Source organism: Meles meles, chromosome 19, assembly GCF_922984935.1.
Source record: "Meles meles chromosome 19, mMelMel3.1 paternal haplotype, whole genome shotgun sequence".
NCBI classification, from domain to species: Eukaryota; Metazoa; Chordata; class Mammalia; order Carnivora; family Mustelidae; genus Meles; species Meles meles.
The window spans coordinates 32,892,684-32,964,428 of NC_060084.1; the positions used below are offsets into that span (position 1 = coordinate 32,892,684).

The window sequence follows — 71,745 nt, forward strand, 5'->3', positions numbered from 1 at the left end:
CGAACTGGAGCTAACCTGCCCATCAAGCGGTAAATGAAGAGGGGCACCTGGGTGGCTGGTTGGTTAAGCGTCCAACTCTTGGGTTTCAGCTCAGGTCATACACTCAGGGTTGTGGGATCGAGCCCTGTGTGGGATTCTGTACTCAATGGAGTTTGCTTGAGATTGTTTCCTCCTTCTTCCCCGCTCCTTCCCAGACCTCCCCCCACCCAACAGCACTTTCAAATAAATAAATAAATAATAAAATCTTAAAAAAAAAAACAACAGTTAACTGAAGGAACAAAAAGGGAACAAATTATGGGTACATGTACATAAAATCTACATATACATAAAATCTCAAAAACATGTTGAGCCAAAGAAGCAAGACACAAGACTATTGTACTGTATGATTAGCTATAATTTCATTTATAGTGAAACTATAGAGAAAACTCTAGAAACCACAAATCCACAGTGATAAAAGTCAGACAGTAGTTGCCCAGGGCAAGGGGCTGGGGACAAGAATTGACTGGGAAGTGGTATAGGGGACCCCTTCGGAGTGATGGAAATGTTTTGTATCTTCCTCGTGGTGATTATTACATGAGTGCTACATTTATCAAAATTTATCCCGTTTTGTAGCTAAAAACTATATTTTATAATAAGAGATTATCATCTGTGAATTAAACTTAATAGTTTGTTTTATGTGGTTATTTATATTTTTAAAAGATTGTGTTTATACATTTATTCAATTTATTTACGCATTCATTTATTCAATAAAGATTTTATTTATTTATTCATTTGATACAGAGAGAGCGCTTGAGCAGGGGGAGATGTGGAGGGAGAGGGAGAAGCAGCCTCCCTGCTGGGCTGGGAGCGGGAGGTGGGGCTTGATTCCAGGCACTGGAGATATGACCTGAGCCGAAGGCAGATGCTTAACCATCTGAGCCACCCACCCAGGTGCCCCAGTCTTTTTTTTTTTTGTTTTAACACCTATAGAATTTATCCCTGTTTTGATCACTTCCCCAGATTCACTGGTGATTATAATGGGTTCCATTCCTTATTTGGAGAGTGAGATCCCATGGACAGTATGTATGCATGTATGCATTTTTTTTAAAGATTATTTATTTATTTATTTGACAGAGAGAGATCACAAGTAGGCAGAGAGGCAGGCAGAGAGAGTGAGAGGGAAGCAGGCTCCCCGCTGAGCAGAGAGCCTGATGCGGGACTCGATCCCAGGACCCTGAGATCATGACCTGAGCCGAAGGCAGCGGCTTAAACCACTGAGCCACCCAGGCACCCCTGCATTTTTTTTTTAAGATTTTATTTATTTATTTGACAGACAGAGATCACAGAGAAGCAGGCAGAGAGAGAGGAGGAAGCAGGCTCCCTGCTGAGCAGAGAGCCCGATGCCGGGCTCGATCCCAGGACCCTGGGATCATGACCTGGGCCGAAGGCAGAGGCTTTAACCCACTGAGCCACCCAGGCGCTCCGCATGTATGTATTTTTAAGATTTTTTCATTTATTTGTCAGAGAGAGAGAGCTCAAGCGGGGTTGGGGGCAGCAGGCAGAAGGAGAGGCAGGGTCCCCACTGACCAGAGAGCACAATGTGGGACTCGATCCCAGGACCCTGGGATCTTGACCTGAGCCGAAGGTAGACATTTAACCGGCTAAGCTGCCCAGACGCCCCTCATTGACAGTATTTATTGAGCCATTGCTATGGGTACTGCTCCAAGAGCTTTGTGTGTATAAGCTATTTAAACTACCAACAAGCTCATGGGATGTTGTTATCCCTACATCAGAGACAAGAGACCCAAGGCACAGAGAAGTTACTTGCATAAAAGCACATGATTTGTAAATGACAAAGAGGAAATTGAACCTACATATTCAGACTTGAGTTGGGCTGTAGTAACTGCAGTATACTGTTTCCTCCTGGTTTTATTTTATTTTTAAAAAATATTTTATTTATTTATTTGACAGAGAGAGAGGCAGAGAGGCAGGCAGAAAGAGAGAGGGGGAAGCAGGCTCCCCGCTGAACAGAGAGCCCGATGTGGGGCTCGATCCCAGGACACTGAGATCATGACCTGAGCCGAAGGAAGAGAGGCTTAACCCACTGAGCCACCCAGGCGCCCCTCTCCTGATTTTATTTTTTAAAGTAGGCTCTACACCCAAGGTGTTCTTGAACTCCCCACCCCAAATCAAGAGTCACATGCACACTGACGGGGCCAGTCAGATGCCCCTGTCTCCTGCGGAATTTGCTGGTATACACTGAAGAGCTAGTAAACTGAGGAAATCAAAGTTTTTAATAGGAAACACCAGATAAAGGAGGAACATGGAAAAAGACGAAGAACAGAACAAAGGTTCCCAGATCAGGCAAAGGCCCCCTAGACCTGTTTTTCCTCTTGTAAAATTAACTACTCCATCTAGCAAACTCATTTATTTAGCTGCCTCACTGAATTGAAGAATTTCATGTGCATACAGGATCTGAAAGTCATAAAGGAACAGCAGTCCCTGCTTTCCTTCTGCCTAACCCTAAGCCCTCTCTAAGAAGCAAACACCCTCAACCCTTCTACCTGTTTCTTCTATTATTATCCACACATTCCCAAATGATAGCTGATATGCCTTCTAATTTGTCAGTATCATATATCATTTCTTGACTTCTTGACCCAATAGGTAAGGACTTAGCTCTCCTATACTCCCTCTCCCATTTCTCCCTTGATCCAATAAAACCGTCCCACAATTCTCTTTCTTAATGTATTCTTTTTTGAAGACTTTGTTTATTCTTCTAAAGAGAGAGAAAGAGAGCATAAGCAGGGGAGGGGAGGGAAAGGGACAAAGAGACTCCAGGCTGAGCACAGAGCCAGATCCCGGCTCCCATGACCCTGAGATCACGACCTGAGCTGAAACCAAGAGTCAGACACTCAACTAACTGACTGAACCACCCAGGTGCTTCTCCCACAATTTTTTGATTAAATCAATAGTTGCCATGTAAAGTGCTAGGACAACGCAAACATTGCACACTACTGAACTGGGAAGTCCACTAAAACCACAGGTCTTTCCTTGTACAATCCTTCATTTTTTGTGGGGTTAATAATTGCCTCCCCCGCCCCATCATCCTGGTTTCCCATCAGTCTGTCATTACTTTTTCCTAAATTACAAACATCTTTGTCTATCAACAATATTCCCCATAGGTTCAAATGTAGCAATTCAAGTTTCTTCCCGAGGATCTTCCTCCCTATCTTCCTACCCTTATCTGGATTCAGAGTTCCCTAAGGACACTGCATAGCAGTCCTCCTGGACCTTCACTGGGGCTTTTGTGTTGGGCTACCCTTTTCCTGTATGGTTGTTAGTACATGAAAATATGGTAGTGATGGTCACTGTGATAATGCTGTTCACTATGAAAGCTAGTGGCAGGAGTCACTCTCCATTATTTATGGGAAAAGTATTCTATAAGCATAAGTTAAGTTTACAAATATAATCAGATATAATTTATACATAGTGATTTCATGGAAAAACAAAGCTGGAGGTAACAAAATTCCAGATTTCAAGTTATATGACAGAGCTGTAATGATCAAAACAGTATGGTACTGGCACAAAAGTAGACACGTAGATCAACGGAACAGGACAGAAATCCCAGAAACAAACCCACAATTGTATGGTCAATTAATCTTCAAAAAAAGAGGCAAGAAGCTACAACAAAGAAAAGACAGTCTCTTCAACAAATGCTGTTGGGAAAACTGGACAGCCACCTGCAAAAGAAGGAAACTGCTCCATTTCTTACACCATATGCAAAATAAACTCAAAATGGATTAAGGACCTAAATGTGAGACCTGAAACCATGAAAATCCTAGAAGAGAGCACAGGAAGTAATTATTCTGACACAGCCATAGAAATATTTTTTTCTAGATATGTCTCCTGAGACAAGGGAAATAAAAGCAAAAAGAAAAAAAGGCAAAAACAAATAGACAAACAAACTACTGGGACAATATAAAAATAAAAAGCTCCTGCACAGCAAAGGAAACAGCAAAATTAAAGGACAACCTACTGAATGGAAAAAGATATTTGCCAATGACATTTCCAATAAAGGCTTAGTACCCAAAGTATATAAAGAGCTTACACAAATAAACCCCCAAAATCAGAATAGATATAAAAACAAGACCCATCTATATGCTGCCTACAAGAGACTAATTTTATTTTTAATTTTTTTGAAAGATTTTATTTATTTGACAGGGAAAGACGGAACACAAATGGGGGAAGTGAGAGAGGGAGAAGCAGGCTTCCCACTGAGCAGGGAGCCTGATGCAGGGCTTGATCCCAGGACCCTGAGATCATGACCTGAGCCTAAGGCAGATGCTTAACAACTGAGCCACCCAAGAGCCCCAAGAGACTCATTTTAGACGTAAAGACACCTGCAGATTGAAAAGTGAGGGGATGGAGAACCATTTATCATTCTAGTGACATCAAAAGAAAGCTGGAATAGCCATACTTATATCAAACAAACCAGATTTTATACCAAAGACTACAACAAGAAATGAAAAAGGGCCTTACATCATAATTATGGGGTCTACCCATCAATACAATCTAACAATGAAAAATATTTATGTCCCCAACTTGGGTACAATTAAATATATAAATCAATTAGTAACAAACATAAAGAAACTCACTGACAATAATAAAATAACAGTAGGGCACTTTAACAACACCCTATTTACAGCAATGGACAGATCATCTAAGTGGAAAATCAACAAGGAATCAATGACTTTGAATGACACACTAGACCAGATGGACTTCACAGATATATACTGAGCATTCCATCCTAAAGCAAGAGAATACTCATTCTTCTCAAGTGCACTTGGAACATTCACCAGGATAGATCATATACTGGGTCACAAAGCAGCCCTCCACAAGTACAAAAAGATTGAGCTCATAGCTGCATATTTTCAGATCACAACACTAGGAAACTAAGTTAACCACAAGAAAAAATTTGAACTGGGGCACCTGGGTGGCTCAGTGGGTTAAAGTCTCTGCTGTTGGCTCAGGTCATGATCCCAGGGTCCTGAGATCAAGCTCTGCATGGGGCTCTCTGCTCAGTGGGGAGCCTGCTTTCCTCTCTCTCTCTGCCTGCCTCTCTGCCTACTTGTGATCTGTTTCTCTCTGTCAAATAAATAAATAAATAAATAAAATCTTTAAAAAAAAAGAAAAAAATTTGGACAGATCACAAATACATGGAGGTTAAAGAATATCGTACAAAGAATGAATGGGTCGATTAGGAAATTAAAAAATAAACAGAGGCAAATGAAAATGAAAACATGACAGTCCAAAACCTTTGGAATGCAATAAAGGCCATCTGAAGAGGCAAGTGTATTGCAATATATAGGCCTACCTCAAAAAGCAAGAAAGTGTCAAATATACAACATAACTTCACACCCAAAAAACTTGAAAAGTAATAGCAAATAAAGCCTAAAGCCATCAGAAGAAGAGTAATAAAGATTAGAACAAAAATAAACAGTATAGAAACAAACAAAAAAACAACACAGAAACAAAAATAGTAGGAGAGATCAACAAAACTAAGAACTTCTTTGAAAGAATTAATAAAATTGATAAACCCCTAGCAAGATCTATCAAAGAGAGAAAGGACCCAAATAAATAAAATGGTGAATGAAATGAAAAGATCACAACCAACACCACAGAAATACAAACAATTATAAGAGAATATTATGAAAAATTATATACTAAAACCTGGGCAATTGGAAGAAATGGACAAATTCCTAGAAAAATACAAACTACCAAAACAGAAACAGGAAGAAGTAGAAAATTTGAACAGACCCATAACCAGCCTGGGTGGCTCAGTGGTTTAGGCCGCTGCCTTCGGCTCAGGTCGTGATCTCAGGGTCCTGGGATCGAGTGCCGCATCGGGCTCTCTGCTCGGCTGGGAGCCTGCTTCCCTCTCACTCTCTCTGCCTGCCTCTCTGCCTGCTTGTGATCTCTCTCTGTCAAATAAGTAAATAAAATCTTTAAAAAAAAAAAAAAATCTCCCAGTGGGGCGCCTGGGTGGCTCAGTGGGTTAAAGCCTCTGCTTCGGCTCAGGTCATGATGCCAGGGTCCTGGGATCGGGCCCCACATAGGGCTCTCCGCTAAGTGCGGAGCAGCTCTCGGCTGCTTTCCCCTCTCTCTTTCTGCCTGCCTCTCTGCTTACTCATGGTCTGTCTGTCAAATAAATAAATAAAATCTTAAAAAAAAAAAATCTCCCAACAAACCAAAGTACAGAGCCAGACGGCTTCCCAACAGAATTCCACCAGACATTTAAAAAAGAGTTAATACCTATTCTTCTCAAACTGTTCCAAAAAAACAGAAATGGAAGGAGACCCCAAACTTCTTCTACAAGGCCAGTATTACTTTGATTCCAAACCAGACAAAGACTCCACTAAAATGAGAACTCCAGGCCAATATTCCCAATGAACACGGATGCAAAAATTGTCAACAAGATACTAGCAAACTGGGACGCTTGGGTGGCTCAGTGGGTTAAAGCCTCTGCCTTCCGCTCGGGTCATGATCCCAGGGTCCTGGGATCGAGCCCCACATCGGGCTCTCTGCTCCGCAGGGAGCCTGCTTCCTCCTCTCTCTCTGCCTGCCTCTCTGCTTAGTTGTGATTGCTCTCTGTCAAATAAATAAAATATTAAAAAAAAAAAGATTAAAAAAAAAAAAGTAACCTCTCCCAAAACTAGATAAGCAAATAAAGCAAAGTGTTGGAGACTTGGGTGCACCTCCCCCACCCCTCCTACCTTCAGCTCCTGTTGCCAGGCACTGGTTTGCGTTGGAGACGGAACCCTTCTAGGGGTTCCAAGCAGTTACTAGTGGCCCATAGGACACTGGTGATTGGAAGCAAAGCCACAAGGCTCTTTGGAGCCAGCTGGTGGCCATCCAAATGTCTCCCCATACAGTTCTGGAGCCGCTGTGGTCTGTCCTGGAGCAGCTGTGGCTGCTGGGCTGGTGATATCCGAACATTTGCTACATGTGCCACGAGTCTCTGGGTTTCGCTGGGAGATCCTCGTGTGCACTGCAGTGGTGTTGTTCACAGTAAAGAGTGGACTCAGCTTACGAAGAAGAAAGGGGCATTGTGTCCAGAATGAGGTATCTGGAAAAGGCATGGAGACCAAACCGGAGGCACAAACCTGTGGAGCCGTCGCATCATCTGAGCAGAAGGCCAGTCCTCTCCCGTTACAGATTCTTGCTCTGGCTGCCCTGAATCAAGATGCCGGGTATTTTTCCATGGAAAACGCTACGCAACTGCTGAAGGGAGTTTGGGAAAGGCTGTTGAAGAGCCCTCACCAGCTGACTGATGAAAATCCCATCTCTGGAGCAGCCCAGGAAGATGGAGAACCCCCTGCGAGGAAAATACCAGAAGGTTCAAGGACAGCCCTGATCTGCAGGCAAGTGCAGACCCGCTGGATCAGGACATTGGCGGCTGTGGACAGAGAGTGCAGGAAGAGGCAGGGGAGGCAGGCCAGAGCTTCCTGAAGGAGGAGTGCGGCGGCGGGCCACCGGTGAGGGCCAGAGCCAACAGCACACCCTCAGCCAGATCCTCCTGAAGGTGATGCATGTGCCAGAGCTCGTTGGAGATCATCTGGAAGGTGGGGGCTCAAGGAGGCAGGTGGAGACTGGCTCCTCCTCTGACCATGCACCCTCAGGTGGAAGCCCCGTGAAAAAAGGAACGCTGTCCAGGGCACTGAAGAAGGCACGTCAGAGTAATGAAGAGCTCACAAGAAAACAATCCACCGAGCTGAGCAAGTGTGTTTCCACCTTCAAAACACCCTCCTGGAAAGTGAGATTCAGAAGTTGCACCTGAAGCTCAGGCAGAGCCGAAGCTGTGCGAAGGCACATCAAACACCTGGAGAGGAAGATGATGGAGGAGAAGGCACGCTGCCTGCAAGTGAAGAACGAGCCTGCCAAGGTGTGCAGGAAGGCGGATGCTGCCCACTGGAACTTAGAAGATGGCCGACAACCTGCACCGAGAATGGCAGAAAATCTCCTTGCATGACCGGGAGCGCCTCCTGTTTGAGAAGAGAAGTGAGGAGAGCCAGAAGGCTGTTCTGTGGGCAGAGAGCGAGTTCCAAAGGCCGAAGGAAGAAAACCATTGCCTCAGGCAGAAGCTGGCCAACTCTGGGCCCAAGGTCCAGCCTGTCTCCGGGGGGCCTCCTGCTCCTGCTCCTGCTGTTCCGGGCACAGCCTCCAAATACCCTCAAGGGCCAAATGCCCCCCTGAAACCCCAGAAGCCCAAGAAGGGAGCAAGGATGCACTCGCCAGACTCCAAGTTCTCGGGGCCCCTGCAGGTCTGATTCCGTTTCCCAGCAGCCACCAGCCCTCACAACCAGAGCACTAAAGCTCCTGTGCTTACCCCTTAAGCCATACCCATTGCTCCTTTCAGTTGAGATCCACCCCATTATTTAACGGATGCTACATAGTTCTTATTGAAGTTCCCCATAGCAGTATGAGTGTGAGAGAATATTTTTCAATGTTAACCATAAAAAAAAAAATAAAAATATCAAATTGCTGATACTACTGCTACTGAGAATTGATTTTATTAAGGGATTATATGCCAAGCAATGAAGGGTTTTAAGTGTATTTTATCATTTAATTGTCCCAATAACCCAGTGTGTCATATATTACTGAGGTTCAGAGAGGGGAAACAACTTGCCCCAAAATCACACAGCTAGTGAATTTCAGAGCTCCCATTCCAAACCAGGGTCGTCTAATTATTAACTGCTGTGCAAATTACTACGACTGTGACTACGACAACGACTACTACTACTACTTGTTCTTCTTCTTTTGAGAGAGAGAAAGGGAGAAGGGACACACACATGCAAATGGGGGAGGGGCAAAGAGAGAGAGATTCCTAGACAGGCTTCCCACTCAAGTGCAGAACCGGAGGTTGGGCTGGATTTCACAGATCATGTGATCACAACCTGAACCGAAATTCAGAGTCAGACGCTGAACTGACCGAGCCACACAGGCACCCTTGTGCCAGGAACTTCTATGCCAGCTGCTATAAGGATCCCAGAAGGGCTTGATAGAATTTTCTCCTAGTTCACGTTCTAGTAAGGATGCAAATATTATAGTGGTGGCTAACTGAGGTCAAGTCCCACCAAAGTATGGAGGGCAGCCTTTAAGGGTTTCCAATGATTCCCATCTTTGGTACACATAGTTTTGTATTACATACTCTACCTCTTGAATATAGTCAGGAACTACTGACTCACTTCTAAAGGACAGAATATGGCAAAAGTCAGAGGATGTCACTTCTGAGGTTAGTTTACAAAGAGACCGGTCTCCTCTTGGGTGTGCTCTCTCTCCCTCTCTCCCTCCCTCCTTCCTTCCCTCCCTCCCTCATCTGTTCCGAGGGAAGCCGGCTGCTTGTTGTGGGCTGTATTATGGAGAGGCCCATGGGGCAAGGAATGAATATTTCTTGCTTCCAGGAATGGAGGACCTCTGGCTGCTCACAGCACCTGACTGAGCTCACAAGCAGATGTTCCCCCAACAAGCCTGGAGATGACTGAAGATCCAGGTGACATCTTGACTGCAGCCTTGTGAGAGATCCTGAGCCACAGGAACCTGGTTAGTTGCACATGGATGGCTGGCCCACAGAAACCATATCAGGTTTGTTGTTTTAGGCCCTTTGGTTTGGGGAAAATATTCAAGAAAAACAGAAGCGTGAAGCCAAATGTTTGGCTTCTGACCCATCCCCCTCTCCTGGGGTTGAAATTTCAGGGAAATCAAGAGATGGTAGAAACTACTGAGAGATTAGGGTAAACAATGGAAGAAAGAGGACCTCTATTCTGTTCGCCATGTATCTCTCTGAGAGGACATCACCTCACTTGATCCTCACGTGCCAATATGTGGCAAATGCAGGAAGAGACAACTGGCAGTGTGGTACAAGTCCACTGAGAGCACTAGACCCAGCCCCATCGAGCCTCCTCGAGGCAGAGAAAGAGTCCAGAAGTTCCCTGGTTCCCCTAGAGAAGGCACAGAAATTAGATGAGTTGAAAGCCTGGGACCTGGTCATTGGAATTCTGGGCTAGAGGGGAGATGGCCTGTGGAAGGGACACTGCCTGGAACCCCTCTTGGACCAGACGCCTCCTGTCTGCTTTGGGAGACTGAGGATTAATAAGAGAATGAATTAGTGTAGAAGAGATGATGTTCTAATGCTTGGCAGGTTTAAACTTATTGAAATCGTTGACATTCCTTTTCTCCTTGTCCCCAGGACCACCATTAATGGGAAGGGGCCTTCAAAGAAGCAAGATGAGGGGCACCTGGGTGGCTCAGTGGGTTAAGCCACTGCCTTTGGCTCAGGTCGTGATCTCAGGGTCCTGGGATCCAGCCCCACATCGGGCTCTCTGCTCGGCAGGGAGCCTGCTTCTCTCTCTCTCTCTCTCTCTCTCTCTCTGTCTCTGCCTACTTGTGATCTCTCTCTGTCAAATCAATAACATCTTTTAAAAAAAGGAAAAGAAGCAAGATGAGAACATCTCTTACAAGCCTGTCAAGTGTCAATATCCAACCACTATAGTCACTTCTACCCCCTTGGCAGCCCCACTGCTTCCATCAGGACACAGATCCATTCATGTACATACAGGTGTTTGAGCAAACGTAAGTTTGGATTTCTCTCAGATGAATGCCAAGAGTGCAATCACTGGGTCATATGGTGGTTGCAAGTCTAGTTTTCAAAGAAACTGTGTGGAAGGGTTGAGTCACTATATTGTGCACCCGAAATTAATATTACGCTGCATGTTAACTGGAATTTAAATAAAGGCTTTGAAAAAGAAAAGAAACTGTGAACTGTTTTCAAGAGTTAGCTCTATCATCTTCCATTCCCAACAGCGATGCAGGAGTGATCCAGTCATTCCACATCCTGCCTTGCATTTGGTAGTGGGGTCTCTCTCTCCCTCTCCCTCTCTGGTGCATTTGGTTTGAACCATTGTGATAGGGTGCAATGAGAGCTCATTGTAGTTTTAATTTGAATTGCCCCAATGGCAACTTTTTATGTGATTTCCATCTGTATACTCTTTGGTAAAGTGTTTAGGCCTTTTGTCCCTTTTTTTTTCTGACTGGATCGCTTGCTTATTTGGGGGTCAAATTTTGAGTTTATATACTTCAGACAGGAGTCCTTTCTCAGGTATGTGGTTTGCACATATTTTCTCCCAGTTTGTAGCTTGTCTTTTGGGTCTTCTTCACAAGGTCTTACACACAGTACAGATTTATAATTCTGATTGTTGGATAATGTCCGATTAACCAACTTTTCCTTTATGGAAAATGATTTGATGTCCAATCGGAAGATTCTTTACCTAGCTTTACATTCTGGAAATTTTTTCCCTATAAGATTTATAATTTTACATGTAAGGTGGTGATTTTGAGTTAATTTTTTAAAATTTTTTCTTTTTGAGAGAGTGAGCATGCTCATGAGCGGGGGGTGGGGTGGAGGGAGAAGGGAAAAGAGCGTCCTTAAGCAGATTCCCCAGTGAGCTTGGAGCCTGACTTTGTCCTGGGACCCTGAGAGCATGACAAGAGCCGAAATCAAGAGCTGGCCGTCTCACCGGCTGAGTCACCCAGGTGCCCTGAGTTAATTTTTGTATAGGGTATGAGACTTAGATTGTGGTCCTTGTCCTCCTCATCCTCCACGTCCTCCTCCCCTTTCCCCCTCCCTCTTCTTCTTCCCCTTCTTCTTTGCCTATGGAAGTCCACTTGCTCTTGCACCGTTTATTCAAAACGCTGTCACTCCTCCTTTGAACTGCTTTTTACCTTTGTCAAAACCCCATTGGACATACTGGTGTAGGTCTATTTCTGGGTCCCTTATTCTGTTCCACTTATCTATCTTTATTCTGTTCCATTTGTCTATCCCTTCACCAACACCACACACTTTGGATTATTGTAGCTATATATCTTGAAATTGGGTAGAATGATTCTTTTGGTTTTATTCTTTTAGTTTTTCTTCTTTTTCTAGGTTCTTAAGCTGACAGCGTATTGTTTTGAGACTCCCCTTTTTTTAGAGAGGGAGAGAGAATGAGAGAGACAGGGAAGGGGTGCAGAGAGAGAGAGAGAGAGATTATTAAGCAGCCTCCATGCCCAGCACCAGCACAATGCAGGTTCAGTTTCACAACCCCGAGGTTGATCATGACCCGAGTCAAAATCAAGAGTTGGACTAACTGATTGAGCCACTCAGATGCTCCTCCTCCTTTCTAATGTTTGCACTGAGTGCTATAAATTTTGCTATCCATTGATTTAGCTGTGTCCCACAAATTTTAATATGTTGTATTTTCATTTTCCTTCAGTTCAATGCATTGAGATTTTATCTTTCATCTTTGATAACCTAGAATGTTACTTTTTAAGTGTTTGGTTGGGTATTTGTTATCTTTCTCCTTTTGATATCTAGTTTGATTAAAAAATGTTTTTTCATTTTTAAAATTTTAATTCCAATAAATTGATATATAGTGTTGTATTTGTTTCAGGTGTACAATGTAGTGATTCACCTCCCCTACCCCAACTACTCTCAGCTCCTGTTGCCAGGCTGTTGTTGCTAGATAAGCAAAAAAGATACTAGCAAACTGAATCCAACAATACAGTGGAAGAATTATTCACCACCATCAAGTGGGAATTATTCCTGGGCTGCAGGGGTGGTTCAATATTCATAAACCAATCAATGTGATATACATGAATAAAAAAAGAGATAAGAACCATATGATCCTCTCAATTGATGCAGAAAAAGCATTTGCCAAAATACAGCATCCTTTCTTGATTAAAACCCTCAATGAAGTAGGGACAGATAGAGTATCATTTTTTTTTTTTAAGATTTTTATTTATTTGACAGACAGAGATCACAAGTAGGCAGAGAGGCATGGAGAGAGAGATGGGGGGAAGCAGGCTCCCTGCCGAGCAGAGAGCCCGATGTGGGGCTCAATCCCAGGACCCCGGGATCACGACACAAGCTGAAGGCAAAGGCCCCAACCCACTGAGCCACCCAGGTGCCCCAGGACAGATAGAATATCATAAACATAAACATTATAAAGGCCATATACGAGAGACCCACAGCAAATATGATCCTCAATGGGGAAAAATTGAGAACTTTTCCTCTACAATCAGGAAAAAGGGATGTCCACCCTTCCCATTACTATTTAACATAGTGCAGGGAATCTTAGCCTTAGCAATCAGAAAACAAAAAGAAATAAATGGCATCCAGATTAGCAAGGAAGAAGTCAAATACTCACTATTTGCAGATGACAGGATACTCTATGTAGAAAACCCGAGAGACTCCACCAAAAAATTCCTAAAGCTAATATATAAATTCAGCAAAATTGCAGGATATAAAATCAACAGAAATCTGTTGCATTTCTATACACCAATAATGAAGCAGCAGAAAAAGAAATCAAGGAATTGATCCCATTTGCAATTGCACCAAAAATCAGATACCTAGGAATAAACCCAACCAAAGAGGTAAAAGATCTGTACTCTGAAACCAACAGAACACTTATGGAGGAAACTGAGGAAGACACGAAGAAATGGAAAAGCCTTCCATGCTCATGGATTAGAAGAAAAACATTATTAAAATGTCTATACTACCCAAAGCAACATACACATTTAATGCAATCCATATCAAAATACCACCTGCATTTTTCACAGAGCTAGAACAAACACTCCTAAAATGTGTATGGAACCACAAAAGACCCCAGATAGCCAAAGCAATTCTGAAAATGAAAAGCAAAGCTGGAGGCATTATGATTCCAGATTTTCAGCTATCTTACAAAGCTGTAATCATTGAGACAGCATGGTACTGGCACAAAAACAGACACATAGATCAGTGGAACAGAGTAGAGAGCCCAGATATGGACCCGCAACTCTATGGCCAACTAATCTTCAACAAAGCAGGAAAGAATGTCCAATGGAAAAAGACAATCCCTTCAACAAATGGTGCTGGGAAAACCGGACAGCCACATGCAGAAAAATGAAACTGGACCATTTCCTTACACCTTATACAAAAATAAATTCAAAATGGATGAAAGACCCAAATATGAATCAAGAAACATCAAAATCCTAGAGCAGAAAATAGGCGGCAACCTCTTTGACCTTGGCTGTAGCAACTACTTCCTAGACACATCACCAAAGGCAAGGGAAACAAAAGCAGAAGTGAACTATTGGATCTTCATCAATAAGCTTCTGCACAGTGAAGGAAACAAACAACAAAACTAAAAGGCAGACTATGCAATGTAGGAGATACTTGAAAATGACCTATCTCATAGTATCCAAAATCTATAAATAACTTGTCAAACACACCCTCAAAAACAAATAATCCAGGTAAGAAATGGGCAAAAGACATGAACACTTTTCCAAAGACATCCAGTAGGCTAACAAACACATGAAAAGATGCTCAACATCTCTCATCATCAGGGAAATACAAATCAAAAACCACAATGAGAAACCACTTTACACCCGCCAGAATGGCTAAAATTAACGCAAGAAACAACAGATATTGGCAAGGATGCGGAGGAAGGGGAACCCTCCCACACTGCTGGTGGGAATGCAAGCTGGTGCAGCCACTCTGGAAAACTGTGGAGTGTCCTCGAAAAGTTGAAAATAGAGCTACCCTACAATCCAGCAAATGGACTATTTACCCAAAGGATACAAAAACAGATTCAAGAGGAATATGCACCCTGATGTTTATAGCAGCAGTTTCAACAATAGCTAAACTATGGAAAAAAAAAATATTCATAGAATGACCAATGGATAAAGATGTGGTGTGCATATATATATTGGAATATTACTCAACTACCAAAAAGAATGAAATCTTACGGGTGCCTGGGTGGCTCAGTGGGTTAAAGCCTCTGCCTTCAGCTCAGGTCACGGTCTCAGGGTCCTGGGATCGAGCCCCGCATCGGGCTCTCTGCTCAGCGAGGAGCCTGCTTCCCTTCCTCTCTCTCTGCCTGCTTCTCTGCCTACTTGTGATCTGTCTGTCAAATGAATAAATAAAATCTTTAAAAAAAAAATGAATTGGAAACTTAAAAAAAAAAATGAAATCTTACCATTTGCAATGACTTGGATGTAACTAGAGTATTATGCTAAGCAAAGTCAGTCAGTCAGAGAAAGACAAATACCGTATGATTTCATTCATCTGTGGAATTTAAGAAACAAAACAGATGAACATACTGTGGGGGGGGGCAGAGAGAGAGAGAGAGAGAAGGAAACAAACCATAAGAGTCTCTTAAACAGTGAACAAACTGAAGGCTGATGGAGGGATGTGGGTGGGGGATGGGCCAGGTGGATGATGGGGATTAAAGAGGGGACTTGTTATGATAAGCACCGCGTGTTGCAAGTGATGAATCACTGAATTCTACTCCTGAAGCCAATACTGCACAGGATGTTAACTAACTAGAATTTAAATAAAAATTTAAAAAACAAAACAAAACAAAACAGAGGCACCTGAGTAGCTCAGCTTGTTAAGTGGCCAACTCTGAATTTCCGCTCAGGTCATGACTTCCAGGCCCTGGGATTGAGTCCCACGTCATCTCTGTGCTCAGCAGGAAGTCTGTTTGAGGCTGGCTGACTCTCTCTCTCTCTCAAATAAAAAATAAATCTTTAAAAATAAAAACAGGGGCACCTGGGGCACCTGGGTGGCTCAGTGTGTTAAACCTCTGCCTTCGGCTCAGGTCATGATCCTAGGGTCCTGGGATCGAGCCCCACATCAGGCTCTCTGCTCACCGGGGAGCCTGCTTCCCTCTCTTTCTCTGTCTGCTGCTCTGCCTACTTGCGATCTGTCAAATAAATTTAAAAATCTTTTAAAAATAACATAAAAGTTTTAAAAATAGTGATCTTAGACACCCAGCCCCAGTTCCTGCATTGTGCTTCTCCAAACTGTTATTCAAGTTTAGTTTGTCTGAATCTTGATTCAAACAAACCAACTGTAAAAGATATTTATGAGACAATTGGGGAGGTATGAGCTGAATCTTTTATGGTATGAAAATACTGTGAACTTTTTAGGTATGATACAGCATAGTGGTTATGCCCCTCTCTGGAAAAATTTACTGGATTTACAGGTGGAAAATAAAATACATGGGGGCACCTGGGTGGCTCAGTGTGTTAAGCTGCTGCCTTCAGCTCAGGTCATGATCTCAGGGTCCTGGGATTGAGTCCCACATCGGGCTCTCTGCTCAGCGGAGAGCCTGCTTCCCTTCCTCTCTCTCTGCCTGCCTCTCTTGTGATTTCTGTCAAATATATAAATAAAATATTTTTTAAAAAATAAAATAAAATACATGGGATTAACTTTAAAATAATCTTTGGCAGGGGTGAGAAAAGAAGTAGAAATAGGGCATAGATGAGATTGGCTATGTATATGCTAACGGTTGAAGTGAGGTGATGGGTCCCGGGTCTTCATTAAACTGCTGTCTTTACTCTTACATGTTTAAAAGTCTCCATAATAACAATTTGTTGGGGGCGCCTGGGTGGCTCAGTGGGGCCTTTGACTCAGGTCGTGATCCCGGGGTTCTGGGACTGAGCTCTGCATCGGGCTCTCTGGCCAGTGGGGAGCCTGCTTCCCCCTCTCTCTCTGCCTGCCTCTCTGTCTACTTATGATCTCTGTCTGTTGAATAAATAAAATCTTTTTTTTTTTTTAAAGATTTTATTTATTTATTTGACAGAGAGAGATCACAAGTAGGCAGAGAGGCAGGCAGAGAGAGTGAGAAGGAAGCCGGCTCCCTGCCAAGCAAATTTTACTTATTTGACACAGAGAGAGAGAGACAGTGAGAGAGGAAATACAACCAAGGGGAGTGGAAGCAGCAGACTCCGCACTGAGCAGGGAGCCCATCACAAGACTCGATCCCAGGACCCTGGGATCATGGCCTGAGCTGAAGACAGTTGCCTACCTAAGTTACCCAGCTGCCCTGTAACTTAAAATTTAAAAAGCAATAAATAAATAAAAAATCTTTAAAAAAAAAAAAAAAAAAAAAAAAGCAACTTCTGGGGTGCCTGGGTGGCTCAGTGGGTTAAAGCCTCTGCCTTCTGCTCTGCCTTCCGCTTCCATCCCGCTCCTGGGATGGAGCCCCACATCGGGCTCTCTGCTCAGCGGGTAGCCTACCTCTCTGCCTACTTGTGATCTGTCTGTCAAATAAACAAACAAATAAAATCTTAAAAAATACATAAAAATAAAAAAAATAAAAAGCAACTTCTAACAAGAATATATTTCTCATTTGAGTTAATGAAGTTTTTTTTTTTTTTTTTAAAGATTTTTATTTATTTATTTGACAGAGAGAGAGAGATCACAAGTAGGCAGAGAGGCAGGCAGAGAGAGAGGAGGAAGCAGGCTTCCCGCGGAGCAGAGAGCCCCATGCGGGGCTCGATGCGGGGCTCGATCCCAGGACCCTGAGATCATGACCCGAGCCGAAGGCAGCGGCCCAATCCACTGAGCCACCCAGGCGCCCCAAGTTAATGAAGTTTTAATAAATGAAATTGTTTTAGTTTTCCTACTGTCATTCAAATGATAAATCTTAGGGGTTCCTGGATGGTTCAGTCAGTGGAGTATGCAATGCTCGATATTGGGGTATGAGTTCGGGCCCCTGCTGGGGGTAGAGATTACATTAAAAAAAAAAAAAAAGGTGGGGCAACTGGGTGGCTCAGCTGGTTAAATGTCTGACTCTTAATTTTGGCTCAGGTCATGATCTCAGGGTTGTGAGATACTGCTTAAGATTCTCTTCCCTCTCCACAACTCCCTTTCCCTCTCTGGGGGGAAAGAAAGGCAAATCTTAGCATTTAGTCTTTTTAAAAAAGATTTTATACATTAATTTGACAGAGAGAGACACAGAGAGAGAGGGAGAACAAGCAGGGGGAGTGGGAAAGGGAGAAGCAAGCTTCCCACTGAGCAGAGAGCCCAACGTAGGGCTTGATCCCACAACCCTGGGATCATGACCTGAGCTGAAGGCAGATGCTTAATGACTAAGCCACCCAGGTGCCCCTTTTTAAGATTTTATTTACCCACTTGAGAGAGAGAGAGAGGTCGTTCAAGCACGAGCAGGGGGACAAGCAGAAGGACAGAGAAAGGGAGAAGCAGACTCTCTACTGAGTACAGAGCCCAATGTGGGACTCGATCCCAGCACCCCAGGATCATGACCTGAACCGAAGGCAGATGCTTAACCGACTGACCCACACATGGCATCTCCCAAAACCAGGGGCACCTGGCTGGCTCAGTCAGTGGAGTCTGTGACTCTTGATCTTGGGTTTGTGAGTTCGAGCCCCATGTTGGGTGTAGAAATAGTTAAAAATATTTTTTACCGGGGCGCCTGGGTGGCTCAGTGGGTTAAGCCGCTGCCTTCGGCTCGGGTCATGATCTCAGGGTCCTGGGATCGAATCCCGCATCGGGCTCTCTGCTCAGCAGGGAACCTGCTTCCCTCTCTCTCTCTCTGCCTGCCTCTCTGCCTACTTGTGATCTCTTTGTCAAGTAAATAAACAAAATCTTAAAAAAAAAAAAAAAAAAATTTTTACCTCTCCCCAAACTAGATAAGCAAATTATGTAAGAAATGTGATTTTCTTAGTGTAATTTGTACAAACCCAATTTCAATACCAACGTCACGATTAATTCATTCAACAGAGCATCCTGCCAGGTACTAAGGTAGTGGGTAAGGATCTTGGGTACTAAGGATCTACACAGAACAAGAACTCAGAACTGGGACTTAAAATAAAAATTTGTTTGTATAGGGGCGCCTGGGTGGCTCAGTGGGTTAAGCCGCTGCCTTCGACTCGGGTCATGATCTCAGGGTCCTGGGATCGAGTCCCGCATCGGGCTCTCTGCTCGGCGGGGAGCCTGCTTCCCTCTCTCTCCCTCTGCCTGCCTCTCTGCCTAGTTGTGATTTCTCTCTGTCAAATAAATAAAATCTTTAAAAAAAAAAAAAAAAAATTTGTTTGTATAAAAACACACAGGAAGTTATAGTATCTTACGTACATTTCATTTGGTCCTTATAACAGTTCTGCAAGACAGCTATGAATAGGTCCAAATGAGGACAGTAATGTTCAGAGAGGAGTCACCACTCCAAGCAGCTAATGGATGAACCAGGACCCTAAACCAGTCAGCCTGTCCCCTGGGGCTCTTCCACTACACATGGCCTAAAGCCCCCAGACCTGGCAGATGACATCATGCAGTCAGGCACATTTAAAAACTGCCTGTGTGTCCCCCTGACCCAGTGACCCTTCAGATCCCTTTGGAAAGCACTTCTTTAGACAACCCAGTGCAGGCTGGACCCCCTTCCCCTGTGCATCTACACTGACCTTTCATAGCACTTAGACCACGTGGTAACTGCTGGATCATTGGCCTGCATTCCCCACCAGTTCTGAGAGGGCAAAATGTCTACCTCACACATTTTCCATACCTTCATACCCACGTGCCCTTGCCATGTAAAGGACAGTCTGCAAAGATGGTAAAAAGAGAAACCCCAGGGGAACCTGGGTGGCTCAGTCAGTTAATTGGCTGCCTTCAGCTGAGGTCATGATCCCAGGGTCCTGGCAAAGAGCCCCAAATCCAGCTCCCTGCCTGGCAGAGAGCCTGCATTGCTTCTCCCTCTCCCTGTCACTCTGCCTACTTGTGCTCTTTGTCAAATAAATAAAAATCTTAAAAAAAAAAAAAAAAGAGAAACCCTAAAACTTTCCGTTAAGACATCCTTTCATTTTTTTCTCTCAGACTTGCATAGCAGACAATCATACTTTATAAACATGTTTTTAAAATATGTTTCAGGGGCGCCTGGGTGGCTCAGTGGGTTAAACCTCTGCCTTCAGCTCAGGTCATGATCCCGGGGTCCTGGGATTGAGCCCCACATTGAGCTCTCTGCTCAGCAGGGAGCCTGCTTCACCCTCCCCCTCTGCATGCCTCTCTACTTGTGATCTGTCAAATAAATAAAAAAGAAAAAGAAAATAGAAGTGTTTCATGATGCAGACAAGATGTGCTCCCAATCTTTAGAGGATGAAAGAAATGATACTCGGTGCAAAAGTATATAGAAAGTGTAGTCTGGGGGCACCTGGGTGGCTCAGTGGGTTAAAGCCTCTCCTTTCACTCAGGTCATGATCCCAGGGTCCTGGGATCGAGCCCCGCATCGGGCTCTCTGCTTGGCGGGGAGCCTGCTTCCTCCTCTCTCTCTCTCTGCCTGCCTCTCTTGCTACTTGTGATCTCTATCTGTCAAATAAATAAATAAAATCTTTAAAAAAAAAAAAGTGTAGTCTGAAGAAGAACAGAACTCAAGTTTCCATGGTTTCAGCAGGAGGAAATGACAGGGGAGCTGTCGGGGCTGAGGACAGAGCATCTGTCAGCCAAAACAATTCTTAGCCCAGTCTCCATAAAATGTCAATCAAGGGATGCCTGGCTGGCTAGCGGGAAGAACATGTGACTCCTATTTTTAAGTTTTTATTTATTTGACAGAGAAGCAGCAAGAGAGGGAATACAAGTAGGGGGAGTGGGAGAGGCAGAAGCAGGCTTCCCGCCAAGCAGGGAGCCTGATGTAGGGCTCGATCCCAGGATCCTGGGATCCTGACCTGAGCCGCAGACAGACACTTAACAACTGAGCCACCCAGGCACCCCTATTTTCTTTAGATCTTTGTTTGTTTGAGACAGAGAGGGACCATGAGTAGGGGAGAGGGGCAGAGGGAGAAGCAGACTCCCCGCTGAAGTGCCTGACTCAGGATTCGATCCCAGGACTCTGGGATCATGACCTGAGCCAAAGGGAGCTGCTTAACCAACTGGGCCACCCAGGCACCCCAAACGTAATTAAAAAATAAAACGTTTTAAGAGAGAAGGACAGGGGGGCATGAGTGGTGGGGGTCCAGGGGAGCGTAACAGATGGAGAGGGAGAAGCAGACTCCCCACTGAGCTCAGAGCCCAACTCAGGGCTCGATCCCAGGATCGTGACCAGAGACGAAGGCAGACGCTTAACCAACTGAGCCACCCAAGTGCCCCAAGAATCTACATTCTTAATGATCACATTCTAATGGCTCCTGAGTTAAGTACCCCCACACCCCCAACACACAAACAGCTTTTCAATCTGAGTCAAGAAACGTGGACTCTGGTGCTAGTTCTGTCTTTAATGGCACAGTCGTTGAGTGTCTGCCTTCTACTAGACAGTTCAAGTAAGGGACCTCATCTGGAACTAGTCTGTATCTGACACATGTGTTGTGCTTTTTAGCCTTAAGTGCTACAGATTTTCTATGAATCGAGGAAAACAAGCCCGGTCGCTAATTATATATAAAGTATTTATTTTTATGCACATATTTACCTACAAAATTTACAATCAAACTGTGCCAAATACATAGAGTACCCTCTGATGACTTCGTAGGAGCAAAGAGGGTCTTATTGCTGCAGTTTCAAGAATAAAATCTCATACACGTCAAAGCCAAGATGGACACTTAAGTTAAATGGTAGCCTTGTTAAAAAGTTTTTGTCCTGTGAGTGAATTTTCAGCTTCATGTTAAATGGAATTTAAAAGACTGCTCTTGAAATAATTTAAACCTTTTCAAAATCATCTAATAAACAGGTAAAAGGCACCTCCAGTTCTTTAAAATATTTACAGCAATCCCAATAGTTTAAGATTAAGGGCAATTATAGTACAGGTGGCTAAAATGCATACACAGTATGTCATTAACACTCTCGGAACAGTGAGAATTGTAGACTCTAGTTTGGGGCGCCGCTCCCAAGTCACCCTGTGATGGAGCGGCTGATCAGTTACACCCGTGCAACACCAGTGTAACAGCACGCCGACCACGGTGGTAAGATCCAATGATCTAAAACAAGGACTATCAAATTCCCAGACAGTACATAATTTATAACTAAACTTGTATATTCAGAAGCCTTTGGAGTGTTCTTAAAATTATTTAAAAAAATATAAAGTATATTTAGCATTGAAGGAAAACAACAAACTGGAAATGGTTACCATGAGAGTGGTTGAATTTCACTATCTAGTTTAACAAAAATGGTTTCTCAGAAGAACATCTATAATTTCTCACAACATAATGGAGATGAGTCTTTCTCAGTTTACGCTCAATCCGATGTTTTTCTTGCATTATGATTAGAACAGAGGGGTGTAAGAATGAAAGGCACAGCTATGCGTGATAGCTGGGTGTGAAGAGCCATGGGGCCGGCCAACGGATGCTCCCACGATACTGGTGCAGGAGAACAAAGTCCACGGAACGCTTCCCTCTTTGACATTGGCATTGATTTGCTATTTACAGTAGTTTGCAAAAATACATTATAAAAACTGGATGAGGTTCTGTTTCTAAGTTTAACTTAGTAACATACAGACATACTTCATCTGCAGAAGTCTCTGCAGGGTCTGAAGTACTAAAGTGACACTAATACTGTAACACAGATAATCAAAGGTACCAAGCACGGGGGAGGCGAGTCATCATCATCGAGATCATCTGGGTAAATATTGCACACTTCTTGTCAGTTGTTGCTATGACCTTCACATATCCAACTGTAAAAGGAATCCTTTATGGCTTTTTGCTGTATCACTCATTTGAAGAAAGGCTGTTTTAGGTCCCATAACAATGAGTGCAGATTGTCACTGAACATGAGGCCTAGGTTTCAAAATGAGTTTTCCTGTCTGTAAAAATGAAGGAAAAAAGTTTTTCAATACACAGTTCCATTAAAAACATCACCACTTATCCATAAGCCTTTAAGTACATTTGAAGGGTACCAGAACATCCTTTGTACGAGGTAAGTATTTTTTTTAGTATTTTATTTATTTGACAGAGAGAGATCACAAGTAGGCAGAGAGGCCGGCAGAGAGGGAGGGAGAGAAAGGAAAGCAGGCTCCCCGCCAAGCAGAGAGCCCGATTCGGGACTCAATCCCGGGACCCAGAGATCATGACCCGAGCTGAAGGCAGAGGCTTTAACCCACTGAACACCCAGGCGCCCCAATATACGAAGTAAATATTAAGCAATGAACAGTTATGTTTTCCAAGTTTTGTGTGGAGTTTTCTTCCTAAAATCTTCATTAAGATTTTACTTATATATTTGACAGAGAAAGAGAGAGAAAGAGCACAAGCAGGGGGAATGGCAGGCAGAGGGAGAAGTAGACTCCCTGTAGAACTCCACCCCCGGACCCAAGATCATGACATGACCTGAGCCAGAGGCAGATGCTTAACCAACCCAGGCACCCCTAAAATCTTCATTACTTTAAAACAACCCATTTGGGGTGCCTGGGTGCCTCAGTTTAAGCGTCTGCCTTTGGCTCAGGTCATGATGCCAGGGTCCTGGGATCAAGCCCTGCATTGGGCTCCCTGCTCAGCAGGAAGCCTGCTTCTCCCCTCTCCCACTCCCCTTCCTTTGTGTTCCCTCTCTAGTTGTCTCTCGCTCTCTATCAAATAAACAAATAAATAAATCAATCTTATAAATAAATACATAAATAGACAAAACAATCTATTTGATGAACTCCCTGTCCACTGGTTAGCTGAAAATCTGCCAATCAATCCTACAAATAAAATCCCAACATGTATAAATTCATATTCCTTGTCAAATAAAATTTATAAAATATAAGCATATGTATCTAAGCAAAAACATTTTTCCTTCACTAACATTAAATTTTTACTTTCAGGTGAAAATGTAAACCAATGACTGAGCACTAGACACTTACACACTGTTGATGTTCAGTGTAAGTGGATGTAAGTCTTCTGTAAGGTCAACTGCCCCCCCACCCTTTTCTTTTTAGCAAGCTCTAGGGGTGGCTCTGTCGGTTAGGTCATGACCCCAGGAGTCTGGGACCAAGTCCCACATCAGGCTCCCTGCTCAGCAGGAAGCCTGCTTCTCCCTCTGCCTACTACTTGTCCTACTTGCTCTCTGTGCTCTCTCTGACAAATAAATAAAATCTTTTTAAAAACTGAAGAAACAAATAAATAAATATAGTTCTAGGGGCACCTGGGTGGCTCAGCTGGTTAAGGGTCTGCCTTTGGCTTGGGTCACGATCCTGGGATTGAGCCCTTCTCCTTCTCCCTGCCATTCCCCCTGCCAGTGTTCATTCTCTGTCAAATAAATAAATAATAAACCTTTAAAAATAAAGTAAGCTCTATGCCCAACATGGGGCTTGAACTCACGTTCCCAAGATAAAGAGTTAGATGCTTCACTGACTGGGCCACCCGGCCCAACTGTGCTATTTACCCAAGGAAAAGGTACATGCCATATAGTTCAAATAACTCCACTTCTGGGAGTTTATCTGAAGGACACAAGCATAAAGCTGTACATAAAGAAGTTACTAATTTGGGCACCTAGGCGACTCAGCTGGTTAAGCGACAGACTCTCGGTTTCAGGTCATGTCATGATCTCGTGGGTTGAGAGATAAAACCCTGCACTGGGTTCTGAGCTCAGCAATGAGTCTGCTTGAAAACTCTCTCCCTCTGCCTCTACCCTACTTGTGCTTTCTTGTGCATACTCTAAATCTTTTTTTTTTTTTTAAGATTTTATTTTTATTTACTTGACAGAGAAATCACAAGTAGGCAGAGAGGCAGGCAGAGAGAGGTGGGGAGCAGGCTCCCCACTCAGCAGAGAGCCTGATGTGGGGCTCAATCCCAGGATCCTGGGATCACGACCTGAGCTGAAGAAGAGGCTTTAACCCACTGAGCCACCCAGGCGCTCCACAAATAAATCAAACTTAAAAAAATCTAGTGTTTCTAACATGCTAAAATATTTGAAGGTAAAAAATACGACTTGGGATTTGTTTCAAAACAATCTGATGGAGGAAGGTGGGCAGGGGTACACATGAAATAAGAATGGCCATGAGCTAATTATTGTTGACACTGACCAGTGGGGATACATAGTTCATTATACTCTCCATTTTTTTGGTCTGGAAATTTTCATAATTAAAACTTTCTTACAGGGGGCACCTGGGTGGCTTAGTAGATTAAAGCCTCTGTCTTGGCTCAGGTCATGATCCCAGGGTCCTGGGATCGAGTCCCACATGGGGCTTTCTGCTCTGCAGGGAGCCTGCTTCCCCTTCTCTCTCTGCCTGCCTTGCTGCCTACTTGTGATCTCTGTCAAATAAATAAATACAATCTTAAAAAAAAAAAAAAAAGGCAACAGAAACTTTCTTACAGATGAAGATGTGATACACACACACAAACTGCGTGCACGCTGGAGTATTATTCAGCCACAAAAAAGAATGAAATCTTGCTATTTGCACTACATAGACGGAACTCGAGAGTATTAAGCTAAGTGAAACAGAGAAAGACAAACACTGTGTAATTTCACTCATATGTGCAATTTAATAAAAACAAAAACAAGCAAAGAAAAAAAGACAAATCAAGAAAAAGACTCTTAATCACAGAGAACAAACTGATGGTTACAGGAGGGGAAGTGGGTAGGGGCACAGGGAAAATAGATGATGGGGATTAAAGGGTGCCCTTGTCATAATGAGCACATGGTGATGTACAGAAGTGCTGAAATCACTCTATGGTACAGCCGAAACTAATGTAGCATTGTATATTAACTATACTGGTATTAAAAAGAAAATGGTACTGGGGGAAAAAAACTTAAAAAAAAAAAAAAAAAAAAAAAGATACCAAACTGAGTGTAACATCCAGTAATTTACTTCTTGCACCTCACATTATGCCCTGCAGAGCCTTCCATGACCATACTGACAGATTTACTTATGGTTTCCTACAATGTGGCTACACCTCAGCCTATTTTACCATCCCCTGGTTGGGAAATGTAAAACTGGTTTCCATTTTTTCCCTACTGCAAAGCATGTTGCAATGACGACCTTGTACCTGCCTCCTCGTGTGCATATGACTGATGGTCCCCACCAAGGGTAGGTGGAGAGAAGTAGAATGGTTAGGTCATGAGGCATGCCAATTCTACATTTTATAGGAATGATGAAAACTGCCCTCCAACATGGCTATCCCAGTGTATATTCTCAACAAGCAGTGCATGGGTTCATCTACTTCACCATAGTACTGGACTTTTAATTTCTACCAATGTAAAGGTAGGTAAGACAAATGAAAACTCAGTTTTAGGGGCACCTGGGTGGCTCACTCAGTTAAGCATCTGCCTTGGGCTCAGGTCATAATCTCATGGGATCCAGCTCTGTGATGGGTTCCCTGCTCAGTGGGGAGTCTGCTTCTCCCTTTCCTTCTGCTTCTCCCCAAGCCCCTCCACTCATGCTCGCTCTCACTCTCTCTCTTAAAAAAAAGAAAAAAAGAAAAGAAAGAAAAAGGCAACTCAGTTTTATTGCCCATTTCCCCAATTACAAATGAGGCTATCTGTCGTCCCACTTCTGTGAGATGACTTACCTCTTTCCACATTTCAAATGTACTATTTATCTTTTTAAATTGATTTTTAATAGGTCTTTTATATTCTACCCTCTATTAGATATCTTGCCAATACTTTCTTTTTATATGTATTTTTTTTTCGGTAATCTCTACACCCAACGTGGGGCTCAAACTCACAATCCTGAGATGAAGAGTCACATGCTCACCGACTGAGCCAGCCAGGCGCCCCACAAATAATCTCTTCTCATCACTGCTCATTTTCTTGCCTTTTGCTGTACAAAATTTTCAAATGTTGGTGCAATTAAAGGTATCCAACCTCTTCCATGATGGTTTTTTGTTCTGAGTCTTCAAAAGTTTTTCTACAGCAAGATCATAAACATATTCATCTATGGGGCACCTGGGTGGCACAGTGGGTTAAATGTACAACTCCTGGATTCAACTCAGGTCATGATCTCGAGCTCCATGTTGGGCTCCACACCAAGCAGGGAATCTGCTTAGGTTTCTCTCTTCCTCTACCCTTCCCCCAACTCATGTGTGTATGCATGTTGCATTACTTATTATACTAAGAAAGAAATCTTAAAAAACAAAAACCATTCATATGTACTTTCCTCTAATGCTTATGGGATAGGTATGTCTTTTTAAATATATTTAAGACTTTATCTGGAATATAATCTTTTTAATTGATGTGAAGAAGAGACCTAAATTCATTTTTTTCTCAAATGAAAAGCCAATTACCTCAACACTATTAGCCCATTTCTCCCCTTTTGACTTGAAATACTATACTTAACCTCTAATTTTTAAGAAAATCAAAGTGTTTAGTCTTTATATTCTCTTCATTGATCTAGTGGCCTTCCTGGCTTATTATCTTTTTTTTCTCTTTATTCTTATTTTCTATACTGGTTAAGTATTATTTGATAGTTTTTTTAACTTGGAAGTTAAAAATACCTTTATAAATAAAATATGCAAATCAAACCTGTGAGATACTCTAGTATACCAATACATGATTAACTTTTAAAAACAGTCGGTTTCGGGGTGTCTGGGTGGCTCAGTGGTCAAGTGTCTGCTTTCGGCTCAGGTCATGATCCCAAGGTCCTGGGACCAAGCCCTGCATCAGACTCCCTGCTCAGTGGGAGGCCTGCTTCTCCCTCTCCCACTGCCCTTGCTGTGTTCCCACTCTCACTCTCTCTCTGTGTCAAATAAATAAATAAATAAAATCTTTAAAACAAACAAAACCAGTTGGTTTGTTAAATGCATATTCTGTCAATTAATTTGAGATCCAATTTAAAATCCTACACACAGGGCGCCTGGGTAGCTCAGTCAGTTAAGCATCTGACTTCAGCTCAGGTCATGACCCTGGGGTCCTGGGATCAAGTCCTACATCGGGCTCCCGGATAGTCTGCTTCTCCCTTTGCCCCTCTCCCACTGCTTGTATTCCCCCCTTCTCAAAAATAAATAAATAAATTTTAAAGTCCTATATACAGAATATCATCAGATAAATAACAGTTTACAAAGCCAACACCCAACAATCCGTTTTTGGCCAATAATGACAACTGTATACTGAATTTAAGACAGCTTCAATCATAAGACACATCATGATTTTACGTCATTAAGATTAAACTGGGGGGGTGGTGCCCGATGGCTCAGTTGGTTAACCATCTGCCTTGGGCTCAGGTTATGATCCCAGGATCCCGGGATGGAGCACCACAACAGGCTCTCTGCTCAGGGGAGAGTCTGCTTCCCCCTCTCCATCTGTTCCTCCCCCATGCTCCCCCCTGCTTGTTGTCTCTCTCTAAATTAAAAAAAAAAAAAAAAGATTAAACTGGGGATCCCTAGCTGGCTCAGTAGTACAGCATGTGACTCTAGATCTCAGGGCATGAGTTCAAGCTCCATACTTGGCATACAGCTTACATGTTTAAAAAAAAAAAAAAAGATACTGTCAACTCTTGCCCGTTGACCTGTATGATACTACAGATCACTGGATGTATCTCAACTTCTGAGATGTAAATATGGGTCTTAGGATCAATACTATAAGGAATATCTCCACTATTAATCCATGCAGACAATTTTTTAAAAGATTTTATTTATTTATTTGAGAAAGAGTGAGCATGAGCAGGGTGAAGGGGCCCGAGGGAGAAGCATACTCCCTGCTGAGCAGGAAACCTGATGCAGAACTTGGGGATCCCTAGACTCTGGGATCATGACCTGAGCCGAAGGCAGACGCTTAACTGACTGAGCCACCCAGGTGCCCCATGCAGACAATTTATTAATGTCTGCTTTATTTAAGCCAGAACATTTCAGTCCTTTCATGCACATCTACAATTTTCTAATGTAAACAATACTCACATCATCACAAGACATATTGTATTCTGCTAATACAGTTCGACATCGAGCAGCTATGCTGAAAAAATGTGGTCAAAGGAAAATTTATCATATGAAGAATAAGCTTTTAAAACAAAAAGGTGCTTTAATTTCATTCAGAGAATAAAAGTCAATTTTGGTAAAGGATACATTGATGGTGCAACGACCCTCTTGTGTATTCCGGCAAAGAACAAGCCTATTAGAGTAATACAGCTAATAGTGAAAAATGGGTGATTCCATAAAGACGTGAAGAAGGACACCTGGAAAAGAAGAGTTTGAAATATAAAAATGTTCAGAATCTCAGAACAATACTAATTTTTACCTCCCCACTTAGGCATAAATATATGTAGGATTTTAATCATCTGAAATATGAGGATTTGAAGAATTTAAAATAATCCTAGTTCTGTTTTGCTGTGCCATACAAATAAAACCAGTTATCTATTTTGTATCTTTAACGTAGCAAGATAATATAGCAATATTCCCTCCATCAGTTTCAAAGACTTTAACCATTAAAAATTCATTCTTATAATCAAAAACCATCCTACCAAAATGTTTACTAAACTCTCTCTGGTAAAAAAAACAATTTAAAAAGCAGAAGACTAGAGGCGTCTGACTGGCTCAGCTAGTCAAGCATGTCTCTTGACCTCAGTAGTCATGAGCTCCAGCCCCATGCTGGGCATAAAGATTACATACATACAGACACACACACATATATAAAAACACAAGACTGTAAGCGCCACAAGAGTAGACGCGGTCTTGTCCATCTCTCTTCTTCCAGTATCTGAAATAGTGCTTGGCAAAGGTACGTGCTCAATTAATACTGTTGAACGAGTGACGATAAGGTCTCTGGTCTGAAGTCAATGAAAACACAAGTCAGAAGTGATATAGTCACTCTCCCTGTTGAAAAACTTCCTTTCAGGACTGGGGCAGCCTCTATCATTCATAACCTAGTCCCAGTCCAACCATTTCCTGCAGCACCCACATACATGCTACCATATTCCTCCTCTCCTACGTGGCCCCAAAAGATTCAGCTCTAGTATAAGTCTCCCCTCTCTGTGGAAGCAAAAAGTGAGTTTGGTTTTGAAGCTACTGAGACTTACTTATTTTTAAAAATTTTATTTATTTAGGGGCGCCTGGGTGGCTCAGTGGGTCAAAGCCTCTGCCTTCCGCTCGGGTCATGATCCCAGGGTCCTGGGATTGAGCCCCGCTTCGGGCTCTCTGCTTGGGGGGGAGCCTGCCTCCCCCTCTCCCTCTGCCTGCCTCTCTTGTGATCCCTGTCTGTCAAATAAATAAAATCTTTAAAGAATTTTTTTTTAAGATTTTATTTATTTGACTTATGATCCCTGTCAAATAAATAAATAAAATCTTTAAAGAACTTTTTTTTTTTTAAATTTTATTTATTTGACAGACAGCGATCAGAGGTAGGCAGAGAGGCAGGCAGGGAAGAGGGGGAGGCAGGCTCCCCACCAAGCAGAGAGCCCGATGCGGGGCTCAATCCCAGGACCCTGGGATCATGACCCGAGCGGAAGGCAGAGGCTTTAACCTACTGAGCCACCCAGGTGCCCCAATAAATAAAATCTTAAAAAAAAAATTTTTTTTATTTATTCGATAGAGAGAGAGTGGAAACATGGAAAGCAGCAGGGAGAGAGAGAAGCAGGCTCCCACTCAGCAGAGCGCCTGACTTGGGGCGCGATCCCAGGACGCTGGGATCATGATCTGAGTCTACCCAGGCACCCCTGAAGTTACTGAGATTTAAATGGACAGAGGACACTCAAGCAGGGAAAGATGATTAGTAGCTACCTATAAAAAAGGTAGGTTTAAGGGCACCTGGCTGGCTCAGTCAGAAGAGCATGTGACTCCTGATCTTGGGGTTGTGAGTCTGAGCCCCATATGGGGTGCAGAGATTACTTAGATAAAACTTAGAAAAAAGGTGGGGGGGGGCAGTGCCTGGGTGGCTCAGTCAGCTGAGCGTACAACTCTTAGTTTTTGCTCAGGTTGTATTTTCAGGGTTGTGAGATCAAGCCTTGTGTTGCCCTCAGCTGGGAACGTGCTTAATATTCTCTCCCTCTGCCCTTCTCCCACAGCACTTGTGCTCACTTTCCCTCTCTCTCAAATTTAAAAGAAAAAAAGAAAGAAAGAAAGAAAAAAGAAAAAAGAAAAAAAAAAGAACGAGCATTTAAGAGAAACAAAGAGCTAATTTCAGATCTGGGCATAACAGACGACAGCAGGAAATAAGACAATGGGAGTATGTAAGACAAGAGTCTAGGATCCAGGACTGAAACAAGAGCGGGCACTAAAGCCAGACTACTGGGGGATAGCACTATAGTTTGAAAGAGGAAAAAAGATGTGTTAAGAGTCTGGAAAAAGAAATCCAATGGACTAGGAACTAAATGGGAGCAACAGAACTAAGTCAAAGGCATCTATACTCTACTCTTATACCAAGAGATACATACATATTTCAAGACCAAGAACTAAACTTATAAAAAAGACCAGGTAGCTGGCCTAGTACGCTACTGGTTAAATAAATCTGTCAAATGAAGAAATGAGAGACTGACAACATCAGAAGGGAAGAAGCTCCCAGAAGGATGAAATTCTGAAAAGTTTAATAATCCAGAGGAATGTCTTCCTAAAACCTTCAAGCAGAGTTTAATTCCCACAGGTCAGCTAGATTTCACGTGGCCTGCACAATGTAAGCACATGTAGTGTCTTATACGTTAATTTTAATTAGATCAGTCAGCATCGCCCTTCTTTTCCTCCACAGCAATGATCAACTGCATCTAAATACCGGTTCCGCCTTTAGATCAGGCATTCATGTACTTTCTAGCTTGTTCTATTCCTTCTCTCCTTGGATTCTTCCAGATAATCACGCACTGGCTTTTGAGTTTGCAACTCCTGCTAGAGACAATTACTGTTTAAAACTCCTATCAGCTTTGAGGTTATTAAATACTGAAATCTAAAGAGCTAACCCTTAGGCTAATAGTTATAGTCTCACCTAATTTAGAAAATTACATTAACTACAGAGTTTTGGGTCTATTTCAAATTACATTTAATTCTGTGTTTTATTAAGATCTCAACTAGCTGAAATCAGCTTATATTTTTCCCAATTAGAAGTCAGATTCATTTCCCAAGATAGACCTTTTCAATCTTCTTGCCAGCCTCCTCACTCTTCCCCTGAAGATGAACACCAAGCAGAGCCTTAAGAGCAGACTTTTATAAATGAACACACAAGAGAGTTTCCTATCTGCCTTAAAAACCCCTCTATTAATGTCAAATTCCATCACCAGTCTCCCCTACCTCCTATTCTTTTATATCTCCAACCCAATGGATAAAGTTAGGGAGACTACATGCTAAATAAACCCCTGGCTGCCTGAACTGCCATCTGGACTGCTGACAAAAGCTCTGCTATTAGGTTTTTCTTCTGTATAAACCAACAGGTTATATATAAAGCTACTGGAAGCAGTCTACCTAATTACAGTTTAAAAGGGATATGGACTTGAAATCTGAGAAAAATTAGAACATCACTATTACCTAAATAAAGCTGCACTGAGGCAAAAAAAAAAAAAAAAAAACACAAAAAAAACCCAACAAACTTCACTGAAATACTGGAGACTACCGCTTCTCTAATAAAAAAAAACTGAGTTTGAAATTAAGGCACAAGTTAGTAGAAAGAAGTAGAATTTTTTTTTTTTGGTTTGTTTTTTTTCCATTTTATTTATTTTTTCAGCGTAACAGTATTCATTCTTTTTGCACAACACCCAGAAGAAGTAGAATTTTGAGAAACATTCTATCAGATCTGATCAAAAGGATGCTTCCAGAAATAACATTATGAAATCTTTTATTGCATTTGGTATAGGGATGTTCTTGTACAGTGCCCAATGGGAGTTCTCTCGGGGTTTCCTATATTAAATTTCAGGCAGGAAATTTTTTTAAAGATAAATGCGGAGAACAAAATCTTTGCTAGCTTATGGAACTCATACATGTGTTCTTTTCACAGAGAAGGAAAACCATGGAACCAACTGTGACTTTATGGATTAGATAACTCAGAGACTAATTTACAACTCAGTTCTGGCAAGTGTCGTGGCCCACATGACCTTGTCTGTGACCTGGTTTCCTTCCTTTGACCCTCTTGTCTAATCTTTTTTTCCCCCCTCGATCTTGGTGTTTTATTACATTAAAATTTTCCTGTTTTATCATGTTTCCTGCAAGGACATTTCAAATGCTTTGTGGGATGATGAAAGGTACTACCAAATTTAAGTCACAGAAGAAAATGAAATTTTGTAATTTTTAAAAGCTGGCACAAATGCTATTAAATGAACAAAAGAGAAGACAATTTTTATACCGAAATATGTACAAATTGTGAATATGAAATGTAAAAAGATACGTAAGAAGTTCAGAAATGAATAAGTAGTAGTGTTAAGGGGGGTTATTTCTTAGGTCTTTTTCCCTGTAAAAGATACTTAATCTACAACACACAACCAAAGTTTTTTGTAACCAAATTAATATAAGGCATATATTTAATATAATGATTGACGTCACTACTAGTAATAATAGGTAGCATTTGGGTAATACTTTACAATGAACAAAGCACTGCTACATTATCTCTTTTAATCCAGTGAAGATTTTAAATCAAAACGTCTACCTTTTGTGTCTCGGGATCTATTAACCAGTTCCAGGCACCAGTAGCTGTGCAGACAGATACCACTATAAGAAGCACTGATGAAAGATAAACACGAAATTAGTAAGGAAATAAGCTGTTAATACATTTATACTAATACCACCAGTTCCTAATCAATGAGAGCCAAAAGATGCAGCACTTTATTAAATGGAAAATACACTCGACTGAGGAATTAGGAAACTTGCTGTATGACTCTGAGGAATTCTCTCACATACTATGAACCTTAGTAATTGAGGATGATATTGTTTCCATTATTACTTTAGTCAGAACTTACCAAGATCAATAAATTAAAAGCAGTAGGAACTTTTGATATGCTTTGTGCTGATTTCGAAGATCCTAAAAATTCAAATTAAAAAACAAAAACACCTCTCATTTTCTATGTAAACAAACCAAACAATGACTCCTTTATGAATGCACTGAGAATCCTGGCTAGAGGATTCTGCCTTTAAACAAGGCTGCTGAAACGGCTGGTGTCAAGAACATGGAGCACACTGATCAGTGTCAGGTTTTCTTCAGAGACTCAAAGGAAGTTCAGGGCAGACATTACTGATGGTAGAACTCAGAAAACTTTGTCCTCACTAAGCTAGAATTATTTTAGGAATTCTAAATAGATCCTAAACAAAACTCAAGAATGAATGATACAGAGGTGCCTGGGTAGCTTCACTGGTTGAATCTGTGACTCTTGATCTCAGAGCTTTAGGTTCGAGCCCTAAGATAGATGTAGAGATTACTTAAAAATAAAATCTTAGGGATGCCTGGGTGGCTTAGTCGGCTAAGCAGCTGCCTTTGGCTCAGGTCATGATCCCAAGGTTCTGGGATCGAGTCCCACTTCTGGCTCCTTGTTTAGTGGGGAGCCTTCTTCTCCCTCTGCCTGCAGCTTCCCCTGCTTGTGCGTTCTCTCTCTCTCTGACAAATAAATAAATAAAATCTTCTAAAAAATGTTTAAAAATAAAATCTTAAAGAAAAAAAAAGGAATTTTAAAAAAAGGGAATAAATGGTACTACTAGAAAATAATAAAGGGGCACCAAGACCTAGTTAATATTCTGGATATCAAGATACTGTCCTTCAGGGGCACCTGGGTGGCTCAGTGGGTTAAAGCGTCTGCCTTCAGCTCAGGTCATGGTCTCAGGGTCCTGGGATCCAGCCCCGCATCAGGCTCTCTGCTCGGCGAGGAGCCTGCTTCCTCCTCTCTCCCTGCCTGCCTGACTACTTGTAATCTGTCTATCAAATACATAAAATCTTAAAAAAAAAAAAAAAAAAGATACTGTCCTTCAGTTAGGGCACATACAGTTTTAAAATATAAAGACCAAGATTCAAAGAGCAATAGAAACATAAAACTTTATCTAGAATTCCTGGTGATTCACTTTTAGAAGCGGCAAATCACAGGAAAACAATCTCATTTTAGGTATTTAAGAACAGAATCAAAATTTCAGAATTACATTTTCAGAACAGATTAAAAATTTCTTATAATGCTGTATTTCCAGTAAGAAATATGTCATACTACACAGATTTTTCTTTTGAAAAATGAAGCAAAAGCAAAATCAAACCCACTGGCAGGGACTCAAACATATACTTTTCGTTGGTACATTAACCAAGCTGATGTCATTTGTATGTATGCACTGAGACTATGAATCACAGAAAAAGCAAAGTACATTCACTATATTATAAGATACCACAGCATCATATACATTTTAGAAGATTTTCAAGTAGCAGTAAAGTAAGGCTTTAGGGGTACTTCCCCCCTTAAGCCAAAGAACCTGAGAAAATCATTACTTGTAAATTCTAACCAACCAGAACTCTCACAGCATACAAATAGAACTTTGCAAATAGATCGAATAAAAATATCATGAAAAATTGTGACACAGAAAAAGGCTCCTAACTTCAACAGTGCTCTCTGGCCCACAAACTGAATTACACTTTGAAATAAAACATGTTTTCAACATGTGCTGCTGTACCTCCCTATTGGCAGGAATTAAATTTCAGTAACACATGTCCAAGAAACTCAAACTGGTCCCAACATAAGTTAGCAAAGCTTCTGCTCTGCTGAGGTCATCATTTACATATTTATCCGCATTTCCTAAGTAGTTCCATGGGGCAATAACCATTTTCTCAAACCATATTTTACAGTACTCATGACATTTTGAAAAGCCAGTTGCAAGGTGAATTTGTTTGCCAGGATAGGCTGCAAAGCAACACATTCCTTGTCTGCTAAAATCGACTAAAGCTGATTTCATAACCTTTGCAGGTGTATGTTAATTATGATTTTCCTCAACAGAATTTTATTTTGGTAGTCTGTAGGCAAATTGTAAAACTGCTAAAGATCCTCCTCAAAGTTTTGTGTGTGTCGTTTATCAATATTGTTAATATTTAATAAAAAGAAGTGCATGTATTTTGATGGAAAAATGAAAATCCAACCATATGAAATACAGTCCTTTTAATAGCGCCACTTCCTTTCCTTACTTTGGTGGGGGTGCCTGCTGGCTCAGTCGGTAGAGCCTGCCACTCTCGATCTCAGGGTTGTGAGTTCGAGCCCCACACAGGCTGTAGAGATGACTTAAAAATAAAATCTTAAAAACTTTTGTCTTTAGGATGCGTTGTTTACTAAGTTAAAAAAAAATTCAAAAACTGTCAAAACACCAAGGAAATCTTACGGTTTAGTAAAGCATTTGTTAGTAAAAGAGTTTACACAAAAGCAAGTCATTGCCAGACAGAGATAAAAGTACCAATTGTCAGTTTATTTTCCAAAGAAACGTTCAAGAACTTACTTCTCCAACGTCCAGTGGCAGGTTGCAAACAATGAATATATTCTGTAAGTCTCCTCTCAAAAGCCTTGAGATCTAGGTAAAAAGATTTCAATTTTCCAATTGAGCCACTCTTACTAGTTTGCATCCATTAAGATGAAATTTTAGATACTCTAACTGCTTCAGGTCTTACACACCAACTTACATGTATCACTGCACTGTTTACTTCGTTTACTAGGACAGCTTTAAGCACTTGACAAAAACATTAGGTTTCTTTAATTCCAATTTCACATATAAGGAAACTGGCTGGTTCACTTTTAGGAGCTTCGTAAAATGGTATGTGGAAAATCAGCAGCAGCCTCAGCCGGCGCCAAAAGCTAGAATTTTGGGGGTTGCAAATAAAAGGATCAGAATCAGGTCGAGTTTTAATTCTGCCGGAACCAAGAATCTTTTACTAGAACAACGTATTCCCTCACATCAAAGTCTTCGAGGTCTCTGACCGCAATGACCCGATTCCGATTTCTAGCCCTTCTGTGTAATTAATGGCTACGCTTCGCGTCCGGTCTCACTGGCTTTCTGATTCGGCTAACGGGTGGGTGTGGAGACACTCCCCTTTCCTCCCACAGAATGGGTTACAAGTGACCCACCGGGCACTATCAGAGCTCAAGCTCGGAGGCCTTCTGAAAGGGGCGTCCAAACTGCTCCAGAGTGAGCAAGGTGGGCTATCTTTTCCCAATCGAGTCTTTTAAAGTTTAAAAGGAGATCAAGCCACTCCCTTCCTGTGACAGTAAACCAAAAACCACAGCAGGAATTACGGGTCCATTTCCCGGGGCTATCGAAATAATAATTAGGTGAATTAGCATACACAAACCGCAAAATACGAAATGCTTGTTAATGAATAAAAAACAAAAGTTGCCCAGGTGAGGGGCTCCCGGTCTGAGCTGGGGGGATGGGAGAGCTGACGCAACGTCCCCCAGCGCCCGCGCAGGCCACGCGAGCGGAACCAGAGTCTGGCCGAGTCTGGCCGAGTCCGGCCGCCTCCGGCCGCCCCGAGGCCCCCGCGGCCCCGGCCCCTTCAGTCCATCCTTCGCGGCCTCCTCTCCCCGGGGCGGGGTCTCCGCGACTCTAGCCCCTCCAGCTTCCGGGAGGAGCCCGGGACCTGCCCGGGCGACCCAGGAAGCCCACTCTACCTTCCGCCTGCTCCAGCGAGTTCATGTCGGGCGGCAGCTCGGGTCACCGCCGCGGACCCGTCCGCATCGCAGCTCCGCGGCCCCCGCCAGGCCCGCAACGCCAAGTCCCACCTCTAACCGCTTCCCTCCGCCCCTCACCGTCGCACCGCCCCTTGCCTACACCCGCTGCGATCATTGGGCATCTCCGCCAGACCCGACAACTAAGACGGCTTTCTATTGGTTAGCTCCCGCACTGGCCTCGGGGCCTAGCGTTGGACGGTCTGCCGGAGGGACCAAGACCTGCCGGCGGCTGGGCTGGTGTAACGCTGGCGCCGCCTCCTGCCCCGGCGAGGAACTGCAGCTTGTCAGAGCCAATTCGCTCGTGAGTGTGTATTCTTAGTTTCCTGCCTGGTTCCTTCATTCCTCAAATATTTAGTGAGCGCCCTTTACCTTCTGGGCAGTGTTCTGGTCACTGACGAGGGGTAAAGAAATAAAAGAGCTAGCTCTTCCCTCTAGGATTCGAGGGGTTACAGAACTAATGAAAACCCAAATGATGGATTTAGGTTAGAGTACCTCTTTCCTTGAAAGCCCAACTACTTAAAGAAGCATTTCTCCCTTGGTTACTTTTTTCTCATGTTACCCAATTTTCCCAAAGTTTATCAACTTTCATAAATCATAAAGAAGGCAAAGAACGCATGACTACGTTCATATTTAGTTAAAATGCTTCTTGCTAATTTCCTTGTGGTCATTCATTCATTCAAGAACTATTTATTGGGAGATGTTCTAGGCACTGTGTTTTATCAGAATACACTTATGAGGGGCGCCTGGGTGGCCCAGTGGGTTAAAGCCTCTGCCTTCGGCTCAGATAATGGTCCCAGGGTCCTGGGATCAAGCCCCGAATCTGACTCTCTGCTCAGCAGGGACCCTGCTTCCCCATCTCTCTCTGCCTGCCTCTCTGTCAAATAAATAAATAAAATCTTAAAAAAAAAAAAAAAGGATACACTTATGACCAAGACACAGGAGATTCCTGCCTATTAGAGCAAGATAGAGGAGACTGCTGTCCCATTACAGCATGTGAGAAATATGCAGTAAGTAATGCGACTCTTGATCTTGGGGTCCTGAGTTGGAGGGGGCCCCTAGGTGTCAGGCACACGGTTTACTTTAAAAAAATGCAAATAAGTAATTGATTTCAGATAAAGATAGTTGTATGAAGGAACTAACAGAGTAATTCCATATGATGAGCCAAAGGAGGAGTAAATAAGTAAACAAACAAACAAATAAATTTAAGCCATAAGTCAAACTCTCCATTTTCAGTTCTTGCTCAATGCTCCATTTCTCCATCACCACGTCTTGTTAATCACCCTTCCCTTTGGGACCCAGTAGTGTTAGAGAATGATTATTGAATATCTGTTATGTTATAGGCTCTCCTGGGCAAGATCGTGGGGAGGTGAGGAGTGAGACAGACAGCTGACTAGGACAGTCGAAAGCACTGTGATAATGGGAGCTTTGCTAACTTGCCTCCAAAGGAGACCAGTTGGGGCACTTGTTGGGCTCCGTAGGTGGAGCCTGTGACTCCTGATCTCAGGTTGTGAGTTTGAGCCCCATATGGGGTATAGAGATTACTTAAATAAATAATTAAAAAAAAAAAAAAGGCAAGATCTGCTAACTGCAGGTTAGCCTGTTTGTCTGATGGGGTAAGCAAGTTTCTATTTCTAGCAAGAGCTTAGGACAACAGAAGGAAGACCAAAGACTACCTCCTGGGTACTCCCGCTCCTCTTTCATTTTCAACTGTGCTCAAGTAAATGGTGAACGTGTCTCTGAAAGGGTATACATTCTTAGTGTGTCACCAGCATCTACATGTATGGGTTCTGGGTGTTAAGAGGCAGTAAGGGAGGAGAGGAGGAAAATGGGCCTCATAGGTTAAGAAATTTGGAGCCCAAGGTATTGGTGAGACCAAAGGATATAGATTTGTAAAAACATCGTATCAATGAGATTTAGCAAAAACATAGTCAACAAGAAGTAGTAAATGTTCAGGCACTGGGACATAAACTGGGAATGCAAAGATATCTACAACTAATTCCTGCCTTCTGTAAGGGTAGAACTCAGTGTAAAAACAAAATGAAGCACCAGCTGAAAACATCAGGGATGAGATGAAGATCCACTTTGAAGAGGGCAGTGCAGGACAATAGCCAACGATTGTTATATTTTCCTAAGGGGTTTGGCACGACACCTTTTATACTTCAGGACTGCTATAGCTCCTTTAAACCCTCCACCAAGGACCCTCTGAGTCCAAGAGTGTCTATCAAACCCGATGTGGAGATGAGTTTATAGATGAGCAGGTGAATTGATCTCTTCCAACCCTGTGGCTTGAGTTACTATTGACCTTTCTCTCTCTCCTCTTCCATGAGGTCCATCAGATCACTTGGCAAATCTTGTTGGCTCTGCCCTCAGCATACCTCTACTCTGAGATTATGACCTGATCCAAAGGCAGACGTTAACCAACTGAGCCACCCAGGTGCCCCTTCATACATTTTTATTTATTTAAAAAAATTGGGGGAGGGGCGCCTGGTGGCTCAGTGGGTTAAAGCCTCTGCCTTCTGCTCAGGTCATAATCCCAGGGTCCTGGGATCGAGCCCCACATCAGGCCCTCTGCTCAGCAGGGAGCCTGTTTACCCCTGCCTCTCTGCCTACTTGTGATTTCTCTCTCTGTCAAATAAATAAATAAAATCTTTAAAAAAAATTAAAAGAAGGAAATTCTGACTTGTTCTGTAACATGGATGAACCTTGATGAACTTTTACTAACAGAAAGAAGCCAATCACAAAAAGACGAATACTTATGATTCCACTTACATGAGGTACCTAGCGTAGTTCAGCCTATGGAGGCAGAAACTAGAGATGGATAGAGTTGGTCACTGAACAACAGTGTGAACTTTTTTAAAAAATATATTTATTGATTGATTGATTTGACAAAGAGAGAGAGATCACAAGTAGGCAGAGAGGCAGGCAGGGAGGGGGGGAAGCAGGCTTCCTGATGAGTAGGGAGCCCTGTGGGGGGTGATCCCCGCACCCTGAGACCATGACCTGAGCCCAGGACAGAGGCTCAACCCCCTGAGCCACCCAGATACCCCCAGTGTGAATGTTCTTAATGCCACTGAACTGCATACTTTGAAATGGTTAAGGTGATAATTTTATGTGTATTTTACTAAGATTTCGAAAATAAAGAGGGACGCCTGGCTGACTCAGTCGGAAGAGCATGAGATCCAATCAGGGTCGCGAGTTTGAGCCCCACGTTAGGTACAGGGACTACTTAAATAAATAAAAGTTAAGGGGCGCTGGGGTGGCTGAGTCAAGCATCTGCCTTCAGCTCAGGTCCTGGGCTCTAGCCCTGCATTGGGCTCCCTGCTCAGTGGGAAACCTGCTTCTCCCTCTCCCACTCCCCCTGCTTGCATGCCCTCTCTCACTGTGTCTGTCAAACACACAAAAAAATCTTAAAAAAATTTTTCTAAAAAAAAAAAAGAATCCCATGTGAGGTTTCCTCCCGATTGCTCTAATGTGATCCCCTTCACATCCCTGGTCCAGCTGTGGGACCTCCAGGAGCTGGCCGAAAAGTTAAAATCCAACCGTTTCCTTAGAGAAGTTGGCTCTAAGGACCGCTTGTGTTGGAATGTCGCTTAGATCATGATGGATTTCTTTCTTTTTTTCTTTCTTTCTTTTTTTTTTTTAAGAAAGAAGCAGGCTCTCTGCTGAGCAGAGAGCCCGATGCAGGGCTCGATCCCAGGACCCTGGGATCATGACCTGAGCTGAAGGCAGAGGCTTTAACCCACTGAGCCACCCAGGTGCCCCTTTGATGGATTTCTATCTTTGCTGTTTTCCGTCGATATCTTCTACTAACTACTTAAATTACAATATTTGGTAATTTCCCCTTTATAAAACTTTTCTAGTATTTTCCATGGGTTAAAAGTAGCAGGGCAGTGGTGCCTGGGATATCTTTTAACTCACTGGAAATAACTCAGATTGCAAAATTTAGGAAAGGACTGATCTCCTGTAACCCTGCGTGGCCACAGTGGGATCAGTTAGATCTCATCCATAGCAAACAGGGCAGAAAGTGTTTGCCCAAAGGTGTCTGGCTAGTAAACGCTTTCCTGACAGGCTGGAAGATAATCATCTAAACAGGCCTCCTCCAGATAAGCCCAGGGTGCTGGAGGAAACACAGGCCCTCCCTAGCAAAGGGAACCCTGACTCTCTTCCTCAGTGTTCCTCCTCCTAATAGTCATGGGGGCTTCTCCCTCACTCATTTCTTAGGTTAATGGCTATAACTGGAGTCAACTGTGGTTGGTCTCCCTCGGGATGGGGACTTTAAGGAATATTCCCAAGCAGCTGCTGGAAACTCCCTTTGTTTCAGGGAAATTCCATCTTCTCTGGACTGACTAACCCCTCCCCCCTTGCTGGTGGGAAAACATGGCGTCTGCTTCCCTGCTGGAGCTGATGAGCTCTAAAACTGGGAATCCTTTCTCGGCCTTCTGGTAACACTTTGCCTTTTCTGTCTCCCCCAACTCCTTCTCCTGTTTCTGCACAACTTCTGATACGGCCTTCATAACTGGTTTCTAGACCATCCTCAGTGCCTCAGGCACCATGCCCCTTCTCCCCTCAGGGTTCCTTCTCCCATTGTCAAGGAGCAAAAAGAGCACCCCCTAGACCTAACCCACTCCAGAGTTCCCCAGCAGTGTCTCAGGTAAAAAGGACAATGCGGAAGATCCAGGTGGAACAGAATTCAGTATGTAAATTAAGTTTGGCGGCTTATTTAAGATAAGTCTTTAAAGATACCAGGACTAAACCGGGAACTTTTATTCTATCAAGGTTTGCTGAAGGTCAAATAAGCTCATATTATCTGTTGCAATTTGTTAGCAAAAAGACGACATAAAAGGATGGTTAATCTTGTCTGCCTCCAAGTTTTCAAAGGGTAATCAAGGTAGCTTTCAAAGTCTTTGGGAACCTGAAACCTTAAATAGTTTTGCCTGGACAATAAATGGGTTTAAATTCATTGGACATCTAGGTCGTTTCCAGGTAGGATAAAGTGCTAACACGTCAATTACTGGATGTAGGTTTATGCTTTTGACTTTTTACAAAAAAACAAAGGGTATTTGGGGCTGTTGGTAAACATGCTTTGTGTGTAACGGGTTCATAAATTTGTCATCTAAAGAATTCTGGTGCGGGGCACCTGGGTGGCTCAGTGGGTTAAGCCGCTGCCTTCGGCTCAGGTCATGATCCCAGAGTCCCGGGATTGAGCCTTGCATTGGGCTGCCTGCTCAGCAGGGGAGCCTGCTTCTCCCTTTCTCTCTCTCTGCCCCTGCTCCTGTGCTCTCTCTGGCTGTGACATTTGTCACCCCATTGATCGCCAGGGTTGATTCGGCTGATCTGGCTGGCTAGTGTCCCCTTCCTCCCTCACCGCTCCCTGTGCGTCCCTCCCGAAGCTGTGTGCTCGGTCCAAGAGGAGAGGACTATTCTTGGCCAAGGGTATACGAGTAGCTTCACTCCCCTGCTAGAACCTCCAAACAAGCTCACTCAATCTCTCAAAAAAAAAAAAAAAAAAAAAAAAAAAAAAAAAAAAAATCTTAAAAAAAAAAGAATTCTGGTGTAACAGTTCACAATTGGCTAGTACTTTGTCTTCGCTGGAGATGAAGGTTTCTAAGAGTGCAAAATTCTACTAAATGTAATTAAGACTGTCGGGAATTAGGGAAACAACTTTATGCAGAAAAGGAGGAGATACGTAAGAAAGATACAAGGAAAGGGGCTGCATTTTTGCTGAAGGTAAAAAAGAAGGTAATTTTGTCCTACATGAGACTGGTTGTTTGGAAAGAAACGACTTGGGACAAAATCTAAATACAAAGGAAAGTTGTGCAAGCTTTCTTTTTTTTTTAACATTTATTTTTTTTAAGATTTTATTTAATTATTTGACACAGAGAAAAAGATCGCAAGTAGGCAGTGAGGCAGGCAGAGAGAGAAGGAAACAGGCTCCCTGCTAAGCAGAGAGCCCGATGCAGGGCTTGATCCCAGAACCGAGACCATGACCTGAGCTGAAGGCAGAGGCTTAACCCACTGAGCCACCCAGGCACCCCTGTACAAGCTTTCTGAAGGGAAATCCTTGGAGAGGAATTGTAGGTGTGGTTAGGACAGACAAAGATGGAAATGAACGGATCTTAAAGTACACTGGCATAAGACTGAAGTTTGCTTTCTCTCAGTTCAAAAAGACAAGTTTTCTTGAATTGTTGGTCTGCTCTTGGTAACAACAAAATGTCGACAGTTGTTTTCTCTTTGGCCGCCCAGAGAAACCAGTTTCTGTCTGTTGCCCTTATCATGTCTTTAACATCCCTAGTCCTAGTTAGGCCTGTCCTTTAAAACTCTGAGGTTTCAACAAACTTCCCCAAGATTAAAATCATGAGCAAAGTCTCATTGACTAATCAGGTTTGTTTGTTTGGTATGTTACCTTCTGGGATAAGCTCATCATCACTCAATATTCTGTCTTTTGAAGTGTTCCGTGTCACAGAAATAACCAAGTTTCCTTGTCAACTGCATCATAACAAACTCTCAGATCATTAACAATGTCAGTATCTGAGTTTTTGTTATTTATAATTTTTCTCAGTCTCTTGCAGAATCAATTTCCTGGGGTGCCTGGGTGGCTCAGTCATTAAGCATCTGCCTTGGGCTTAGGTCATGATCAGTGGGAAGCCTGCCTCTCCCTCTCCCACTCCCCCTGCTTGTGTTACGTCTCTCGCTGTTTCTCTGTCAAATAAATAAAATCTTTTTTAAAAAAAGAATAAGTTTCCTCTTGAAGAAGATTCATAAAAAGGACTGTTAGGACAAACAATAAGTAAAGATATTCAATATCTTTAAGATCAAAACTGAAATGGATAAGAATTTCCAGAACTAACTAAAAGCTGCATTCAAACTGAACAAGAATTAGTCACATGGGACTAAATGAACTAAAGAGATGATTATACTGTCGTGACTCTTGTTTGAAACACTGCTGGTTCTCTAATGTTTGCTCTGCCAGATTAAGGAAACTTTCTCTTAAGATATGTATGATTTACAGAAACGCGATGAAGTATTTATTTGTGAACAAATCAAAGCATTTAACTTTCCTACCTGAACCCTCTGAAATTAAAAAGGTCTCAGTAAGTATTCTTTCCTCCATGGCAATCGCTGTCATTTGCATAAATTCGATGAGAATCTGTTCCCCTTGTAAGAGATGATCTCTTTAGTTCATTTAGTCCCATGTTACTAATTCTTGTTCAGTTTGCATGCAGCTTTTAGTTAGTTCTGGAAATTCTTACCCATTTCAGTTTTGATCTTACAGATACTGAATATCTGGGGCGCCTGGGTGCCTCAGTGGGTTAAGCCGCTGCCTTCAGCTCGGGTCATGATCTCGGGGTCCTGGGATCGAGTCCCGCATCGGGCTCTCTGCTCAGTGGAGAGCCTGTTTCCCTTCCTCTCTCTGCCTTCCTCTCTTGTGATTTCTCTCTGTCAAATAAATAAATCTTTAAAAAAAAAAAAATCTTAGAAAAAAAATGCCCCTATTGAAAATACAGACGACAGTTGGTTTACTGACGGCAGTGGTTTCACGGAAAAAGGAGTAAGAAAAGCGGGCTATGCTATAGTGTTCACTTCTGCTTTGCAATCACCAAAGCGCTAAAAATTAGTATTTATTCTGACTCCAAATATGCTTTCCTAGTCCCACATGCTCACAGAGCCATTTGGAAGAACAAGGGATTATTATCAAGCCGTAACTCCCCAATCAAATAGGGGCCTGAAATTATTACCCTTATTCAGGCTGTGCACCTACCTAAGGACAGAGCTCTAATTCACCTCAAAGGACATCAAAGGATAGGATCTTAGGATCTAGGGGAAACAGTTTGGTAAGCCGTGCAGCCAAGAACGTAGCACTAAATAAACAAACATTAAGTCTAAGAGAAATTGTCCCTGGATTTGGACTCCCGGTGTCCCTGCAAAGTAACAATGGACTGCCTTTTATTACACAAATTCAAAGGATGGCCCTCCAAACTGACTAGCCCTTGACACCTTGACTGCAGTTAAAGGGGCCTGGAATTATATGACTATCTCCTAATGGGACCCAATGGCTATGTGGCTCTCACTTGTGTTCATGGCTTCCCCAGGCTGCACAGGCCCCTGTACCCTGGGTTTTGCCTGGAGGCACGGATGCATTATTAAAACCACTATCAACCTGGTTAACCATCCAAAGTTAAAATAATGTTGGACAAGTTCTGTGTCTCATTGGTATGACCAACTAACATCCATTTTTGTTCCCTCTTTGAGACTGGGGAATGTTGTTTGGCACATGGAAACTCTTAATAAGTACACAAAGCCCTCAGTGACGCTCAAAATAGCATTTCTCTACTAAATACTGAACACAAATGTGTAAAGCAGTTTTACAAAATAGAACGACATTAGATATTTTAACTGCTACACAAGCTGAAACGTCTGCTGCTATTATAAACACTAAATGCTATGTGTATGTTCCAGATTGATACAAAGTATTTCTGGGACTCTGACATGAATACTCAAGTTGTCGCTTTAAGGGTCCCTGCGTTGCTCAGTCGTTAAGCTCTGCCGTTGGCTCAGGTCAGCATCCCAGCGTCCTGAGATTGAGACCCACATTCAGCTCCCTACTCAGCGGAAAGCCTGCTTCTCCCTCTCCCACTCCCCCTGCTTGTGTTTGCTGTCTTGCTGTCTCTTTTTCTGTCAAATAAATAAATAAAATATTTTAAAAGGTGGGTGCTTTGAACGATCCATCTCTTTCCTTTAATGATTGGTTCAACTCCTGGACTGGAAGAGGATTTTTGTCCACTACCAAAGGACTTTTTTTTTTTTTTTTTTAAGATTTTTTAACCCACCAAGACATACGTTGGGAATCATCTGGGGTCTCGTGACTGAGGTTTTCTTAGACGGTAACAAAATGACCCTTTCCCAGTAATAGCTAGCCCCTCAGGGTCCTGGAAACCTTGCTTCCAGAATTCCTTAGAGACTTACACTATCCCTAACCCCCTCCCAACGTGGAAGTATATAATGGGTCACTCCTTAATGACCCCAGTGTAGCTCTTTCTGCCCAGGGGTCCCCTTGTGCTTCAATAAAACCAACTTTTTGCACCAAAGATGTCTCAAGAATTCTTTCTTGGCCATTGGCTTCAAACCTTAATGTGTTTCCTATATCAGTAATTTATCATCAAAAAACATTTTATTGCTCACTAGATTAGGTCCTTCTTAGGACTGTAGCAACTTCCTCTTCTGCAAAAGGATTTCTTTACTCTGTCCTCAGACCCTCCCATCTCCTGAGTTTCTGGAAAGTATTTGAAATGTTTTAGCAAGAGTTATCAAACGAGAGCTAATTTTGTGTGGTCCTCTTTTACTTAAGAGACAACTTTCTTAACCCAACACACTCAAGAAACAATTGGGAAACACTGTAATGTTAGTAAATTTAAATACATCTTTGCTGATTTTTTTGCTAATAGTTTTTGTAAATAAAAAGGCTTTTATCTTGTAACACAACTTAGGGGCACCTGGGTGTCTTAGTCTGTTATATGTCTGCTATGGGGGGGTGCCTGGGTGGCTCAGTGGGTTAAGCCTCTGCCTTTGGCTCAGGTCATGATCTCAGGGTCATGGGATTGAGCCCCACATCGGGCTCTCTGCTCAGCAGGGAGCCTGCTTCCCCCTCTCTCTCTACTTGCCTATCTACTTGTGATCTCTCTATATATATCAAATAAATAAAATCTTTAAAAAAAAAAAGTGTCTGCCATGGGCTCAGGTCTTGGTCCCGGAGTCCCAGGATCAAGCCTGGGGTCTGGCTCCCTGCTCAGCGGGAGGTCCGCTTCTCTGGCTCCTTCTACCCCTCCCCTGCTTCTGCTCTCTCTCTCAAATAAGTAAGTGAAATCTTGAGAAAAACAAAACAAAACAAAACAAAAAAAAACCCACACGCCTTAAATATATGTTCTTCTTCTTTTTTTTTTAAGATTATTTATTTATTTGACAGAGAGAGAGAGAGAGAGAGACCTCACAAGTAGGCAGAGAGGCAGAGGGGGAGGGGAAAGCAGGATCCCCGCTGAGAAATGAGCCCCACTCCGGGCTTGATCCCATGACCCTGAGATCATGTTGAGCCAAAGGCAGAGGCTCAACCCACCGAGCCACCCAGGCGCCCCCTTGAATATATTTTCATCAGAAGCTGGAAGGAACTGATTGAACTTATTTAATTTATAGACATTCTTCACTGTCTACTCTAGTTGCCCAAATTGGTCTCCATTGTAAAACCAATCAGCGAAATCGCACTTTGTTTCTGCCAGAAACGTTACTTCTTTTTTCAAGCCAAATCCCTGAGAAAAACAACAGGAGCCAAAATTGCTTGTATCCAAAACTGTACTTCACTCTTAACAGAAATCTGTACAAGACAAGAAACCCAGGAGTGTAGGATGCACTTAACGTGCCCTTTTAAAAATTTGACAGAGATCACAAGTAGACAGAGAGGCAGAGAGAGAGAGAGAGAGAGAGAGAGAGAGGAGGAAGCAGGCTCCCTGCTGAGCAGAGAGCCCGATGCGGAACTTGGTCCCAGGACCCTGAGATCATGACCTTCGTCGACGGCAGGGGCTTAACCCACTGAGCCACCCAGGCACCCTAACGTTCCTTGTTTTAAGAGACTTTCAAGATGCCTCATTTTCAAACAAGGGGCCCTGGTGGCACCCAGCTGTCTCAGCTAGTCGAGTATATGACTTTTGATCTCAGGGTTGTAGAGATTACTTAAAATTAATTAAAAAAAAAGTCTTTAATAAAAAAAAAATAAGGTGCCCTGATTGGTCTCCCCCCCTCCCCACACCCTGTCTTTTCCACACCCGGCCCACTCCATTATAATTCAGAGTGGTTGGAGATGGGCCTTTCTTCTGTAAAGTGAGCTTTGGTGTGGGGGCGGGGAATCTCTGCCGTCCCAGAGAGAGGGAACGGGCCTTCAGGTTCTTTGGAGCCTCTCTTCCCTAGCTGTCTCAGTCTGGGCACTGGGGGAGTGCTCGAAGGACGTGCACTCGCTTGGACTCTCCCTCAAACCTGTTGTTTATCCATCTTCACCGTTTTAGTAAACGGCCCAGAATCTGCCGGGTGTTCAGCCAAGAACCTGTGGGTCAGCTTTGATTTCTCTCCTTTCCCCTCCCCCAACACTCCTTAAAGCCCATCCATCATGTCCCATCACTTTTTTTCCAAACTGAATCCCAAATTTTCTCACTTCTCACCTCGACCTCTACTGCCCAAGTCCGGGCCACCATCACCCTTGCCTGGAAGATCGCAAAATCCTCTCAGCTGTTTCCCTTTCTCCTGCCTCCCATCCTGCTAGTCTTCTCCACACTGTAGCCAGGGGTCCTGTCCCTCCCTTATGTAAAATTTTCCATTGCTTTCCTTTGCACTTAGCATAAATTTTGAATAATATTACTTACTAGGGTGACCAATTTGTCCTGGGCCGAACCAGATAGTTGATCACTTACCTGCCTTGGCTTGGTGGGTTCTGTCTCCGACAGCTTCTGTCACCGCTTCTTACGAGACTTACCCGCCACTTCTGTCTCCTCCCCATTCCCTAAACTTCTCTCTCTGGTTTATTTGACTCCAATCACGTGGGCTCTTTGTTGTTCCTTGAGAGGCCCAGGTGTCTCAGGATCTTTGCACTTGCTATTCCCCCCATCCTGGAGCTATTTTGCCCTTGTCTTGCTCTTGCATGTTGGCTTCAGCTCAATGTTCCCTCCTTAAGGAGTCCTTGGATCACTCCAGCTTTTACCATGATTGTTGGGCCCTCTGCCTTTCTGCTTATTCATTGTGGAATTCTGTGCTGTGCTCCACTTTTTTCCCCCACAAAATGGAGACAGGTGTTATCCCCAAAGGGCTGGGGTGGCGGATATAGTAAGATACCCCTTGCTCAGGTCTCAAATCGCTGCTGAAAGAAAGTAAATTCTTCATAGCGATGGTGATTATCGCGCTGTCCTGTTTTCTTCCTAGCTCCTGTCAATATTTGATACAATCACATTTATGTACTTACTAATTTCATGTTTATTGTCTGCCTTTAACTAGAATGTGAGCGCATCCTAGAATAGCTGCGTGGCACATATAAAAAGCGTGTTAAATGTGAATGAAGCTTGATGTTTGCTCACAATGGGAGTGTACCAATGCCATCCAGTTCTACACTTAAAACGGCTAAAATGGTGTATTTTACCAAATAAGAAAATGTATAGTGGGGTGCTTGGGTGGCTCAGTTGATAAATGTCTGGCTTTGGCTTAGGTCATAATCCCAGGGTCCTGGGCTCGAGCCCCGCGTTGGGCTTCCTGCTCAAGGGGAACCTGCTTCTTCCTCTCCCTCTGCCCCCATTTTTGTTCCCTCTCTCGCTGTGTTTCTGTCCAAATAAGTAAAAATCTTTAAAAAAAAAAGTACACTAATGCGACATAATATGTACGTGATAGCTTTGATGGTTACAAAAAAAGAAGATGGAATAACAGTCACAGCATCCCAGGAATGGTTAGCCCCTCTGAGAGGGGACAGTTTGGGATTGCAGGTTTCAGGGACTTCTTCTTTTTTTTTTTTAATTAACATAACACTCCTCCTTTTCATTATGTTCATCAGCATGCGTGCCCTCCTGGGGAGGTGAGCGGGAGGTGGGGACAGGAAATCCCAGGAGTCCTGCCTCTGAGGTTGAATTCTCCTAGAAGAACCTGGCTTGCTTCTTTCTCATAGTGCTTTTGGAACCGCTCAGCCTGTTACTCACCGGTTTCGTCACTCTTCGATGGGCAGAGTTTTTGCAGCAGAACGTGCCACTTACTGGCTGCTGGATCTCAGGTAAGTTACCCAACTTCCTCTGCTGCTGTTTTCACAACAATAAGAAAAGCTCCTTTCCAGGATTGATGTGAGGGCTGAGCACGAGAAAGCACGCAAAATGCTTAGAGAAGTCCCCACCTTGTTCATTGTTAGTGTTATGGAAATGCTTGCTGTTAATATTTTTATTATCCATCCAGACACTTAAGCCAAAAATCTAGGAGTTGTTCATGTCCTTTCCCCTATTTCCAGTGTTCAGAATGGATCTTGGAGCCATTCACTTTTTCTTCTAAATATTCTCAGGTTTTGCCTTTCCTACTCATCTTTATCCCGTTCAGAGACATATCCAATGTGTCTTCATTTCCATGTGGTCTACCAGTTGTTCCAGCGCTATTTACTCCTAGTCAGCCTCTTCTCTGCTGGTCTTCCTGGAGAGTGCTGTGCTGTAGAAGTTTGTGTGTGTGCAAGGGTCTGTTTTGGAGTCTGTTCCATTGGCCAGTGGTTAATGATTTTCCTTCCTCCTCATTCCTTATGGGCACTGCATCAGCAAGTCCGTGCTACCTTCAAAACACCTTTCCAGGGGCGCCTGGGTGGCTCAGTGGGTTAAGCCGCTGCCTTCGGCTCAGGTCATGATCTCGGGGTCCTGGGATCGAGTCCTGCATCGGGCTCTCTGCTCAGCAGGGAGCCTGCTTCCCTCTCTCTCTGTGCCTGCCTCTCTATCTACTTGTGATCTCTCTCTGTCAAATAAATAAATAAAATCTTAAAAAAAAACAAAACACCTTTCCAAATCTGTTTCTCCATGCATTGCCACCCCGCCATCATTTCTCAGAGACCATCGCAATGGCTCCGATCTACTGCCCACCTGCCCCTTTCCCTGTGGAACTCCCCGACCTGTAGCCATTCTCCTTAGCGATGTAGGAAAGATGTTGGGGTTTGAAGCCGACGGCCAAGAAAGAATTCTCGAGACATTTTTGGTGCAAAAAGGCGGTTTTGTTGAAGCACAGGGACAGGACCCGTGGGCAGAAAGAGCTGTACTGAGGTCAGGAGGAGTGGCCCATTATATCCTTACAAGTTAGGAGGGGGTTAGGGATAGTGTAAGTCTCTAAGGAATTTTGGAAGCGAGGTTTCCAGGACCTTGAGGGGGCCAGCTGTGTTGGGAAAGGGTCACTTTGTTACCGTCTAAGAAAACCTTAGTCATGAGACCCTTCCTGTGCATATGGGTGGGGCCTATACTTGGGGGAATGATTGCCAAGATATATCTTGTGGGAGGGTAGAGATAAAGGAAGATTCCAAAGGAAGTTTTTCTGTGTTCAAGTAAACTTAACAGGGTCTTAGGGGTAGGGCTAAGATTTCCTTTTGGCCTTAGAAAAGTATCAGTATCAGGCAGTTGAGTCTCTAGAGGAAAGTCACACTGCCTGCTTCAAGGACTTGTCAATGGGCAGTAAGGGAATTTAATAATTTTTCTTCTGCCTTTGTTTCCCACATCGCTTAGTGCAATCCAAGAGACCACTTTCTTCTTTTAAAATGACATAATGTTTGATATGTACAGAAATACAGAAGGACGCCTGTGGAGGTTAAGAAGCATGACCATAGAACAGTCTGTGAGCCCACCTCACTACCTAGGAAATGGAACAGTAGTGAATTCTTTGATGTCCAGAATGACCTTAACACTACTGGAAACTTGTTCTTGAAAAAAAAAAAAGTGTTCTTTTAAAACTATTCCTTTGCTTTCTTTTATCTGTCTATCATCATTTATCAAGTAATCTCTACACCCAATGCTGGGCTTGAACTCATAACCCCGAGATCAAGAGTTGGAAGCTCTTCTGACTGACCCAGCCAGGCTCCCCGCCCATGCTTTCTTCTATAGTTTTACTACACGTATATATATATTTCTAAGCAATTTATTATCTGCTTTTGCTTCTAAATTTTACAAAAATAGTGTCACATTGTAAATACTCCTCTGAGAATTGGTTGGCTTGTTTACCAGTACTAATTCTAAGATCCGTTTGTGTTGGTGGATGTAGCTACTGGACAGTCATTTCTTTCTTTCTTTTTTTTTTTTTTTAAGATTTTATTTATTTATTTGTCAGAGAGACAGAGAGAGTACAGGCAGGCAGAGGCAGAGGGAGAAGCAAGTTCTCTGCGGAGCTAGGAGCCCAATGCGGGACTTGATCCCAGGACACTAGGATCATGACCTGAGCCAAAGGCAGCGGCTCAACCAACTGAACCACCCAGGTGTCCCTGGACAGTCATTTCTGTTGCTACTTAGTAATCCAATGTAGGATCCATTATTTGCTGCTGATAGGCATTTGATTGCTACTTTGCTTTTCTGTCTTATTCCTGTTAAGAACGATGCTTGTGCGTGTCTCCTGGTGCACTCGTATAGGGCTCTCTTCTAAGTACTGGCCTTCATCTCCCTCCTCGTGCTTTGTCAGGACCCAGTACACTAGACACATATATTTATCCTGCTTTTGGTGGTGCACAGTGGCATTTTCTATACTATTCTATTTCATTTTTTTAAAAAAGATTTTATATGTTTATTTAAGATCGAGAGAGAGAGCGTGAGCAGAGGGAGAGACAGAGGGAGAAACAGACTCCCTGCTGAGCAAGGAGCCCAATGCAGGACTGATCCCAGGATCGAGCCAAAGGCAGATGATTAACCGACTGAGCCACCCAGGTGCCTCTATTCTAGTTCATTTTTAAAACAGAAGTTGAGGAGGGCACCTGGGTGGCTCAGTGGGTTAAAGCCTCTGCCTTCGGCTCAGGTCATGATCCCAGGGTCCTGGGATTGAGCCCCGCATCAGGCTCTCTGCTCAGTGGGGAGCCTGCTTCCTCCTCTCTCTCTGCCTGCCTCTCTACTTACTCGTGATCTCTCTCTGTCAAATAAATAAATCTTAAAAAATAAATAAAATAAAACAGAAGTTGAGGGATGCTGGCTCTGTCGGTTTTAAGCGTCTGACTTCCCTTCAAGCTACGATCCTGGAGTCCCGGAATCCAGCCCCTCATGGGGTTTCCTGCTAAGCTTCTCCCTCGGCCACTCACCCTGCTCCTGTTCTCTCTCTCTCTCTGTCTCTCAAATAAACAAATAAAAAATTTTTTTTAAAGATTTATTTATTTGACAGACACAGATCACAAGTAGGCAGAGAGGCAGGCAGAGAGAGAGGAGGAAGCAGACTCCCTGCTGAGCAGAGAGCCCCCACGTGGGGCTATGGGGCTCCATCCCAGGACCCTGGGATCATGACCTGAGCTGAAGGCAGAGGCTTTAACCCACTGAGCCACCCAGGTGCCCCGAAATAAATAAAATCTTACAAAAATAAATAGAAAAGAAGATGATCCGGGGCGCCTGGCTGACAACATCCGCAGTGCATGTGACTCTTGACCTCTGGGTTGTGAGTTGGGTCATGAGTTTGAGCTCCACCGTGGGGCCTAGAGCTTCCTTGAAATCAAGCAAGCAAGCAAGCAGGAGGATGGGGAGCATTTTGTTCTGAATGCCTACAAAGAATTTTTTTTTTAATTTAAAAAGCTTTTGATCTGCAAAATGATTTAATGACCAACCAATCCACAGTGTGGAAAATCCGTTAGTCTAGGGGAGCCTGGCTGGCACAGTCGCTAGAGCATGCAACTCTTGATCTCGGGGTTTTAGGTTCAGGTCCCATGTTGGGAGTACAGCTTACCTAAGGAAAAAAAAAAAGGAAGAAAAAGAAAAACCTGTGGTCTGTTTTGGGTATGTACCTAGGAGAGAGATGCTGGGTCAGGGAGTGTGAGCATAGTCAACTTTAACAGAACAGATTGCTCTCCTAAGTAGTTAAAATAATTGACCCCTCACCAGCCCCATATTAGGATTGATGTGTATTCCACATCTTTTTTTTTTTTTAAACATGGTAGTTTTGGGGCGCCTGGGTGGCTCAGTGGGTTAAGCTGCTGCCTTCGGCTCAGGTCATGATCTCAGGGTCCTGGGATCGAGTCCCGCATCGGGCTCTCTGCTCGGCAGTGAGCCTGCTTCCCTCCCTCTCTCTCTGCCTGCCTCTCTGTCTACTTGTGATCTCTCTCTGTCAAATTAAAAAAAAAAAAAATTAAAAAAAAAAACCAAAAAAAAACCATGGTAGTTTTATTTTATTTTTTTAGATTTTTATTTATTTATTTGACAGACAGATCGTAAGTTGGCAGAGAGGCTGGTGGTGGCGGCGGGGAAGCTGGCTCCTTGCTGAGCAGAGAGCCCGATGTGGGGCTCGATCCCAGGACTCTGAGATCATGACTTGAGCTGAAGGCAGAGGCTTAACCCACTGAGCCACCCAGGTGCCCCTTATTTATTTTTATGTTTAAGATTTTATTTATTTATTTGACAGAGACACAGCGAGAGAGGGAACACAAGCAGAGGAGAGGGAGAAACAGGCTCACACCAAGCAGGGAGCCCAATGTGGGGCTCGATACCAGGACCCCAGGATTATGACCTGAGCCAAAGGCAGACGCTCAGCAACTGAGCCACCCAGGCGCCCCTGTATTCCGCATCTTTACTAGTGGTGTAAGACTTCTGAATTACCACCAGTCCAGTGGGTGTAAAATGATACCTCATTACAGTTCATCGATAGTGATACCCCGGCCCATGTGTTTTGCTCTTACACTTTTGGATTTCTGGTCTTTTTCTTAGTGACTTCTTAGAGTTGTTTATATGTTATGAATACTAATAGTGTATTAGTAACATTTATTGTAACTATTGTCCCTCAGTTTATATATTTTTTTATTTAAAAAAGATTTTGTGGGATGCCTGGGTGGCTCAGTCGTTAAACATCTGCTTTCAGCTCAGGTCAGGATCCCAGCGTTCACATTGGGCTCCCTGCCTAGCAGGAAGCCTGCTTCTCCGTCTCCCACTCCCCATACTTGTGTTCCCTCTTTCACTGTATTTCTCTATGTCAAATAAATAAATAAAATCTTAAAAAAAAAGAGGAGTTTTGTTTATTTTAGGTAAAGAGTGTGGAGGAGGGGCATGGAGAGGGAGACTTAAGCAGGCTCCATGCCCAGTGCTGAGCCCAACGCGGGGCTCGATCTCAGGACCCTGAGATCAAGACCTGAGCCTAAATCAAAAGTCGGAGGCTTAACCATCTGAGTCATCCAGGCTCTCTAAATGAGTGGTTTTTTTTTTTTTTTTTTTTAAGATTTTATTTACTTGACATAGAGACATCACAAGTGGGGGGGCGGGGAGCAGGCTCCCTGCTGAGCAGAGAGCCCGATGTGGGGCTCAATCCAAGGACACTGAGACCATAACCTGAGCCAAAGGCAGAGGCTTAACCCACTGAGCCACCCAGGCACCCCTATAGTTAGTACTTTTGAGTTAAAAAAAAAATTCTTCTATTTTCTGAACTCATAAAGATAGCCTCCAAAATTTTCTGCTTAACAAAATTTTGAAAATTTAAACCTTTAGTCACCAAGAACTTGGGCAATATTTTTTTTCATTTCTTAATGAATTATCAATTGGCCCAGCACCCTGTGCTGGATAACCTGTCCTTTCCCCATTGATCTGCTCATGTCAGGCTGTCATTTATCAAACTCTTAACTGTGTGGGTCCATTTCTGTGCTCTCCTCACTTCCCTTCATCAGGGGAAGACTATTCTTATCTAATACTTATTATTCTATTGTAATTTTGGAGTGTTTGAGTATTATTTCTTTTTTAAAGATTTCAGTCAGTCATTTGAGAGAGCGCGCGCACGCAGAGAGCATGCATGAGCCGGGGGAGGGGCAGAGAAAGAGGGAGAAGCCTATTTCCCACTGAGAGTGGAGCCCAATGCAGGGCTCGATCCCAGAAACCTGAGACCATGACCTGAGCCACCCAGATGCCCTTGTTTTGAGTATTCTACATGCTTTGCTCTCCCATATCTGCTCTAGACTCAGTTGAGCAGGTTTTATGACACCCTCTGTTGAGACTTTGGAATTGGCACTGACTCCAGAAATCTTTTCTTTTTTTAAGATTTTATTTACTTTGACACAGAGAGAGAGAGGATAGCAGGGGCAGCAGCAGGCAGAGGGAGAAGGGAAGCAGGGTCGCTCTGAGCAGAGAGCCCAGTGAAGGGTTTGATCCCAGAACCCTGGGATCATGACCTTAGCTGAAGGCAAATGCTTAATGACTGAGCCACCAGGTGCCCCTAGTAGTCCTATTTTTTCTTACAGATTTTAAAATTTATTTGAAAGAGAGTGCAGAAGGATGGGGCAAAGGGAGAGAGAGAGAATCCCAAGTGGACATGGGACTTAAATCCCATGACCCCAAGATCAGGAGTACAGCTGAAACCAAGAGTTGGATGCTCAACTGAGTCATCCACCAGGCACCCATGGTAGTTCTATTTTCAATTTTCTTTTTAAAGATTTTATTTATTTATTTGACAGCCAGAGATCACAGGGAGGCAGAGAGAGAGAGAGAGAGAGAGGAGGAAGTAGGCTCCCTGCTGAGCAAGGCTCAGTCCCAGGACCCTGGGATCATGACCTGAGCAGACACTTAACCACTGAGCCACCCAGGCACCCCCAAACCAACTGTTTTTAAAAGTTAATCATGTATTGACATATTAAAGTATCTCACAGGTTTGATTCGCTTATTTTATTTATAAAGGTATTTTCTACCTTCAAGTTAAATTTACCCAGTATAGAAAATCAGAATAAAGAGCAGCAGTCAGAGAGGGAGAAGCAGGCTTCCTGCTAAGCAGGGAGCCCAATGCAGGGCTCAATCCCAGGACCCTGGGGTCATGACCTGAGCTAAAGGCAGATGCTTAACTGACTGAGCCACCCAGGTGCCCCCTTTTTTTCTTTTTTTAATTAAGTAGTTTCCATGCTCAGTGTGGAGCCCAGCTCGGGGATTGAACTCATGACCCTGAGATCAAGACTTGAGCTGAGATCAAGAGTCGGATGCTTAACTGATTGAGCCACCCAGATGCCCCTCTATACACTTTTTTCTTTTTTAAAAGATTTTATTTATTTATTTGACATAGAGAGACACAGCAAGAGAGGGAATACAAGCAGGGAGAGGGAGAAGGAGGGTTCCTGTGGAGCAGGGAGCCTGATGCGGGGCACGATCCCAGGACATTGGGATCATGACCTGAGCCGAAGCAGATGCTTAATGACTGAGCCACCCAGGCGCCCCCCTCTATCCACTTTTTAACCAGATTTTTTTTTTTTCCATTGAGTTATGTGAGTTCTTACACATTTTGGATATTAACCCCTTATCAGATACATGATTTGCAGATATTATTTCCCACTCCATAGGTTGCTTTTCCATTTTGTTGATGTTTTTCTTTGCTCTATGGAAGCTTTGTACTTTGATGTAGCCTCACTTCTTTCTTTTTGCTTTTATTGCCTTTGCTTTTGTCAGCAACTCCCAAAAAAATCATTGCCAAGACTGATGTCAAAGACTTTACTCCTTATGTTTTCTTCTAGGAGTTTTATGGCTTCAAGTCTTAACATTCAAAGCTTTAATCTGTTTTGAGTTGATTTTTGTGTAGCATAAAATAATGGCCCGGTTTAATTCTTTCACATGTGGCTGTCCAGTTTACCAACACCATTTCATGAAGAAACTCTTCTTTCCCCATTGTCCATTTTCGCTTCCTTTTTCATAAGTTAATTGACCATATACACACGGGTTTATTTCTGGGCTCTGTTCTGCTGCCTCTCCATTTGTTCAGATATTCCTTAGAAGGTCCTTCAATAATGATTTGCCTTTTCTCTGTAGTGTAGGTTTTGTTTGTTTGTTTGTTTTAAGATTTTATTTATTTATTTGACAGACAGAGATCACAAGTAGGCAGAGAGGCAGACAGCGGGGTGGGGTTGGGGAGGGGAGAAGCAGGCTCCCCGCTGAGCGGAGAGCCCGATGCGGGACTCGGGACTCGATCTGAGGACCCTGGGATCATGACCTGAGCCGAAGGCAGTGGCTTAACCCACTGAGCCACCCAGGCACCCCCTCTGTAGGGTAGATTTAAGAGAGGGTTTAAATTTTAAATTTAAGAGAGGGTTTAAAATTGTATGTTAGGGACTCCGGCGTGGCTCAGTTGTTAAGCATCTTCCTTCCGCTCCTGTCATGATTCCAGAGTCCTGGGATCGAGTCCCACATGGGGCTCCTTGCTCAGTGGGGAGTCTGCTTCTGCCTCTCCCACTCCCTCTGCTTGTGTTCCCTCTCTGGCTGTGTCTCCTCTCTCTGTCAAATAGATAGATAAAATCTTTTTTAAAAATGTAAATTAGATCTCCCTTCCTTGGTTATAAAATTTGATAATCGTTTTCCATTGCCCTTCAAATAAAGCCCAAATTCTTTACCTAAATACATACAACCTGGTCCTGTCTGTTCAGTTTTATCTTATAAAACAGGCACCCTCATCCAAAACTGGCCCGTGTCACAGTCTTCTGGTCAGTTCCTCTTGCTTACCTCAGCAATAGTCAGCCAGTGTTTCCCTTCTGCTAGAAGGCTTCCCATTGTCCTGCTGTCCACCTTCTGCCTGGCTAGCATCCAGCTCAAATCTCTACTTCATAGATAACCTTTTTTGAACATCTTACTCAAAATCATTCAGTTAATGCCCTTTGATAGCCAAATAGGGTGCCCTGTTTTCCCTTCTAACTCTATTGTCTTTGGCAGTTGCTTGGTTCAGTTGTTTCTGCCTGATGTTTGGTTTCTTGAACAGCCTACAAGCTCCCTGGGAGACCTTGGCTCTTTGGCTCACCATGGCACCTGGTGCATTGTTTAGTACATAATGCATACTCCATAAATGTTGTCAAAGGACCAAAGGCAAGAAAAGAGGAAGGGAGACAGGGACTCTATCCTATAGCTTGGAAAGCAGAAGCAAAGCCAAATAAGGGATGCAAGGGGTCAAAAGTGGGCTGAGTTACAAGAAGGTCGTAGAGGGACCCCCTGGCTGGCTTGGTCCGTAGAGCATGAGACTTGATCTTGGGGCCCTGAGTTCGTGACCCATGTTAGGTGTAGAGTTTACTTAAAAAAAAAATAAAAGGTAGTAGAGTGTAGGCCTTGATGGTTTTATTTATTTATTAAGATGTTCCTTATTTATTTGAGGAGAGAGATCACAAGCAGGTGGGGGAGGGGGGGAGGGGGGGAGCAGGCTCTCCGCTGAGCAGAGAGCCCGATGCAGGGCTTGATCCCAGGACCCTGAGATCATGACCTGAGCCGAAGGCAGAGGCTTAACCCACTGAGCCACCCTGGTGCCCCAGCCTTGATGGTTTTAAAAATCATGTCATTTATGCTATATGGAATGTATTATAGTTGTCAAAGCTTCAAATGATACAGAAATGTAAGGAATATACATTTAAGTTTATTTTTACACCCACGTATCAGACCCATGCCCCATCTCCAGGGTAACCACATTTATTGCTGGTTTGATAAATATCAGGCCTGGGATTGAGCCCTGCATGGAGCTCTCTGCTCAGCAGGGAACCTACTTCCCCCTCTCTCTCTCTGTCTGCTTCCCTGCCTACTTGTGATCTCTGTCTGTCAAATAAATAGATAAAATCTTTAAAAACAAAGTTACAGTAAAGAAGTCCCATTGTCTTAAAAAATGAAGTGGTCAGTGATTTTACTTGCCAAAATGGACTTAATTGGGAATAGCAGGGAACTGCAATTCAGGACAAACAAAATAAAGCAAAAGAACCCCATAAGCTAGGTCAATAAACAAAGGAGAGAAATGTTATTTTATGGGGAAGTAGGAGTAAGTCGGGAGGAGTTGTTTTGAGTGAAATCCACTGGAGAAATCCACAGGTTCAGGGTAACAGTGGTTTCTCATTGGTTGAGTTGCTGTGGTAGTCGATTTCTTGTGGGAGATGCAATGTACATCTTCTTCCTTTGGGGGTTGATGATTCTTTCCTTTAATTGACACTGAGTGTATGGCTCCCCATTCTGGCCTCCTGAGTTTATTTTAGGGAGGAGTTTCTTTATTTTCACATTCCCTCCTTTTTTTTTTTTTTAAAGGTTTTATTTATTTATTTGACAAAGAGATCACAAGTAGGCAGAGAGGCAGGCAGAGAGAGAGGAGGAAGCAGGCTCCCTGCCGAGCAGAGAGCCCGATGCGGGGCTCGATCCCAGGACCCTGAGATCATGACCTGAACCGAAGGCAGAGGCTTAACCCACTGAGCCACCCAGTTGCCCCCATTCCCTCCTTTTGATCCAGATACTTCTCTGAACCATCTCCAATCAAGAGTCATGTTTTCTTAATTCACTGGCCTTTTGTCTTTGGTGCCAGGAAGGGCCTTTCTTGGGTGTCATGTCCCAGGCTGGAGGAAAATTGTATACATTAGAAACCTACTGTCACCAGGGATGCCTGCATTGCTCAGTCGTTAAGTTTCTTACTTGGGCTCAGGTCACGATCTCAGGATCCTGGGATCAAGTCCCACATCAGGCCCCTTGTGGAGTGGAGAGCCTGCTTCTCCCTCTGCCTGCTGCTCTGCCTGCTTGTGCTCTCTCTCACACACATAAGTGAATAAAATCATTAAAAAAAAAAAAAGAAGAAAATAAACCTACCATCACCTTTGTGCAACAAGGAGGGGTAGGAGGCAGAAGTCAGGCACTTACCATGTATTGTCCATATTTATTAAGATCGTGAGCATTGGAGATCATCATGTTGGGCCCATCATTTCTACAAAGGTTTAACAGGCAATAAGTACAGAGTGAAAATAACATGACAATTCCACATCATCATGGTGGTTCTAAGCCAGGACCCAGGGTCTGAAAATAGCCAATTGGAAATATTTATTGACAATTTTCCTAAGGAGAAAAGTTCTCCCTCTGACTGTAGGCGAACCTGGAGTCGTCTTTGCTTCCTGGAAGTCCCTGTTTAAAGCAGCTACGGAGGCAGAATAGTGGGTACTGCAGAAGCACGGCTGGAGAGTTCAGCGAGGGCAGTTAGGAAGACGCAGTGCAGGTGTAAACAGGCAGCAATAGCTGATGAACCTTTTGCAGATCATCAGCGCTTCACAGACTTAGTTAACAGCATTGTTAGCTCAAAATAACTGGAATCAAAGGTGGGATCAGTAATACAGCCTGTAACATTGTAAATTTAGAAATCACGAATTTAGATAAGAACCTCCAATCAGGAGGCACGTGGGTTGCAAAGTCAGTTAAGCATCTGCCTTTGGCTTAGGTCATGATCTTGAGGTCTTGAGATCGAGCCCCTTGTCGGCCTCCATGCTCAGCGTGGAGCCTGCTTCTCCCTCTGCCTTTGCCCCTCACGGCTCCCCACTCTGACCTCATGCTCCCTCTCTCAAATGAATAAATAAAATCATTTTTTCTTTATTAACATATAATGTATTATTTGCCCCAGGGTACAGGTCTGTGAATCGTCAGACTTACACATTTCCTAACACTCACCATAGCACATACCCTCCCCAATGTGTATAACCCAGCCACCTTATCCCTACCCCCCACCTCCCAGCAACCCTCAGTTTGTTCATTGAGATTAAGAGTCTGTTAGGGTTTGTCTCCCTCCCTAGCCCATCTCTCTCTCTCTTTTTTTTAAAGACCGTGTTTATTTATTTATTTGACAGAGAGGGAGAGGGCACAGCAGCAGGGGAGTAGCAGGGAGAGGGAGAGGGAGAGGGAGAGGGAGAGGGAGAAGCAGACTCCTTGCTGAGAAAGGAGCTCAGTGCAGGACTCGATCCCAGGATGTCAGGATCATAACCTGAGCCAAAAGAAGGCACTTAACCAACTGAGTCACTCAGGCGCCCCAACAAATGAATAAGTAAAATCTTAACAAAACAAAACAAAACAAAAAAACGCAAAATACAAAACAAAACAAAAATGAACCCAGGATCAGCTAATAGTCCAGTTGAAAAAGACAGACTTCTTTGAGTCCTGAACCTTATAATCGGCCTGGCCTGGGTGATTTGGGAAAACTTGTCAGATGTCCTCTTAAACAGACACCTTTTTAAAAAAAAGATTTATTTGTTTGTTTGTTTGACAGAGACACAAGAGAGAAAGGGAACACAAGCAGGGGGAGTGGGGCAGGGAGAAGCAGGTTTCCCACTGAGCAGGGAGCCTGATGTGGGACTCAGTCCCAGGACCCTGGGATCATGACCTGATCTGCCGAAGGCAGACACTTTACAGTCAATGTGGGGCTCAAACCCAAAACCCCATGATTAAGAGTTGTGCACTCCACTGACTGAGCCGGCCGGGTGCCCTGTCATCAGATGTCTTCAATTCTGGGACATATACTTGAAGGTCACCAGATGGTGTACAGGCCCAGTCAGGGTTTGGTGCTTTCTTTAAATGTGTCGTGCAAATCCAAGAGTCTAGTTCCTGGAATTTGGTCACATGGGATTGGTTAGCAGTACCTGATGGGGCCTTTCCAGTGAGGCTTAAGAGAGTCTTTTGGAGGTGTGTGTTTTTTTTTAAATAGATAAAATCTTCAGGTTGCAAGATGTGATGCTTTAAGATCTCCATCTTCTGAGCACACACTGTAAAAAGACTGCTCTACCAAAGCATTTTTTTTTTAAAGTAGGCTCCATGACCCTAAGATCAAAAGTTGCATGCTCAAGGGGGCCCCTGGGTGGCTCAGTTGGTTAAGCATCCGACTCTTGATCTCTGCTCGGGTCTTGATCTCAGGGGCGTGAGTTCAAGCCTTGCATTGGGCTCCATGCTGGGCGTGAAGCCTACTTAAAAAAAAAAAAAAAGTTTCATGCTCTACCGACTGAGCCAGCCAGGCATCCCAGCATGGCTATTTTTAATAGAAGCAATTAGGCCTTTACACTATTGAAGTGTATCTTTTATCAGCTGTGGCTCAAAGGAGGCAGGGACCAAATGCATTGGGCGTCCTATGACTGTCTCAAAGGATGAGACTCGGTGAGTTCCGAAAAAGGTGGATCTGAGATTCAGAAGGACCAACAGCAATGCTTGTGGTCAAAGTCGTTAGAGGATTTCTTTCTTCCTCACTTTCTTTCTTTTTCTCTTCCTCTCTTTCTTTCTTTCTTAAAGATTTTATTTATTTATTTGAAAGAGAAAGAGGGCTGGTGAGTTGGGGGGAGGAGCAGAGGAAGAAGTAGACTCCCCACTGAGCAGGGAGCTGGAGGTGGGGGATCCTGGGACTCTGTGACCATGACCCCAGGCGAAGGCAGATGCATAACCCAGGTGCCTCAAAAAGTATTTAGGATTGCTAGAAATTTTGCCAGTTGAATCTTAACGGATTAAGGATGGCGTGCACAGTGAAAGTGTTGTAAAACTGGCTCAAGAGCACAGATTTATTGAAGCCCCTCACCGGGAAAATGGGTTTGCTGATCACTAGGAAGTCCAGGATGGATTCCCCTGGTACATACAGTCTTTTTTTTTTTTTTTTAAAGAATTTATTGACTTATCTGACAGAGATCACAAGTAGGCAGAGAGGCAGGCAGAGAGAGAAGGAAGCAGGCTCCCCGCGGAGCAGAGAGCCCGATGTGGGGCTCGATCCCAGGACCCTGGGATCATGACCTGAGCCAAAGGCAGAGGCTTTAACCCACTGAGCCACCCAGGCGCCCCCATATAGTCTTTTTTAACAGAATTTTAGCCACACAAGAAGCAGTGGCCCATTTACAGATGAAAGCCTTGGGCCAGTGAGAAAACATATAAACCATGATGGAAACATATCCCATCCATGAGATGGGAGGAGCTGTATGAAACTGATGGGCCAGACCTCCAGTGGGCCAGTGGCAGTTCACAGGGTCTGGGTGCAGACTGAGCACGGGTCCTTGGACTGGCCTTTGGACAGATGGGACACAAAGGGTAGGCACTTTGTAGGTATATTAATACTTCTCTGCCATTATTTGTTCAGGAATGTTATCACTTTGGTTTAAGGCACATACACTAGTAAGTAGTGGGAATTTTAGAATTTCTGGAATGGCTGGAACAGTATTGGGTCCAAACCAGAGTTCTCTCTTTTTTATTGATCTTTTTTATTGAACCAACACTTATTAGATTTCCAATATTGTTTTTCCTTTTCTGGGGCCAATTGTTCGGTGTCTTTGGTCAATTTTTTCAAATTGTCATTTGAGAGAACATCCCTCTGGACTGTGACAGAGGTTTGACTATTGGTTTCCTTGACAGAGAATTTTGGCTGGAAATAATCCATGAGGTGGTTTCCGCTGGCCTCCAGGGAGTTGAGTCTGGAACGCCAAGGACATTTAATAGCCAGAGCAGCTGGCAAAATTAGGGCATTAATCAATTTTGGATATAGAAGCCATTCTAAATTTCATTCCCATTAGAGGTAAGGAAACCTCACTGTTTCCATGCCATTCCCAGGTTACGAGCTACTTCAAAGGGATATCGGTTATCTGTATGAATGTCTGCGGTTTTATTTCTGTCTGAGGTACAAGCCTGAGTAAAGGCCTATCACAGCCCATTGGGTGAAGGAGCCAGAGGCAGACACCCTGCCTCATTGACATCAAACAGTTGCAGTAGCATGCCCTGCACAATATTTAGCATTTTCATCCTTTAAATAACATCCACCAGGGGGCGCCTGGCTGGCTCATACAGTGGACTGTGCAACTCTTGATCCCGGGGTTACAAGTTCAAGCCCCTCGCTGGTGTAGGGATTACTAAAAAAAAAAAAAAAAAAAAAAAAAAAAAAAAAAAAAAAAAGTCTTAAAAAAGGACCCATCGGTAAGCCATGAAAAATCTGCAGGTAGAGAAGTTTTCTATAAATAGTCACGGGGAGGCAAGAGATGATCAGCCAGCGTGAAGCAGTCATGAGGGGTCTCATCTGTGGAGGCGGGGGTGGGGGTGGGTAGAATCTGAGCAGGGTGGAGGTTATTGCTTCAATAAGTTACAGGAGGGGTGTTTGGGTGGTTCAGAAGGTTGAGCATAGGCTTTCGGCTCAGATCATGATCCTGGAGCCCTGGGATTGAGCCTCGCGTTGGGCTCCTTGCTCAGCGGGGAGCCTGCTTCTCCCTCTACCTCTGCTGCTCCGCCTGCTGTGCTCTCTTGCTCGCTCTGTCAAATAAACAAATAAAATCTTAAAAGTTATAGGAGGAGCAGTTAGTGGAAGACGTCATAGGAGGTGAGGTGATTGGCTGCAAAGGGTTGAGTGATGGAATTCAGGAGGGCTTTTGCTGCAGGGAGCATAAAGATGGTTAAGAAGGTCCTCTGGCAGTTTCTTCAGTCACCTCAACTAATAGGGCAGTGGCAGGAATGGCTCTAAGGCAAGGGGGATGTCCCCAAGCCCCAGGATCCACTTGTTTGCTATAATGCCCTATGGATTGATGATGGTCTCTCTGTTTTGGGGCGAGCACTCCAGGGGATGTCCTTCCCTCTCACATAGAAAAAGGAAATAGGAGCTGATAGGATGGCCAAGGGCAGGGGACTTTATTTTAGGCTTTTCTTTAAAGTCCCAAGAGCTATGTCATCCCGATCTTTCTAAATAATAGGGTCAGTTTGGTTTTTTGTTTTTTTTTTAAGATTTTATTTGTTTGTTTATTTGTCAGAGAGAGAGAGGGAGAGAGAGAGAGAGCGCGTCCGAGCGCACAAGCAGGCAGAGTGGCAGGCAGGGGCAGAGAGAGAAGCAGCAGGCTCCTCACTGAGCCAGGAGCCCGATGTGGGGCTCCATCCCAGGACTCTGGGATCATGACCTGAGCCAAAGGCACCGGCTTAACCAACTGAACCACCCAGGCATCCCGGTTGGTTGTTTCTTAGTAAAGTGCATAGAAGTTGAGCTATAAGAAAAGTTCAGAATCCGGTTTTGACAGTAGCCAGATAGTCCAAGAGAAGCTCATAATTATTGCTTAGTTTTGGGTTTGAGGAAGTTCAGGATGCCATGAAATCTCCTGGTTCCAAATGTAACCGTTGTTCTGAGGTCAGGTGCCCTAAGTATCAAACCTGAGCTTGAGCAGACTACAATTTTCTTTGAAGACTTTCTGTGCTTTAAAGTCCATTTATTTTTTTATATTTTAATTTTTAAAGAGTTATTTGTTTATTTTAGAGAGAGAGAGAGAGCATGAGTCAAGGGGAGGAGCAGAGGGAGAGGGAGAAAAGCAGACTCCCCACTGAGCATGGAGTCCTATGCAGGGCTCAGTATCAGGCCCCTGGGATCATGACCTGAGCTGAAATCAAAAGTCAGACACTTGACCAGCTGAGCCACCCATGTGCCCTAAGGCCCAAAGTTTAACAAGTGGACTGTCTTCCTGTGAAGAGGTTTGAAAAGTGGAGCAGAGAAGCAGTCTATGCGTTGAACAAAGTGGAGGCTGCAGAAGGCTTTATATCCTGCAAATCAGCTTGTAAGATTTGTGGAAAGTAAGGGCTCTCTGAAACCTTGAGCCATCACTGTGTAGGTATATTGCATTTCTTCCCAGGTGAAAGCAAACAGAGGTTGACTGTACTTAACCAGAGTACTAAGACATGTCCTGTGTCAATCAGTGACAGCAAAAAATTTGCTTTCAGTGGCAGTGGTTATCAATAGCAGATGGGGCTTGGGAACAGTGAGGTGCCGAGGGATAGCAGTGTTATTTATTCCTCGGAAGTCCTGGACAAAACTTCATCCTCAGTCATTGGGTTTTCTCATGGGTAAAGTTGGGGTATTAGAGGAATGAGTGCAGGGGATAATGAGGCCCTGAGTCTTATAATCCTCTCTTATGGGCTTGATACCATGAAGGGCTTATTAAGAGAGTATTGACTAGTTCTGGGGAGGGGTTTTGAGTGATCTAGGGGTGATGCACTGTGGATTCTGCCAATATCAGTTGAAGATTTTGCTCATAATGAGGTTGGTAGCTTATCCAGTAAGAATACACAATCAGTGCCCCCCACTCAAGTGTAATGGTGTCAGAGGTGGAGCAAATCAAAGTATCGATGTGTCCTTTAATTCACCCAGTTGGCTAGTTTGATTACTGCTGTCAGTTTCTAGAATTACTTAACCCTTTTGGGAAAAAGAAATTCCAGCTTGATATTTTTCTAAGAAATCTCTGTCCAGTAAAAATAGGGAGGAAGGGGGGGCGCCTGGGTGGCCCAGTGGGTTAAAGCCTCTGCCTTCAGCTCAGGTCATGATCTCAGTGTTGTGGGATTGAGTCCCGCATTGGTCTCTCTGCTCAGCAGTGAGCCTGCTTCCTCCTCTCTCCCTCTCTGCCTGCCTCTCTGCCTGTGATCTCTGTCTGTGAAATAAATAAATAAAAAACCTTAAAAAAAAAAAAAAAGGAGGGAGAAAGGAACTAAGGGGAAAAGGGTGGGTAACTAAAGGGGCCTAAACAAAAGGGAATAGTTCAGAAATCGGAACCTGTTGAGGTTTGTTAGAGAACCACACTATTTGAACTATTTTAGTACTCTGAGCCAAGGCCTGCTTTATAGCAGTGGGATTAAGTGCTGACGGTGTAGCTCTGGTGTCAGTAAGGACACAGAGAGATTCATTCCTAACCTGGAGAGTTTTTTCTCCAGGCTGAGTAGAAGGGAAGATTGGGAAGATCCTCGATAGTTTCTCGGAACGCCATCTTTGGGAATTAGGAAGCCATTGGAAAGGCTGGCTGGTGGGTCAAAGGTGCCTTAAGTTGGTAACAATCTTTTTTCCAGTGTTCTGGCTCTTTGCAGTAACAGCAGAGACCATGAGGTTTTAGGTTTTGTTTAGGGGCCTCCATTTGTCAGGATTCAAAATTAAAAATTTTAGTGGTCTGTCTTTTAGGTGACTCACCTAGCATGCAGGTGAGCTGGTTTGCCACATTAACTCAATGTGGAGCAGACACAGTTTACCATTTAATCCTTCTCCTTCATTTATTTAATTTTTTAAATTTACTTATTTTTAGGGGCGTCTGGGTGACTCAGTGGGTGAAGCCTCTGCCTTCGGCTCAGGTCATGATCTCAGGGTCCTGGGATCGAACCTCGCATCGGGCTCTCTGCTCAGTGGGGAGCCTGCTTCCTCCTCTCTCTGCCTGCTGCTCTGCCTACTTTGTCAAGTAAATAAATAAAATTTTAAGAAAATAAATTTATTTATTTGAGACAGAGAGAGAGCACAAGCAGGAGGAGGGAGAGGAAGAAGCAGGGTCCTCGTGAGCAAGGAGCCTGATGTAGGACTTGATCCCAGGACCCCCTTATCATGATCCAAGCCGAAGGCAGATGCTTAAACAACTGAGCCACCCAGGCACCTCCATCCTTGTCCTTTAGAAGAGAAATTTCCGGGGCGCCTGGGTGGCTCAGTGGGTTAAGCCGCTGCCTTCGGCTCAGGTCATGATCTCAGGGTCCTGGGATCGAGTCCCGCATCGGGCTCTCTGCTCGGCAGGGAGCCTGCTTCCCTCTCTCTCTTTCTGCCTGCCTCTCTGTCTACTTGTGATCTCTCTGTCAAATAAATAAATAAAATATTAAAAAAAAAAAAAAAGAGAAATTTCCTGGCTCAGGCCTTAATGGCCTTAATTTGTTAATGCAAACACGGATTTAAAGCCTACCCAAGTGGATTCAACATCTGAAGGAAGCCCAGAATTTTTTTTGAAAACAATCTGTAGTATAAGAGTCAAAAACAAGTTCCTCAGATCTTTGTGCGCAAGCCTGAATTTGTTCCAGTCGACAGGCCGACTGAAAGCTACCACAATTGCTCAGAGGAAGTTTTCCACCTGTGTTTTCAGCATTTACCAAAAGTTAGGGTTTTGTTTTTCTAAATCCGGGGCGCCTGGGTGGCTCAGTGGGTTAAGCCGCTGCCTTCGGCTTGGGTCATGATCTAAGGGTCCTGGGATCAAGTCCCGCATCGGGCTCTCTGCTCAGCAGCGAGCCTGCTTCCCTCTCTCTCTCTCTGCCTGCCTCTCTGTCTACTTGTGATCTCTCTCTGTCAAATAAATAAATAAAATCTTAAAAAAAAAAAAAAAAAGTCTGTTTTTCTAAATCCTGTTCAGCATGCTCCCCTGGACAAATATCATCCAATGTTTGGCTTGGTTGTCACCGACAAGCATGTGGGCTCAGTGATAACAGATCTGAGAAACCAGGTGGGTCAGTTTGAATAACTATGTTAAATTCATCAGCAAACCTATGGAGGTCCTCAGTCACTTTAGGAAATTCTTTTTCTCTGGCTCACAATCTGGCTTTTGTCCAGGGAATGTAAGAAATTGGGATTTATTTGGTCCTCCAGAAACCTGTTTGTCTTTTTCTAGTTGTTTGTTTGTCTCACTTAGTCTGGAAATTGTATTTTGCAGAGCGGCAACTTTATTTTTTGTTTTTATTATTTATTTAAAAAAAAAAGATTTTATCTGTCTGTTTGTCAGAGAGAGAGAACACACACACAGGGGAAACGGCAGGTAGAGGGAGAAGCAGACTCCCTGCTGAGCAAGGAGCCCGACGCAGGACTTGATCCCAGGACACTGGGATCATGACCCCAGCGGAAGGCAGTTGCCCAAATGACTGAGCCACCCAGGCATCCCAGAATGGCAATTTTAGATTCCTGATAATATTTGGAAGCTTCATAGTGCTAATCAAAATAGGCATCCATTTCAGCTTTGACAACTTTAAAGCCATGGTTGTCCAATTTGGTTTTGAGAAAAGTAAGTTTGGGGAGATTGAAAGTTCCCTATAATGGGCATTGGTGTTTGGAATTATTTTTGGTTAAGTCAGTCCATTTAGTTAGAAAATAGTTTCTAGTTATTTATTTATTTTCATAATTTGCTTTTTAAAAGATTTTATTTATTTGAGAGAGAGACAGAATGAGCAGTGGGAGAGAGAGAGGGAAGCAGACTCCCTTCTAAGCAGGAAGCCTTATGTAGGACTTGATCCTAGGACCCAGAGATACCATGACCCAAGCAGAGGGCAAATGCTGAACCAACTGAGCCATCCAGGCCCCCCATATTTTTATTTGTTTATTTAAAAAGTTGGTTTATTTTTAAGTAATTTCCACACCCACTGTGGGACTCGAACTCAAAACCCTGAGATAGAGTCACACATTCTCCTGATTGACCCAACTAGGCTCACCAAGGGACCAGAGTTTTTATTTTCATTCATTCATTCATACATTCATTTATTTTTTATTTTTTTTTAAAAGATTTTATTTATTTATTTGACAGAGAGAAATCACAAGAGAGGCAGGCAGAGAGAGAGGAAGGGAAGCAGGCTCTCCGCTGAGCAGAGAGCCCGATGCGGGACTCGATCCCAGGATCCTGAGATCATGACCTGAGCTGAAGGCAGCGGCTTAACCCACTGAGCCACCCAGGCGCCCACATTCATTTATTTTTAAAGGTTTTATTTGTTTACTAGAGAGAGAGGGGTGGAGGGAGAAGCAGGCTCCCCACAGAGCAGGGAACCCATGTGGTAATTCATCCCAGGACTCTGGGATCATAACCTGAGCTGAAGGCAGACACTTAACCACCTGGGCCACCCAGGCACCCCAAAGTTTTTATTTTTATTTTTAGTCTTTTTAAATTCATTTTTAAAAAAATTATTATTTGACAGAGAGAGATCACAAGCAGGCAGAGAGGCAGGCAGAGAGAGGGGAGGAAGCAGGCTCCCTGCCAAGCAGAGAGCCTGATGTGGGGCTCGATCCCAGGACCCTGGGATCATGACCTGAGCCAAAGGCTTTAACCCACTGAGCCACCCAGGCGCCCTTTTAAATTCATTTAAAAAGATTTTATTTATTTCAGAGAGAGAGAGTGTGTGCATGTGAGCAGGTGGGAGGGGCAGAGGGAGAGGGAGATGCTGACTTGCTGACCAGGGAGCCTGTCCTGGGGGCCTGATTCCAAGCACCTGGGATCATGACCTAAGCTGAAGGCAGACGCTTAACCGACTGAGCCACCCTGGCACCCCAAGACCACAGTTTTTAAACATAAAACTGGCAGAAGTCCCAGAAATGGTGTGTGTGTGTGTGGGGGTGGTGACTCAAAACATTTTGATGACTGGAATCCCATTTCTTAGAGCCTTTTTTTTAGGATTTTATTTTTAAGTAATCTCTACACTCCATCTGGGGCTTGAACTCACAACCCTGAGATCAAGAGTTACATGCTCTACTGACTGAACCAGCCAGGCGTCCCTTAAGGGTTTCTCTCTTGAGTAAAAAGAAAAATTTCTAAACTGCTATTCTAATAGGAATGGCCCAGTTCCCAAAAGGAGTTGGGCCAACAGTCAGCACAATCCTGATAGGAATAGTACAGTTCCAAAACGGAGTCAGACTAAAGGCCAGATGAGTACTCCCAGAAAGGAAAACCCTTCAGACAGATCCCAAATAAAGGCCAGGGAGCTTAAAATGCAGAGAGCAGGGTTAGAAATTCAGGAGAGACATATGTCACTTCAACTCTAGAGTCAGCAGGAAAGCAATGTGTTCAATGGGCCCTGTGGATACCAGCTCATGTTTGCTTACCAGTCTTGGAGTTTTGTGTGTGTGTTGTGTGTGCGTGTTCTCATCCTTGCCAGATCCCATTAATGTCCCTAAACATAAAACAGTTACTTTACCAGCAAAAAAAATGGGCTTATTTGGGAATATCAGAAAATTGGAATTCTGGACAGGCCCACTGCAGCAAAATCCATAGGCTAGTACAACAAAGAAAGAGAAATGTTATTTTGCGGAGAAGAAGGAGAAGTCTGGGAGAGGTTGTTTTGAACAAAAGTCCCCTGGAGAAAAGCAAGATTTCAGGGTGATGATGTTTCTCATTGGCTGAGTTGCTGGGGTAGTTGATTTCTTAGAGGAGATGAAGTGAACATCTTTTCTTATTGGGGTCTGCAATGATCATTATTTCTTGTGATTATTCTTCTGCTGGGTCTGTAATTGACCATTCTTCCAGTGTTTGACATCGAGTGGTACGGCATGAGAGCTCTCCCTTCTGGCCTCCTGGCTTTATTTTAGTGAGATT

The 71,745-nt window shown here is 43.5% G+C and overlaps 1 protein-coding gene across 1 annotated transcript; it reads right to left on the bottom strand.

Moving 5' to 3' along the window:
- Positions 1 to 21,211: 21,211 nt before the first annotated feature.
- On the bottom strand, positions 21,212 to 37,320 carry CNEP1R1 (CTD nuclear envelope phosphatase 1 regulatory subunit 1). The gene is made up of 6 exons (XM_045989314.1): positions 37,197 to 37,320; positions 36,031 to 36,102; positions 33,230 to 33,303; positions 28,741 to 28,850; positions 28,576 to 28,630; positions 21,212 to 22,574 (listed from the first exon to the last, which is right to left on the bottom strand). Exons 1-6 carry the CDS (start codon positions 37,219 to 37,221, stop codon positions 22,533 to 22,535), a joined length of 378 nt encoding a protein of 125 aa, XP_045845270.1. The 5' UTR covers positions 37,222 to 37,320; the 3' UTR covers positions 21,212 to 22,532.
- Between the last annotated feature and the right edge of the window lie 34,425 nt (positions 37,321 to 71,745).

What these genes read in the sequence shown, in the direction of transcription:
- CNEP1R1 (XM_045989314.1), bottom strand. Translation starts at nt 37,221, where the DNA reads ATGAACTCGCTGGAGCAGGCGGAAG. An exon ending in TGCCACTGGACGTTGGAGAA is followed by an intron (nt 33,304 to 36,030) that starts GTAAGTTCTTGA and finishes ATCTTTCATCAG; the next exon opens with TGCTTCTTATAGTGGTATCT. An exon ending in TAGATCCCGAGACACAAAAG is followed by an intron (nt 28,851 to 33,229) that starts GTAGACGTTTTG and finishes CTTCTTTTCCAG; the next exon opens with GTGTCCTTCTTCACGTCTTT.